We start from the raw sequence: 64133 nt of genomic DNA on the forward strand, positions 1-64133 counted from the left end.
TCAGCAATTCCAAAATGGTATACAGCTAATATAACACAGCTTTCAAAAAACAGGAAACATCAGAGCACCTGGGTGGCTCAGTCTGTTGAGCATCTGCCTTCAGCTCAGGTCATGATACCAGGGTCTGGGGGTTGAGCCCCACATTGGGTTCCTTGCTCATCCGGGAGTCTGCTTCTCCCTTGGCCCCTCCCCCTACTCATGCTTGCTCTCTCTCTCTCTCTCTCTCTCTCTCTGAAATAAATAAAACCTTTTAAAAAATGGATCAAATAAAAGCTACCACTAGAGTGGAACATTTTTTATACAACTCTATCTGGAACAGAATAGACAAATGTTCAATAACCACAAAGGCCTGAGCAAAACAATTAATCAGCTGGACCCAGAGACACAGAGCACTGCTGCTTGCAAACATTCTTTTCAAGCTTGCATGGAACCCTTCTGAAAACGGACCACATACAGGGCCAGAAAGAATATCTCAAACATCTCAAAAGATTAATATAATTCTGTAATGACAATGAAGCTTGGTTACAATCAATAACAAAAACATTGGGATGCCTGGGTGGCTCAGTGATTTAGCGCCTGCCTTCAGCCCAGGGCGTGGTCCTGGAGTCCTGGGATCAAGTCCTGCATCGGGTTCCTTGCATAGAGCCTGCTTCTCCCTCTGCCTGTGTCTCTGCCTCTCTCTCTCTCTCTGTCTCTCATGAATAAATAAATAAAATCTTAAAAAAATAACAAAAATATTAAAAATACAACATATGATGGAAATGTATTTTGAAACAATTGATGTCAAAGTACACACTGTAGTGCAAATTAAATATTTATAATTAAAAAGTAACATTTACTAATTATGCAAACTTTGTTAGAGATTCAGCTCTAGCAACAGAGATAGCCAAAGTTTCAAATGCTTATTTTATAGAAAAAAGGCTGAAAAATGGGCCATGTATTTGAATAAAAAACAGAGGGGGACCTGAAAGGCTCAGTTGGTTTAGCATCCAAGTTGATCTCAGTTCAGGTCTTGATGTCTGGGTTGGGAATTCAAGCCCCACGTTGGGTTCCGTGCTAGGTGTGGAGCCTATTTTAAAATAAATACATACATACAAAGAAAGTAGAATAGTTCAACTACAACACTGCTTATTAATAGGCCAAGACTGGCATAAAACAGATGGAAAAAGATATTCCATGCAAAAAGAAACCTGGGGTAGCATAATCAGACAAAATAGACTTTAATACAAAGACTGTAACAAGAAATAAAGGCCACTACAAAATGATCAAAGGTTCAATCAGCAAGAGGATAGGACATTTGTAAATATGTATTCACCCAACATAAAAGCACCTACATATAAAGCAAATATTAACAGGCCTAAATATATAGCAATACAATAATATTAGAGAACTTCAGCATCCTACTTTAATCAATAGGTATCTAGACACAAAATCAATAAGAACATACTGACCTTAATCGACATGTTAAACCAAATATACTTAAGATATATACAGAATATTCCATCCGAAAGCAACAAAACATATTCTTCAAACACACATGGAACATTCTCCAGGATAGATATGTCAGCCATAAAACAAGTCTTAGTGAATTTAAATAGATTAAAATCCTATCAGGCATCTTCTTTTCCAACTACAATGCTATGGAACTAGAAGTCAGTTACAAGAAAACTGGCTGGGGGGGTGGGGAGTGGAGATATAAAAATGTGCTTTTAGGGATCCCTGGGTGGCGCAGCGGTTTAGCGCCTGCCTTTGGCCCAGGGCGCGATCCTGGAGACCCGGGATCGAATCCCACATCGGGCTCCCGGTGCATGGAGCCTGCTTCTCCCTCTGCCTGTGTCTCTGCCTCTCTCTCTCTCTCTGTGTGTGTGTGTGTGTGACTATCATAAATAAATAAAAAATAAAAATAAATAAAAAAAAAAAGATTTGGGAAGCTTTCAAGCCATTATTTAAAAAAAAATGTGCTTTTACTTATTAATCAATGGGTCAAAGAAGAAATCAAGAGGAAAAAGAAATACCTTGAGATAAATAAAAACCGAAACTTATGGGATGCAGAAAAAAGAAGTTCTAGGAGGGAAGCAATAAATGTAACATCATGAAACAAAATCTCAAATCACCTCAAGAACCTACAAAAAACAAGTTAGTTAGATGTCAGTGAATTGGAAAAACAAGAAGTGGTGAAATTCCTGGAGACAACATTTTTTTTTGTAGTTTTTTTTTATTGGAGTTCAATTTGCCAACATATAGCATAACACTTAGTGCTCATCCCATCAAGTGTCCCCCTCAGTGCCTGTGACCCAGTCACCCTGTACCCCCGCCCACCGCCCTTTCCACTAACCCTTGTTCGTTTCCCAGAGTTAGGAGTCTCTCAGGTTTGTCACCCTCTCTGATATTTCCCAATCATTTTCTCTCCTTTCCCCTTTATTTCCTTTCACTATTTTTTTAGATTGCCCAAATGAATGAGACCATATAATGTTTGTTCCTCTCCAACTGACTTACTTCACTCAGCATAATACCCTCCAGTTCTATCCATGTTGAAGCAAATGGTGGGTATTTGTCGTTTCTAAAGACTGAGTAATATTCCATTGTATATACAAACCACATCTTCCTTACTGGAGACAACATTTAACCTACCAAGATTGATTCAGAAAATCTCAAAAGATTCATTATTAGACTAGTGAGGAGAATCAGGAATAAAATTTCTTTTTTTTTTAATTTTTATTTATAATAGTCACAGAGAGAGAGAGAGAGAGAGGCAGAGACACAGGCAGAGGGAGAAGCAGGCTCCATGCACCAGGAGCCCGATATGGGATTCGATCCCGGGTCTCCAGGATCGTGCCCTGGGCCAAAGGCAGGCGCCAAACCGCTGCGCCACCCAGGGATCCCAGGAATAAAATTTCTACAAAATCCACAAGATGGCTTCACTGTGAATTATACCAAACATTCAAATAAGAATGAATACCAATCTTTCTCAAACTGTCCTAAAAAATGAAAGAGGGAATATTTGCAAATTTGTTAGGAGGCCCGTATTATCCTGGTACCAAAACCAGATAAGGATGCCACAAGAAAGGAAAATCACAGGCCAATATCTATTCCTGGTGAAGAGATGTGCAAAAATCCTTAACAAAATATTAGCAAAGTCAACAATACACTGAAAGGATCATACATACATCAGAGTGCCTGGGTGGCACAGTCAGTTAAGTGTCTGACTTTTGGTTTAGGCTCAGGTCATGATCTCAGGGTCGTGAGATTAAGCCCTACTTCCAGGTCCAAGCTCAGCACAGAATCTGCTTAATACTTTCTCTCCCTCTCCCCCTACTCTCTCTCTAAAATAATAAATCTTTATTAAAAAAAAGGGATCCCTGGGTGGCGCAGCGGTTTAGTGCCTGCCTTTGGCCCAGGGCGCGATCCTGGAGACCCGGGATCGAATCCCACGTCGGGCTCCCGGTGCATGGAGCCTGCTTCTCCCTCTGCCTATGTCTCTGCCTCTCTCTCTCTCTCTCTCTGTGTGTGTGTGACTATCATAAATAAATAAAAATTAAAAAAAAGGATTATACATCATGATCAAGTGGGACTTACTCCAGGGAGGCATTATTTAACATCTAGAAATCAGTTATGGGTGATATACTACATTAATGAAGGAAAAAATATTTGACAAACTTCAACATTGATTTATAATAAAATTCTCAACAAAGTGTACAGATGAAACATACCTCAACATAATAAATGCCACATATGACAAACCTCACAACTAACACCATACTTAATGGTGAAAAGCCAAAAGCTTTTCCTCCAATATTTGGAGAAAGATGAGGATGTCCACTCTTGCCACTTTTATTCAACATAGTATTGGATGTTCTAGCTTGCAGGAAATAGAAAAGGCTTGTAAATTGGAAAGACTGTTGCTCTCTGCCATGATATTACATAGAGAAAACCCTAAAGATACCACCAAAAAACTGTTAGAATAAACAAACTCAGTAAAGCTGCAGGATATAGAATCAATATAAAAAAGTCTGTTCCAGGGTGCCTGGGTGGCTCAGGTGGTTACTGTCTTCGGCTCAGGTCATGATCCTGGGGTCCTGGGATTGAGCCCTGCATCAGGCTCCTTGCTCTGTGGGGAGTCTGCCTCTCCCTCTCCCTCTCCCTCCCTCTGCCCCTCCCCCTGCTCATGCTCTCTCTCTCTCAAATAAACAAAAAGAAATCTTAAGAAAAAAGTCTGTTTTATTTCTCTGCACTAATGACCTTTCAGAAAGAGAAATTAAGGGGTACCTGGGTGGCTCAGTGATTGAGTGCCTGCCTTTGGCTCAGGTCATGATCCTGGGGTCCTGGGATTGAGTCCCGTTATCGGGCTCTCTGCAGGGAACCTGTTTCTCCCTCTGCCTATGTCTCTGCCTCTCTTTCTGTGTCTCTCATGAATAAACAGAGAATCTTAAAAAAAATTAAAACAATTTACAATCATAAATCAAAACTGAGGTTATCATCTCATACCTGTTAGAATGGCTATTATTAAAAACATAAGAGGTATGTCTGGGTGGCTCAGCAGTTGAGTGTCTGCCTCTGGCTCAGGACATGATCCCGGAATCCTGGGATTGAGTCCCACATCAGGCTCCCTGCATGGAGCCAGCTTCTCCTCTGCCTGTGTCTCTGCCTCTCTTTCTGTGTGTCTTTTGTGAATAAATAAATGAAATCATAAATAAATAAATACAAACATAAGAAATAACAACTGTGGGTAAGACTGTGGAGAAAAGGGAATCCTTGCATACTGTTGGAGGGAATGTAAATTGGTGCAGCACTATGGAAAATACCATGGAAGTACCTCAAAACACACCTGAGCACATTGTAGACACTTAATAAATGCTCACAAATCAGTCGACTCTTGGATAGATGTTCACCCCCTCTAATAGTTTACAAGTTCGCTAAGAACTGCCCTGGATTTTATTTTTTCCCTAAACACTAATCAAACACTCAAGCATTAACTAAGTGAGGGTATATCCTTCAGTAAATGTGTAAGTGAAGAAATTATTTTACTTTTACCTTCTACAAGACTCTCAAATCATTTATTTTTCTTTTCTGTAATAATCATCCTCGGGATCCCTGGGTGGCGCAGCGGTTTAGCGCCTGCCTTTGGCCTAGGGCACGGTCCTGGAGACCCGGGATCGAATCCCACGTCGGGCTCCCGGTGCATGAAGCCTGCTTCTCCCTCTACCTGTGTCTCTGCCTCTCTCTCTCTCTCTCTCTCTCTCTGTGCGACTATCATAAAAAAAAATAATAATAATCATCCTCATCCAGGGGACCAAGGGGCCCATGTTTTAAAACGTATCCATTCTAAAAAACAAAAAAATCCAACTCATGCATCCTAAGATCCTTTTTTAAAAAAATATTTTATTTATTTATTCATGACAGACAGAAGAGAAAGGCAGAGGGAGAAGCAGGCTCCACGCAAAGAGCCCGATATGGGACTTGATCCCAGGACAATGGGATCACACCTGAGCCAAAGGCTGACGCTCAACCATTGAGCCACCCAGGTGGGCCGCATCCTAAGATTCTATCCTGACTCTGTGCCCTCATTTTCATTTTTCCTGAAGTTCATTCTCAAAGTGGAAGTTAGTGGATTCTATTTAAGTTGTAAATGGAATCAAATCATTCCTAGGCTTTGGCACTTCTGAAGTGTCCCTGACCTTAGAATATTGGCTAGACTGCCTCACTTGTTCCCCTAGTCCTGTCCTTGCTCTCCACTCTATCTCCCAACACTTGCTTTCTGCTCATCTTCTGCCAACACTCTTGCCTCAGTTCCAGAAATACACTAAGCTTCCAACTAGGTATATTTTGCTCATAAAGTTCCCTTCATCTGACATTTTTATCTGTTCTACAAATCCTCAGCCCTAATAAAAAACCTGCTTAGGTAAATCCCACTCACGTTTCCCTTCACGACGTAAATATCAGTCCTTCCCAATAGATATTACCACCTCATATTAACCCATTCTATGTTCCTGTCATAAATGTGCCAGTAATTCATCTGAAACCTGTATTCCCAGGTAGACTGTAAGCCCTGTGGTGGCAAGTACTACGTCTGTTTTGATGGCCATTGTTTCCCTGTCCCTGCCACACAACCTAGTTTTAACAGGAATTAATTCCTTTTAAAGGAATTCAATGACCCTTTGTGGAACATGCAACAATTGCAACTCACCACCAAAAGCATTATAGTATGGTACGTAAAAAGAAAAGGAAAACAAAAATAGAGTTACAACAGGAAAACCATTTAAGTCCCACACAATACAAGATAAAGCAAAATACTATACTGGTGCGAAGGCAGATAAAAATGGATAGGATATTCTTTTTTTTTTAAGATTTATTCATTCATTCATTCATTCATGAAAGACACAGAGAGAGGCAGAGACACAGACAGGCAGAAAGAGAAGCAGGCTCCATGCAGGGAGCCTGACTCAGGACTCGATCCCGGGACTCCAGGATCACTCCCTGGGCCAAAGGCAGGTGCCAAACCGCTGAGCCACCCAGGGATTCCCAGGATATTCTTTTTGAAGCAAGTATATAAGCAATAAAAATAAATTTATTCCTTATTTTTCTCCATAATTTTTAGAAGTTCTTAAATAGGTGATTCACAAACTGCTCTGTGTCACAAGAATTATCTAACAGAATTTACAGTATCCACCAAAAAGTATGTATACTTGTCCTGACTGAGAAAACCAAGCTGAAAAGCTTACCCTTACCTTGAAACACATCCCCACAAAAATTATATACAAAAGTTTATCATGCACATATTAACAGAAATGAAGCAATTGTTAGAAAGAGTCCTGTGACATAAGATATTCTGAGTCTCATCCCATATATAACTTTTCACATATCAAAATCACATCCCATATGTGACTTTTCTTATGCCAAAGGAAAAGTCTATCTTTAAAACAGAGTGCTCTGGTGATCACTAACAAGCAAGCAATCAAGCCTGGCATCCGAGGGATGGTATAAATTTAAGTGTTCCTGAAAGAATGCAACTTGATTGGGATGCCTGGGTGGCTCAGTGGTTGAGCATCTGCCTTTGGTTCAGGGCGTGAACCTGGAGTCCTGGGATCTAATCCCACATTGGGCTCCCTGCATGGAGCCTGCTTCTCCCTCTGCCTGTGTCTCTGCCTCTCTCTCTGTGTCTCTCATGAATAAATAAATAAAATCCTTTAAAAAAAAAAAGAATGCAACTTGATGCACAAAACAGTACCTATCGAGTATTTGGAAGTGATGTTTTGAAGCCTCTACAGCAGGAACTGGCACAATTTGGTCGGTCATAGGCCTGACTGGTAAACAGTTTTCTTGGAACACACCTACCTGTTTGTTGCCTCAGTTCTGTGACTGCTTGCACAGGACAAAGGAAAAGGTGAGTCATTCTGACATCTTATGGCCTGTAGAGAGAGCATCAAGTAATTACTTTCTGGACCTTTTCAGAGAAAACGTTTTGCCACCCTCTAGTCTGGACCCAATTACCAGTTGACAGAAAATACAAGAAATGGAAGAAACACCTAAATATACTGCGAAAATAAAGTCCAAAATTTCAAAATGTGTGACTTCCTAAAAGAATATAGATGACTCATAAAAAGTCACTATAATGTATAAACAACAGGGAATAGTATAGGTTAAAAAAGGCTAAAAGGCTGAAAAAAATCACCATATATAAACCATGACTGGGTTCTCGGTCCAAAAATCACCAAAAATATAAATTAGAACACTGTGGGGGAAGTTCAGCTTGTACACAGAGTAGTCGTAAAGATGGCATTATCGTCTTTAATTTTCCTGGGTCAAAGAAAGAACATGCTTTTAGTAGGATGTGTTTATTTTTACAAGATACATTACCAAGTATTTAAAGGTCAAGTATGATGTATGCATTTAATTTTTAACTTATGCTCTCAGTTCAACATAAAATGCACTCAGTTACCTACAGAGAGAGCAAACATGCAAAATGGTAAAAAGAAGTGAAACCACTATAACAGACATTCGCTGTACTGGATGTTCAATTTTTTTTTTTCAAAAAGATTTTTTTAATTCAAATTCAATTAGTCAACATATAGACATCATTAGTTTCCAATGTAGAGTTCAACAATTCATCAGTTGTATATAACACCCAGTGGTCATCACATCACATGCTCTCCTTACTACCCATCACCCAATTACTCCATCCCCCACCCACCTCCCCTCTGTCAACCCTGTTCCCTAGTTAAGAGTCTCTCATGGTTCTTCTCCCTCTCTGATGACTTCCCATTCATTTTTTCCTCCCTTCCCCTATGATCCTCTGCATTGTTTCTTATATTCCACATGAGTGAAACCATGTAATTGTATTTCTCTGATTTATTATGCGTGTTCAAATTTTGCTCAAAGTTTCAGGTTTTAGAGAAGGAAAATTAAGGGGAAAAACCACTTAGTCTAAACATCTCTTTAAGGGTAAACTCCATTATTCCAAAAGTAGCGTCATAAAGCCCCCATCTTTTTCTCCCGGAGGTCCTTTTTGTGTTGGTTTGTCGGGGATGCACCGGCCCAGGATGTTCCGAGTACCAAAAGCAGAGTATTCTTACTTTCATCTAGAAGAATGATTTATGGTTCACACATGTTTGTATTTATGTACAGAAAAATGCACACCCTTGAACCTAACAAGTCTCTTTTCTTTCTACCTGTAGGTAACTTCAAAAAAAAAAAAAGGCAAAGACAAGGTCAAATGCTTCCCAGAAACCTCTTGGTTAGGAGAGGAGGAAAGGCCCATTGAACCAACGCTCCCCCAGTGCTCACCGGAACAAGCCAGGAGCACCAGAGTCCTGAGAACCGCAGGGCCCGGCCGGGGCCACCTGCCTCGCTCAGCGGAAAGTCGCTTCCTCCTGGAAAAGAGTCAAAAAAGGTTACTTGAAGCGTCTGAACAAGGAGGCACCGTGGCTCCAAAACACTCCGCAGGCGCGCCCTCCGCCGCACCTCCGGGCCCTGCCCAATGGGGGCACGAACGGCCGCGAAAGGCGCGAGCTCAGGGAACGTGGCCCCCTACAAAGGCCCCTTGGAGACTGGGCGCACCTGTCCTTTAACGCCGTCCTTGGGCAGCCCCGGTGGCGCAGCGGTTTAGCGCCGCCTGAAGCCCGGGGTGTGATCCTGGAGTCCCGGGATCGAGTCCCACCTCGGGCTCCCCACAGTGATCCTGCTTCTCCCTCTGCTTGTGTCTCTGCCTCTCTCTCTCTCTGAATAAATAAATAAATAAATAAATAAATAAATAAATAAACAAACAAACAAATAAATAAATCTTAAAAAAAAAAATTAACGCCCTCCTTACATCCGGGCTTTCCTTGGATGTGGCCTCACCGACAGCTCAGCCGGACGACAGCCAACAAGTCTCCGTCGCAGGAGCTGCGCAGCCGTCCAGAGACCGCGGGGAGCCAGTGACGTCACTTCCGCTTCCTGCGTCTCGCGGTAGGCGCGGGGCTCCAGCTGGGACCGCAGGCCCCCTAAGACGCTTTCACGCTGGGAAATCGTAGTTTGGTCCTCTGTGTGTGCGGAGGGTCCAGGACGGGCGCAGAGGGCAGGGACAGATGCCAGGGGATAGGGTGGGGCTGGAGCCAGGCCTGTGCTGTGTTGGAGTCTGGAGGGCTAAGGTGGGGACAGAGGGCAGGGGCTTGCCTCAGAGGATGCTTTCTTAAGTAATTTGGGGTGGGGTGCCCGCTTTACCTTAAAAATTCTCCTCAAACCCTAGATTCTGTACAGATTTCCTAATTTTCTAAATGTATTTTTTGGTAAAGACTTTATTGATAAGAGACACAGAGAGAGGCAGAAGGAGAAGCAAGCTCCCTGTAGGAATCCTGATGCAGGACTCAATCCCAGGACCCTGGGATCACGACCTGAGCCAAAGGCAGGGCTCAACCACGGAGCCACCCAGGCCCCCTTAAATGTATTACTTTCAGTGACATTTTAAGGATGTATTTTAGTGGAATGGTGGTGTGAGATTAATTTTTCCTTTTACTTAATAAACAAACCCTACTGTAATATTACCTATGCATAAGCTATCCTTGCTTGACATATTCATTTGAAATTCCATTCTTGTTAATATAGTAAATTCTTTTATATACACTTGCATTTGTTTCTGTTTTTTATTTTTCAGATTTTTCCATACAATCCAGGGCTTCCCATACTAAGTTGTATGGAACAGCATCAATTCCAGGCATTTTCAGTTATTTAGCTATGGTTCTAAACTTTCTGCCAAGCTCAAAAAAGTTTCATGAGTGATGTGGATTTCAGTGGGTGGTAGTGGTGGAGTTAATAATAGTCTTTTTAGGGCAGCCCCGGTGGCGCAGCGATTTAGCGCCGCTTGCAGCCCAGGGCGTGATCCTGGAGTCCCGGGATCGAGTCCCACGTCGGGCTCTCTGCATGGAGCTTGCTTCTCCCTCTGCCTGTGTCTCTGCCTCTCTCTCTCTCTCTCTGCATCTCTATGAATAAATAAATAAAGTCTTAAAAATATATTTATAAAAAATAATAGTCTTTTTAGATCCTGGTTTGTTAGCACATTTACTGAGAATGGTTTATGTGTGTTATCAAGTATGTTTTACGCATCTCTTGAATTCATAACTGTTTTGCTGCATTCATGTTTCTTTCTGTATAACGTATTTAACGTATTTCATTTTCAGGTAGCTAAGGGAGTCTTTTGAAAAAAATCTTTTTTGCCTTGCCTTGAAACATTCTCTTCAAAATCTAGATTACATACAGATTTCCTATTTTCTTTCTTAATGTGTTAGTTTTAATGACATTTTAATATTTATTCCTCCAAGCTTGTATTTTAGTGTGTGGTGTGGGATAATGGGTCCATTTTTACTTTTTCTCCAGAAAAGGAAATAGTTTTATTGTTAAACTATCCTTGACATACTTATCTGAAATTCCACTTTTATTAAATAGTGGAATAGTCTATATACACTTGTGTTAGTTTCTAGATTTTTCTATGACAGCAATATATACTTAGGGTCATATCGCTTTTTTTACTATAATTTTATACTGAGTGGTAATTGAGCAGTAAAAATATAATGGCAGTTAACGGTTCTGCTCAAGGTTCTTCAGGGACATTAATTTTTTATGAATTATGTAGCTATTATGATTTTGTGTTTTGCAACAGCTATATTGAGATATAATTCGTGTATCAGTTTACTTTTTAAAAAAGATTTTTAAAAATTTGTTTATTCATGAGAGACCCAGAGAGAGAGGCAGAGACACAGGCAGAGGGAGAAGCAGGCCCCACAAAGGGAGCCCGATGTGGGACTCGATCCCAGGACCTCAGGATCACGCCCTGGGCTGAAGGAAGGCACCAAACTGCTGAGCCACCCAGGGATCCCCAAAATTTTACTCTTTTAAAAGTATACTGGTCCATGTTTTTTTTAGCATGTTCGAAGAGTGATGCAAGCATTGCATTTTAGAACCTTTACATCACTCTGCAAGCATCCTTGGCTGTCCAACCTTATTTTCCTCTTCCCTAACATCTAAACATCCACAAATCTTTTTTTCTCTATTGATTTGTATTGTATAGTCATTTCATGGAAATGAAATCATACAGTCTTTTGTCAATGATTTCTTTTCACTTAGTATGCCTTTCAAGGTTCATATGCTTTGTAGTATACAACGATTTTATTTATTTATTTGAGAGAGCATGTGCCTGTGCATGCTTGTGTAGGAGGAGAGGCAGAGGAAAAGGGAGAGAGAGAGAATCTCAGGCAGACTCCTCACTGAGCACAGAGGCTGACTCGGAGCTTAATCCCAGGACCCTGAGATCATGACCTGAGCCAAAATCAAGAGTTGGCAGTTTAACCAACTGAGCCACCCAGGCACCCCCATCATTTCTTTTTATTGGTGAATGATATTCCATTGTACGGGTATGTTACATTTTATTTATTCATCAGTTGATGAACACTTGGGTTGTTTCATTTTGTGGTTACTAGGAGTGTGTGTGTGTGTGTTTTTAAATGTATGCTCTATGCCCAAAGTGGGGCTTGAACTCCACCACCCTGAGACCAAGAGTTGCAGGTTCTATGGACTAAGCCAGCCAGGCGCCCCCTGTGGGTATTAGGAGGAATATTGCTATGAAAATTCATGTGTATCTTTTTGTGCTTAAGTCTTTTTAGTTCCCTTGGGTATTGTGTTAGTGCTTGCCAGAAAACAATTAACACACGCACATATACATACATTTACCCCCTAGACTCCAAGTTTCTGTCAGTCTGGGCCTCATAAAGTATTTTGAAGGGTGTGACAGGGTTGCAGCTGTGCCCATGGTGGGTATGGGAAGGGGGTCAACTCTTAGCCAAATAGAGCAGGAGGTGGCAGGTTTTTGAGGGGCTCTGTCCAGGGCTCATTTGAGATGTGGGTTGTGGTCAGGCTAGAGAATATGTTTTGTAGTTGGGATCTACTTTCTGAGAATTTAGGGCACTATGAGCTGGAAAAAAAAAAGTTAGGGCCAAGTGCAGATAACTGTCAGTTTTACCTGTAAGCTTGGTGGGGGGGTAGTGGGGAGTGGCTTTTGAGTAGATTCCTTTCAAAGAGTAATACACTGTACAAATTTAATCCAGTGATAAATACTCAGTTTGTGTATGTAATATTTAGTATTAGACAAAAACTGATGAGCGACAGATCTAATGTTAGACAGGTCTGAACTCCAAAGACCATTCTAATTCTACTATTAACATTAGTGTGATTGGCTAATGCATGCATTTATACATTTATTAACTGCTAGATTCTATGTACTGGTATGACATTTGAAACAAAATGAGGGCCAATGTTCATAGAATTTACGTTTTATTGGGAGAAAGAAAATATATATAAATAAAGAGTAATAATGGAGTTTCTGATAAGTGCTAATAGAAAAAGTAAAGAGTATATAGGAATCCTATTTTATTATATGGGGGGGGGATCAGTTGAGTGACAATCCAGGTGCGGCACAGCTATTCTCTGCAAAATTCAGACCTTACTCTACAAATTTTGTAGATCAATAGGATGCTTCCCCCACCCCTGGGGCAAGGGGGGGGAGGGGAACTGTAGTGAAATTAAAAGTTTCACATGCACCTAATTGACAGCTAAACTTTAATTAGATTTTATGGTGCCCCCTGTCTGTCACAAAGGGGAGAGACTATGGTATCTTTAACAAATTTACAGGGGACCAAAGCAAGCCTATCCCCATCCTGGCCTTGGCTGTATTAGTCTCCAAGGGCCCAGAACAGGTAGCCCTAAGAGATGTCATCACTGGAACATGAGCAAAAAGGAGAGTCAAAGCTGCACTTGGTATTGTCAGCACCGATCCTACAGTCCTTCAGTTCTCACTGTGGCTCCTACTTCCTAAGGACAGTCCTTCCCAACTGCTGACCTTCATGAATCACAAATACACTTTCATGGACACTGTACATAGTGTTGCTAATGGGGGGCAGCCCGGGTGGCTCAGTGGTTTAGCGCCGCCTTCAGCCCAGGGCGTGATCCTGGAGACCCTAGATTGAGTCCCACGTCAGGCTCCCTGCATGGAGCCTGTTTCTTCCTCTGCCTGTGTCTCTGCCTCTCTCTCTCTCTCTCTCTGAGTGAATAAATAAAATCTTTAAAAATGCTAATGAGGTGGATTATAGTAAACCCTGTGTTGAGTCACCCACTTTTCCCTTCAGAATTATGGCTTATTCTCCAGGTTCAGGGAGTACAGCCATCTAACAGCTCTCAGCCTTTAGCCTGCTGAGAACTGTCCTCAGCTAAACGAAGCTGACTCACTTACCCACTCAGGTCTTCTGCTGGGGGAGCATAACTGCCTGACAGCTATCTGTATTCACCACCATATTTCCTCTGAGGATACTCCTGGCTGCTCCAACCCACTGACTGATCACAGCTGGATACCAGTGCATGCCCACTGCCATGCTCACACAATGACACTGATGACCAGGGTCAGTTAACTCTGCCAAGAGGGTGTCTCCTCTTTCTGGCATAACAGACCTCAAGTGCCAGGCACCTGGATAACTTCAATAGGACCTTGGCCATGTATCTGGAAGTGCTACTCTTTTAGGTCTCAAGACTTCTAAACCTGCTGAGACCAGACTGGAGGAGACCTGAAGCAAATACTGCCAAATTGGCTCACTGGGCATGACATTACACAGGGCTGCTTCTACCAACAAGCCTTGATTTCTGGACCCACATATCCCATGTTTTTGAGTTAGAGTACATTGTGATTGTCACTGACTTAGAATGTACATGCATCCTATGAATTGTGTAGCCAGAATATCTACTGTATGCAAATGTCTATTCTAAATGTGATCATAGTCTTTGAAATTAAACTGTTGCATATTTTCCATTAAATAATTTTTTAAAACCATACTCCACAATTTTTTTTTCTGCATGGTTCTACCTCTGTCCTCATCTTCCCTGACAAACTTCGTAGGAGATTTATATTGGCACCTCTGTTTCCTCAATACTCACTCATCAACCCCCTCTATCTGGATTGTTTATTCACCTACCCTTCGGAGGTAAAAAATGGCGCCCTCCCTAATATCAACAAAGGCCTGCATGTCATCGGCAAATGTCAAGGGATATTTTCAGTCCTCATTTAGTTAGTCCTTTCAATAGAACCAAAACTATTAACCACTCTGCTTTTCATCAGAAAGGACTTCTTTGCCTCCATGACACTGTGGACTAGGTGATCTTTGAAATCTCCAAAGATTCTTCAAGGAATGAACATCCCATGAAGTTGATTTCCTGTTTTGGGTTCGTGCAGGTATTAAATGTTTCTTAGGGGATATTTTCTCATTTTAAGTCAAACTAAAGAAAGAAGAATTTCATTTTTGAGAATATCCCTTCACCTTTGCCCACTGTTGCCTACACAGATATGACCAAACACTTTCCATTCTTTCATCTTTGTATCCTAAGGGACCTGAATTGTTTGCAGTGAGGAAAGTCAGAAGAACAATTTATTCAATGAGGACCTTTGAGAATTCAGTCACTGAGATGATAACATGTCCTGTTGCCCCTTTCCTGTAATTCACTGATGGCAGCCTAGGGGAAAACCCAAATGGGCTCTCCTGGGACAGACTGCAGAGAAGAATAAGCTTCAGTGATAATCATCAGAGAGGGCAGGATCATTGCTTCCCAGTCAGAGTTGGAGGAGTATGGAGGAACAGGACGAGAAAGTGGGCACTGGGTTTACCTCTAGAGTAATGAGACTGGAACAGTCCCATATTTAGGAAGTCTCTGTAGTTTGAAGGTACTTTACTTGGTACTTAAATCAGTCTTTCCCAGATCTCATTCTGCTTCCTGCTCTTTCAGAATTGACACAGTTTCCAGTAAGAGTTATTTTCCAGTGAGTCTCTTCCTCTTTATTCTTTCCCATGAATTCTAGGCTCCTGTTCCATTATGTGTATTATGTGTGATGTGTTGTCCTCTTTGTTCCTCAAGTGTTTGGATTTTTCTGTTATATTCTCTAACTCTTTTTGCTGGCAGATTTGTCTTACTGATAGCACTTGGTAGTTCTGTATTGTTGTTTTTCTGTAGTGTCCACGATATTTCTACACATATTGTAATCATTTCTGACATTTGGTCTTCAAGTTAATATCCATTTCCCATCTTACTAATCTCTATACATATTCAAGAGAATATTGAGTGATTGAGTTGGAGTAGACTGTATTGGCTTGCTCACAAATTTAACAGAAATAATTTAATGTAGAATACTCTATTGGCTGATTTTTTCAAAGTAATCTCTATGCCAAGCACGGGGGCTCAAGCTCATGACCCAGAGATCAAGAGCTGCATGCTCTATTGACTGAGCCAGCCAGGCACCCCTTGGTTGGTTGCAGTTTTAAACAACTATTTTTTATTGGATTAAGAAATTGACCCAAGTGGTGTTTTTTTTTTTTTTTTTTTTTTTTAGCAAGAGGTTCTTCTTAGGCAGCTAATGACAGTACTGGCTCTTACATTTTCTGAAATAATTTTTCTATTGTGATTATGGGTATGATTGCTCTTCACGTCTCTATTTTTGTGATGCACACTTTTAGCAAACATCCCAGCATTAATGAGCTTTCCATCTCTAAAATAATTGTGTTACTTGTTTAACTTTTAATTGTGTTAACTTGTTTAATACTTTTACTATTCTTGAATAGATATGACAGCATTGTATTTAACTTTACTATTCTGTTTTTTTCCCTGTCTACATTTAGTTATATGATGATCTTGAAGATTCCTGTTTAGTGTTCTGGTATATAATGCTTTTGGTCTCAATCTTTATTATATGCCCAGTATTTCATGTGCTGAACACCTAGTATGTGTAGGTACCATGTAAATCTTTAGAAAGACAATGGAGAGCAAAACCAGTCACAGCCTCTGACCTACAAATAAAATCACCAAGTGAGAGAGGCACATTAAGGAATAGTACAGGATGCTCCACTTTTGCTCCCCACATACTCTGTCCCTCCTGAACTTCACTGTCTGCTCTCCATCTCACTGGCCTCTTAAACCCCTTCCATTACCAAGCTCACCCAACCCTAGGGAAAGGGCAAATTCTGTTCTCTGCACCTGAAATACCTGCTCTTTCCTTATTTTCCTTTATTAACAATTACTTGAGCATTCTGAATCCCCACAAAGAAGTTAATAGTAGTAACCACATATTTAGAATGAAATATAGTAAGAGCATAGTTCAGCTCTTCAAATTAAGGCTATTTAAGTTGCGAATCCACACTGAATAATTAGTATAGAGATATCTGAATAATGGAGATTAACAAAGAAAGACTTTTGATGTCTTCACTTATTTCGAATGGTCATACCATGAAGAAATTGGTTTATGTCCATGGCCTCAAATAGAATTAGATCAGTGAATAGGAGATAAAAGGAGATGTCTGCTAAATTTTTAAAAGGATACCTAAGTACATTTAGATTGAAAATGAGCTACCATTTGGCTAAGTGAATGACTCTTTGCCCTTGGAAGAATGAATGGAGGGTGACGGATATCACCTAAAGGTGGTATTGTAAGGTGATGACTGGCTGATGTGCCAGTTGGCTATTCACTGAAGATTGCTTTCAGTTCCTTCTTCAGCAGGCACATCAGCTACATGGAAGCAGGAAACCATACCAGAGTATCAGAATTTTTCCTTCAGGGCCTCTCAGATGATCCAGAACTGCAGCCCCTCCTCTTTGGCTTATTTCTCTTCATGTACCTGGTCACCATGCTGGGAAATCTGCTCATCATCCTGGCTATCCTCTCTGACTCCCATCTCCACATTCCCATGTACTTCTTCCTCTCCAATCTATCTTCTGTTGATATCTGTTTCATCTCTACCACTGTCCCAAAAATGCTGGTAAACATCCAGACACACAGCAAAGACATCTCCTACACTGGATGCCTCATTCAGGTGTATTTTTTTATGATTTTTGCTGGGATGGATGGCTTCCTCCTGACCGTGATGGCCTATGACCGGTTTGTGGCTATCTGCCACCCCCTGCGCTACACAATCATCATGAACCCATGGCTGTGTGGCTTGCTGGTTCTGATGTGTTGGTTTATCATTTTCTGGGTCTCCCTGATTAATGTCCTACTGGTGAGGCAGCTGACCTTCTGTCCAGGCACAGAAATTCCACATTTCTTCTGTGAAGTGGTTCAGATCCTCAAGGTGGCCTGCTCTGACACCCTCATCAATAACATCTTCTTGTATGTGTCCACTGTCATATTGGGTGTGTTTCCTCTCAGTGGGATCTTCTTTTCATACTCTCTGATAGTCTCCTCTTTAATGAAAATGTCCTCTGCAGCAGGAAAATATAAAGCATTTTCCACTTGTGGGTCTCACCTCTCTGTGGTCTCCTTGTACTATGGGACAAGCCTGGGGCTCTATTTCAGTCTTTCTGTAACTCATTCTTCCCAGAGCTCCATTGGCTCAGTGATGTACACTGTGGTCACCCCCATGCTGAATCCCTTCATCTACAGCCTGAGAAATAAGGATGTGAAGGGCGCCCTGGCAAGACTCCACAGTCGAGGAACCCTTTGTATGTGATGGGCCACTGGCTTCAGAACCAAGGGGACATTGTGTATTCAGAAGTCACTTTACTTGTTAAAAAGAATTTTGAAAGAAATGAGTTTGCAGTGAAGAGTAGATTAACAGAAGCTATCAGCATTTCTCCTCCATTCCCGGGGATCCCAGGGATTTCACTTTCTCCATTGCATACCAATCTGACTGCCGATGCTCAGCAACAGGTACATGGGGTAAGAAGTAACAGGGAATTATGATCCACCAAGGACTGCATTTGATGAAGAGGTGTGAAGTACACCATCTTCTTCACCAATTAGCTAGAATAATTCTCATATTTCCATTTTGTGCCACTTTCCAATATTTCCTCACAGGATGAAAACTGCTTAGTTTTTGTGGGAGCTGACTTAGGGCATACTTTATTGGATGTATTTCCTTCCCTGTATTACTTCTCTTCTCCCTAACCCATGCACTTGTTCCTTGCTTCTTCCAGTAATGTGCTTGCTAATGAATCACTGGCTCAGTGTCTTCTTCTGAGGAACCCAAAGAAAGTGAGGTAGTAAAGATTGTGATGGGTATTAAAACAACATCATGGATGGAACTAATGACTTTTGGGACAAAACCAAACTGAACAAAAACCAATAATTCAATACATACATAATTAGATCCTCAAATTATTGAAAAAAACACAATCTTTCAGCAATATTGGGGTAGCTTTGACTCACTTTCATTCCACTACATTTCAAGCAATGTTTAATTATTGACTGTGTGCAAACTGAGGAGGACACCAAAGAGGTAAATATGATTGCAGTACAAAATTGTGAGCATAATAATATTGGTGTGTAAAAGAACCTGTTGAAAAGAAAGGTAGGGCAGCCCAGGTGGCTCAGCGGTTTAGCATTGCCTTCAGCCCAGGGTGTGATCCTGAGGTCCCGGGATCGAGTCCCACATCGGGCTCCCTTTGTGAGGCCTGCTTCTCCCTCTGCCTGTGTCTCTGCCTCTCTCTCTCTCTCTTGCTATGTGTTTCTCATGAATAAATAAAATCTTAAAAAAAAAAAGAAAACAAAGGTAAAAGTTTTCAACTCAAGTAATTCCAGAGAATATATTTATTTAATGAAATTACTGAAGTAAAATTTGCATACCATGAATTTCACCCATTCAAAATGTAAATTCAGTAATTTCAGTAAACATAGTTATGCAACCATTACCACAATGCAGTTTTAGAACATTTCTATCACTCCAAAATTTCCCTTGGTCTCCAGTTGCAGTTAATGTCCACTCCCACCTCAGTCCTAGGCAATACCTTATCTGCTTCCTATCTCTAGAAATTGGCTTTTTCTAGATATGTTATGTAAAGGTAATCATACAATATATGGCCTTTTGATTCTGGCTTCTTTCACTTAGCATAATGGTTTTTGAGGGTTATCTATGTGGAAAACATACACCAGTATTTTGTTTCTTATAACTGCAGAGTAATACTCAAACATATAAATATACCTCTGTTTGTTTATTCATTTATCAGCAGGTAGACACTTGGATATTGCAGTTTGGGTTATTATGAATAAATCTGTTATGAACTTTTGCACGTATCTCTGTATTGACGTGTATTTTCATTCCTCTGGGGTAGATAACTCATGGTGTAATTACTGAGTTACATGGTAAATTGATGTTTCATTTTTAAGAATCTGCTAAACTTTTTTTCATAGTGGCTCCACTATTTTGCATTCCCATGACCAATGAACAATAGTTCCACATTTCCCACATCACCAACACTTGGGATTCAGCAAAAACTTCTAACAGGAGAATACACTTGAGGATTGAGTTAAACAATCAGTAGAAATTTAACTGAAGAATGGGTTTGGGTAGGAAGTAGAGAGGAGAGTTGGAACAAGAGGAGAAAGGAACCACATACACATAAACATGGAAAATTTGAGATTAAGGCATTTCAGGAGGAAATATGGAACTGATGACTGAGTTATTAGAAATAAGCCTAGATATGTGGATAGAGGACAGACTATTGAGAATCTAATTTGAGGGATGCCTAGGTGGTTCAGTTGGTTAAGCATCTGATCAACCTAAGATCAGATCTTAGATCTTAGTGTTGTGAGATCAAGCCCTGCATTGGCTCTGTGCTGGGCATGAAGCCTGCTTGAGATTTTCTCTCTTCCTCTGTCTTTTCCCTCTCCTCCCCATTCTGCTCTAGGAAAAAAAAAAAAGAGAGAGAATCTAATTTGACAAATTAAGGACTTTGAAAGCAATGGAGCACTACGGCCATGCTGTAATCACAGATATAGTATGATGACCTTAGGATTGCTCTTAATGGGAAAAATTAGTGGCAGAGGGAACAGTTTGGAGACTGCTGAAGTAGTCAAGGGGAGAGAAGATGGGGACCTGACCTGACCAGTGGCAATAAGATGGGCAGATTTTGGAAGAAAGGTGTACTAATTTCCTATTGATGCTGTAACACATTGCCATAAGTCTAGTGGCTTAAAACTATACAAATTTATTATTTTACATTTCTGGAAGTCAGAAGTCTAAAACGCATCAGCAGGATTGTTTTCTTTCTAGAGGTGCTGAGGAAGTCTCTTTCCTTGCCTTTTCCAAATTCTAGACCCCCTCCATTTGTGGGAGTTTTGGAATTCAGGTATAAGACTGCAAAGCCCCGTTATAGCCCAAGAACAAGGAGGAACATTTTGAGAAGGCAGACCTATGCCCAGATGTTCGGCTTATTGACCATGGACCCAGTCACATACCTGGAAATAGCCATATCCCCATGTGGACTTGACTATAGTCCCATTTGGCCTTGGCACCAGCACTATCCCTCAGACTCCAGAAGGAGACACATCCACCCATGCCTCTCAGATAATAGTCCTCTAAGATAAAGACCTTGAGCAGACAGCCTGTAATCCAGTTCCAGCCTCTCTCAGCTATGTCCATCTGTGACCCTGAAAGCAGGCCTGCTGACCTGGTCTGATTGCAGATCTTGAAGCAGCCCCGTGCCCAGCTCCAGACAGTCTGTGCCACGATGTAGAAGGAATCATGCTCACCCAAGGACCCAGGGGGAGACTCATCCATCAGTGCCCACTGAGGCAATCTACAGAACTTGGTCATGTGGACCCTAAGTCAGTTCTATGACATGGCTCCAGCCCCTCTCACCTGTGTTGGGCCATTCACGCATGCCTAGTGAGAGAGCCATACTTTTCCACACAACTTGGAAAATAGCCACTTGGATCCTGAAGAGAATGCTTGCCCCAGTGCCAGCCCTACTGACCAAGGCCCAGAAGGCAGTTCTGTCTACCCAGAAAAGGTCCATTTCCCTACTAATTGGATTTCCACAGATTATTATTATTATTTTTTTTAATTTTTATTTATTTATGATAGGCACACAGTGAGGGAGAGAGAGGCAGAGACACAGGCAGAGGGAGAAGCAGGCTCCATGCACCGGGAGCCCGACGTGGGATTTGATCCCGGCTCTCCAGGATCGCGCCCTGGGCCAAAGGCAGGCGCCAAACCGCTGCGCCACCCAGGGATCCCGATTTCCACAGATTATATTGCAGATCCAGAAGCAGCTATATTACATGGCTCCAACACAACTCAACTATGGTCCCAGAGGCAAAACCACCAGCCCTGAAACCCAGCAGGAGGTCTTTATGTAGTGAAAGCAGCCTCCAAAGACTGAAAGAAGTGTTTTCTCCTTCAAATGCATAGACCCTAATACCAATACCACCTGTCTGCATACTCTACCAGCTGACCTGTGAAGAATTCCAAGCTGAACATCTACTGCAGTTACATGCAACAAATATTACCTACCATGAAATATTAACACATATAAAGCTACCATTATCAAGAATGAGGTATATACATATATGAGTAGTACATAAGAGTTCTAGAAACTGATATTTATAAGAATTTTTTTATTTTTTACATATTTTTAAAAGATTTTATTTATTTATTTGTGAGAGAGAGAGAAAGAGAAAGAGAAACGCAGAGACAGGCAGAGGGAGAAGCAGGCTCCATGCAGGGAGCCCAAGGTGGGACTCAATCCCGGGTCTCCAGGATCATGCCCGGGGCCAAAGGCAGCGCTAAACCGCTGAGCCACCCGGGCTGCCCAAGAATTGTTTTTTAAATAAGGGTGGAATTCCAATTCAGTATGCCAATTAGTTTACCAGTAAGTGGTACTAAAACAATTAGCCATGTGTTCTAGAGAAAAATTGTCACTGGATCCACTACCACACACTACATGTCAAAAGATATTCCATGAAGATTAGAGATTTAAAGATCTTTAAATATATTTAAGAAAAAAATTATAAAATCTGAATAAGATATATAGTTTAAAAAGGGTTAAAATCAAGGCAGATAGTCTTTTAAAAACAGATTTTTTTGGGGGGTGCTCACATGGCTCAGTTGGTTAAGGGTCTAACTCTTGGTTTTGGCTCAGTTAAGGGTCCAACTCTTGGTGTCTTCTCGGTTGTGATATTGGGGTCGTGGAATCATGCTCCGCATTTGGCTCCTTGGTGAGCAGGAAGTCAGCTTGAGATTCTCTCCCCCTGCCCCTACCCATGCTCTTTCTCACTCTCATAAATAAATTAAAAAATTTAAAAAGCCAGACTTCTTCGCCTATATAACACTTAAATCTTTATATAGGAGGCCTGGAAGGCAGGGTCTGAGGCATGCAGGAGGGAGAGGGGCTAGGCTGGGGGAGTGTCCAGGAGCAAGAGGGCCAAAGTGCTGCAGCCTCAAGGTCCTGGCATATTTTATAGCATCTGTGCAGCTTCTCTGTAATTCATGTTTTCTCACTGTAGTATTAAGAATTATACCAAATTAAAAAAAAAAAGAATTATACCAAATTGAAAAGATATGAATACCCTAAAACAAGAAAAAATAAGACATAAGACATTAAACTCTTCTTGTTACTTAGATTCCTCTGGAATAAGCAGAATTGCAGATAGAGTCAATGGAATTTTTTTTCTGATTAGTTATAGTAGTTGTTCTATGAGACAACCAGACAAAATATTTTGGCAACAAAGATGATGACTCTGATACAGAGACATAAAATGATTTGTCAAAATTTACAGATGGAGGGATCCCTGGGTGGCGCAGTGGTTTGGCGCCTGCCTTTGGCCCGGGGCTCGATCCTGGAGACGCAGGATCGAATCCCACGTCGGGCTCCCGGTGCATGGAGCCTGCTTCTCCCTCTGCCTGTGTCTCTGCCTCTCTGTCTCTGTGACTATCATAAATAAATAAAAAAAAATTAAAAAAAAATTTACAGATGGAATCAAGGTCAGAAATAGAAATCATAACTATCTGGTTCCCAGTCCTGTACTGAGAATTCTATACCACACTGGATTTTGTACAAAAAATTGAAATTTGTGATCAAGAGTGTGACTCATTTGAATTGGTCAACCAAAAAAATCAAGAGGAGAGTCCTATAGAAGTTCACATTGCTGAAGATGTCCCAATTGTTGCAGAAGTGCATGCAATTTCTGAAGACTATGGTATGGAAACAATTCCTCTGAGAGTCTCCAAGACCAAACTGATGAGGAAGCCACCAGCTAAAGTTTGCAAAATTCTTGACATGAGCCAAGTTTGAATGTGACTTCCCAGCAGAAGTGACTTTTACTGAGAGCTAATAGGAGTATCCCCTATAAATGTGAACTTTGTGAATTCAACAGCAAATATTTTTCTGCTATAAAGCAGCATATGATGCTGAAGCCTAAGTGTACTGATTCAAACATGTGTCAAATATGCAAGGAAAGTTTCTCTACCAACATGCTTCTGATCGAACACACCAAACTGCATGAAGAGGATCCCTACATTTGTAAATACTGTAATTATAAAACAGTGATTTTTGAGAACCTCAGCTGGCACACTGTAGACACCCAATTTAGTGACCTTTATTGGTGTGAGCAATGCAACGTACAGTTATTCTCAAGCAGTGAATTCAACCTACATTTCCAAGAGTACAGCTGTGACGACAGTACTAGTGTTAGTTTTGTAAACATGAAACCAACAATCCAGAAGACTTGCAAAACCATGTGGTAAATGAACATGCACATAAATTAAGTAAGTGATAATAAGTATAACAATGGAGAACACGGACAGTACAGCCTCTGTTAAAAAAAAAGTGGTATATATAGTCAAAAAAAAAAGGTTTTATTCATTTAGAGAGAGCATATGCAGGGGGAGGGGCACCAGAAGAGGGAGGGAAAGAATCTAAAGCAGACTCCCCACTGAGTGCAAAGCCTGACATGGGCCTCAGGGCTTGATCTCATGACCCTGAAATCACAACCTGAGCCCCAAATCAATAGTTGGATGCTTAACTGACTGAGCCACCCAGGTGCTCGCAAAATTGCCTTTGACAAATGTTAAAACTTCTTTGTATGTCAAGTATGTGGTTTTCATAGTAGACTTCATACAAATGTTACCAGGTATGCTGCTATTGAACATACTAAATTTTTTCCTTATGTATGTGATGACTCTGTGAAAGGCTTTTCAAGTATGTTAGAATATTGCAAACTCTAAATTCACATTTATCTGAAGGGATTTATTTATGTCAGTACTGTTAACATTCAATAGGACAAACTGAAGATCTTAAAATGTATCTAGATTTCAAGCATTCAGTTGACTTACCTCATAAATACAGTGACTGCTTGATGAGGTTTGGAAATGAGAGGGAATTGCTAAGCCAATTCCAGTCCATGACACAATTATTTTCTTTAACTTTCATAATGTTAACAAATTTGATATTTTGGAGATGTTAAAAAAAAAACCCGCTAAATGTTTGTACAATGAAAGATGAAACATTAACATAGCAACAGACATGATCAATTCAATCGGTCCATAAAACACATTTGGTGATGCGCATGAACAAGACGTTTCTCTTTTTATTGAACAACTGACATACAATATTTGATTAGTTTCGGGAGTACACAGTGATTTACCATATATACAAAGCGTGAAATGGTCACTACAGTAAGTCTAGTTAACAGCTGTCGCCATACAAAGAGTGGGGAAATGTTACACTGACTATATTCCATATGTGGGGACTTTACATCCTCTGTCTTTCTTAATTTTTTTTTTTTTAAACTGGAAGACTGTGCGTCTTAATCCCCTTCACCTATTTTGTCCATTCCTCCCCCCACTCTCCTCCCCTAAGTCTTGAATAGATGGGAGACCCAATCTTGTTTAAAAAAAGATCTTTATTTACCGCACAAAGGCCACCCAATGAACACCACCGCCAACAAGATTAAGGGGAGACTTTATAACCTTGCGTGAAGAAGAGAACAGCGCCTGGGATCAGTGCTGTGTCACAAAAACAAAGACAGACATGCATACTTGACACAGAAAAAGGAAAGATTTACAGAAAATGTCATGACGATGAAACAAAGGCGTCAACGACGAGACTTTAGAAGGGTGTCCGACTCCAATGACAGAGGAAGTAAAGGCCTAAGACCGGGATGGACTGTTGGATTCTCGGGACCACGACCGTAAATGCTCGAGGAGGTGCGGGGGGGCAGGCAGGAAACCTTCCACTGCGCAGGCTACGGGGTGAGCACACGAGCGTCCTTGACCGGCCAAACCAGCGCTGGGCCTCGCCCTTCGTCACCCCGGCCCGTCCCCGCGCCCGGTCCCGCCCTCCGCCGGTACTTGCGTCCACATACCTGGTTCCAGCCCCTGGCGCGTCCTCCCGGCCGCATCCGGGGCTCAGCACAAGCGCCCAGCCCAGCCAGCCCCTCAGCCCGCGCGGGAGGCGACCGGGACTCGGCAGTCTGAGGTGGAAGCTCCGCCCCTCGAGTCCCGGCAGGAAGCGGAAGTGGCGTCACACGCGCGCCGGGGTCTCTTCCGCTGTCTCCTGTCTGCGGCGTTCAGCGCGTCGGGATGGTAGTGGTCGTCCGTGGGCCGGCAGTGGTGAGAGTGGCGTGAAGGTGAGGGAAGGAGGATGGAGCCCAGGGACGGGTTTAGGCAGGCTCCCCAGTCGCCGTGCCGTGCGCCGTGCCGTGCGGTTCGCGTGCGCCTAGCTCGCCCGAGACGCCGCCGGGGCCGGCGGTACCCCCCTCCGGGACCGCTGTGGACCCGCGGTGAGGGCGTCCGTGGGGTCTTTGTGTCCAGTGTGCAAGCAACGTTTGTGACTTTTCTCCTGAAGGGAACGCAGTTCTGCTGTTGGGAGTGACCCAGACTCCGCCCCGCGTCCTCGCTTCCTCGGGGACTTGACCGGTGGGAAAGTTGGTTCACAAGGGCCTGTGCTTCCCTTTCGCGTGGAAGAGAATGTTTCATCCGAGAATGTGTTTTTTCCACGCTCGTTTTTTTCTTTTGGGCACACAGTCTTAGTCGGAAGGTAATATGCTTTCTCGGATGTGTGTAGTGTGCCTATTTCAGTAGCGAGGTATACGTACGTACACCCCAAGTCTTTGTACTAAAGAGAAACAGGTTTTCATCTACCTTTACATCCCTCCCTCCTAAGCCCGTCCATCCCTACCAAGCCTCAAACCAGGGGACTCCCGGAGAAAAGAATGGAGGCATTATTAACCCCACTTTTAGAGTAATTGAATTTCACATTAACAGGACGTTTGGATTAAGTGTGTATTTTCCCAGCTTTTTTGTTTCGTAAAATCTTAAACCTAAAGGAAATGTTATGAATATGTGTTGAAGTGGATTCACCCACTTTCTCATTTTGTCTGGTTGCTGTCTCTGGACAAAGAAATGTGCTTTTTAGTGGACTGTTAAAAAGGAAATAAATTGCAGGCGTGATATCTGACCTTTAAATATTTGGTGATGTATCTCCTAAAGATAAGGATATTTTGCTGGTAAAAAGATAATACGTTGATTTCACCCAAGAAAATTAAAAATGTTCTATAAAACTAAAAGGTTACACATCGTTTCAAAATATTTTTGAATGTTTTTGGATCTACGCTGTGATTAAGGTTTATATAGGACATTTTTTTTTAATGTCTCTTAGTCTCTTTTAAGCTAGAGCAGAGCTATTGTTTCTTCATAACACTGACTTGGAAGAGTCATGTTCTTTGAGAAACTTATACTTTCTGATATTTGTGATTTTATTTCCATGATGTGCTTATATGTCTTCTGTATTTCATGATTTTGTAATATGGTAATTGGGTCTGGTACAGAGATTAGTAGACTGTCAGAAAAGGCCAAGGGAATAATGTAGGGGGGTGGCCCAGAGGTGCAAGAGCACCTGTCTCTGGAGTTCTTTTTTTTTTTTTTTTAAGATTTTATTTATTTATTCATGAGAGACGCAGGGAGAGAGAGAAGCAGAGACACAGGCAGAGGGAGAAGCAGGCTCCATGCAAGGAGCCGGACGTGGGACTCCATCCCAGATCTCTGGGATCAGGCCCTAGGCTAAAGGTGGCGCTAAACTGCTGAGCCACCCGGGCTGCCCTGTCTCTGGAGTTCTAAAACAGGTCTGGCCATTGGCCACTGGCAAGTCAAAGACAGAAACAAGTGGTGGTGAAACAAGATAGAAATATATGTTACTGAGGCAATACCAGGAAGAGAGGGGAATAGCATCTCAAAGATGGTCTCCAAAGTTATGAAAATACTTCTAGTTTTTTTTTTTAATTTTATTTATTTATTCATGATAGTCACAGAGAGAGAGAGGCAGAGACACAGGCAGAGGGAGAAGCAGGCTCCATGCAGGGAGCCGGACGCGGGATTCGATCCCGGGTCTCCAGGATCGTGCCCCGGGCCAAAGGCAGGCACTAAACCGCTGCACCACCCAGGGATCCCTAGCTTTTTTTTTTTTTTAATAAGGAACATGTGAGACAAATGTCAGTGTGTACCTGCAGGTGAGCAAAGATCGGGCCAGTCACTGCCTTGAAGTCAATCACATAGGGTCTTGCTGGCTTAGGACAGTCCTTATAGCTTGAGCGGGAGGATTCAGTTTATGCTGAATCAGGGATGCTTTGGACTTTTGAGTTAGATGAGCTGGAAAGAAGACCTTAATCAATTGGAAAATTTGAGGTCAAAATGGGGGGTAGTTGCAGTCCTCTTTAAGTGCGTTATGATTTGTTGGCCATAAGGCCTGGAATTACTCGGCTCTGCCTTTGTAGCACACAAGCAACCATAGACCTTATTAAATAAATGAATATGGCTTTGTTCCAGTAAAACTTGATTTACAAAAACAGGCCCGTGATGTATAGTTTGCCAGCTTCAAATCCAGAGGCTTCAAAAGGTTTTTCACAAACTCTTTTGAGGGTGACGTATACTTCAGCTTATGTTGCATAAAGGAATTATAAGTATACATCAAGAGTCTTTTTCTCTCCCTCCCAGTCCATAGTAACTATTCTTCAAATTTAGTTACAATCTTATGAAAATCAGTTACCTAAAGACTAAATTGCAATTTTATGTTGTAGTAACTTGTATATTAATGAAAATGAAATGAATGAAATGAAAACTAGAGAATGAATGGCTAGGTCATATAAATGCATTCATATAAATAAATACAACAAGCATAGAGAAAACATACCAGCCTAGTACAGTTTATGTTTAGTTTAGGTTTCTGGAATTTGTTTTGAGGTGATTGTTGATGTCCTCATAGTTTTTTCTTTAAGGCCAATCACCTGTTTCCCAGTCCTCAGGCAAGTTTAATGGTGGCATTAGCCCTTGCATTTCCCCCTGCAGTTTTGGCATTGTTTCTGGATTATTATGTCCAATGGTGGGGGATTCCGGGATCTTCTTTTTAGCTTTTACTACCATAATGCTCCTTACCCTGTGGGCCAGAGATAAGGGAATTCTATTAGTTGCCAAAAATTCCAATTATATGTACAGGTTTAGGGGAAAGAAAGAAAGAAACCCAAATGGGTGGGTGCTTGCTGCACCTGGGTCCAGTCTGAGTTCATTGAAGTTAAGACTTTAAAAAAACCACCTGACTACCATAAGCCTCCACTTTGGTGGTGTGCCATAATGGTATTTTTGGATCCTTAGGAATTAGTGTCCTCTTGGAGACTGAATACTTCCTTTTCCCCCGTGCATGGTCACCTGTAAATGACTGTACATCCCTTTATGAAGAGTGTGTAGGAAGGTTTATAGTATGAATAGTGGTGGTGGTGCAAAATCTTTTGCTGAGGAGTTCTAAGCTTGTGATATAGCCTGTGTCTGGAAGTTGGATAAGGGACTGTGATTTTTCCACTGTGGTAAGTCAAATCAGAGTTTTGGTTATTGGACTTGAGACCACTTACATCTGTAGTCTCTGTAACTGATGTTAAAATTCTAGTACACAGGCTGGCAAACTGTGGACCCCAGGGCCAAATCTGGTCCTCCACCTGTTTTTGTGAATATACCTTTAGACAATTTTTTTTAATTCTATTTTTTTTTTTTAAATTTATGTATGATAGTCACAGAGAGAGAAAGAGGCAGAGACACAGGCAGAGGGAGAAGCAGGCTCCATGCCCCGGGAGCCCGATGTGGGATTCGATCCCGGATCTCCAGGATCACTCCCTGGGCCAAAGGCAGGCACTAAACTGTTGGGCCACCCAGGGATCCCCCTTTAGACAAATTTAACTGTATTCATTGGTTTACATATTGTTTATGGCTTCTTTGAAACCACAGTGACAGACTTGAATATAGCACAGAGGCTCTTTGACCCACTATGGCTAAAATGTACTGTATAGACTGTTAGGGCAGGTCTGTCAGCCCAGATCTCTGTTGTAATAGGCTGCCTATCTGTTTCATTTCAGGGGATCAGTTAGGCTGGGGTCAGTTAGCCACCACTAACAATCTCTGCAGGCTAAAGCATTCTTTTTTCTTTTTTTAAGATTTTATTTATTTATTCATGAGAGACACACACACACAGAGGCAGAGACACAGGCAGAGGGAGAAGCAGGCTCCATACAAGGAGCCCGATGTGGGACTCGATCCCAGAACTCCAGGATCACACCCTGAGCTGAAGGCAGATGCTCAACTGCTGAGCCACCCAGGTGTCCCAGGCTAAAGCATTCTGATTCCTGTTTCATTCCCAGTGCTCTTGATGCATGTGCCCATCATGTCTTTGTCTTTGGCAATGAAGCGCCACCTACTTGATTTCTGCTACGTTGGGTTCTCATCTTCCCCACTGAAATCAAGGAGTTCATCTTAGCAATGTTATAGCCTCTCCAGTCATAACTCATCTATCATGGAGACTAATCACAGAGGCTTCTAGGATGGAGGCTCTCAAGTTACCTGTTTCTCAGTACCTTTGTGGAGAGTCTATTCCCTCAACATACAATGGGGAATGGGGACTGTGTATCATACAGGATAAATCCAATGCAACATTCCTATCTCCCTAAGATTTGCTCTTTCACATTCTATTTTGGAAGTTAAGGCATGTGAACTCATTTCTGTAGGTCACCATTAAGTCTGTGGTACCTTCCAAGCAAGTAAGCTGTTAGAACTTTCCCTGGGTCCATGAGCTAGTACACATTAAACCCAGGCTGTCTGATAAGTACCCCATGTCAATCAATTTGGCCCAGTTTATTGTTACATTCCGCCCTTCTTCTGGGTCTGGCAGGCTTATAGTTTATTCCCCCACAGGGTACCCTATTTTTTTCTACATATTATTGGAGTTGGAACTATTTCATTGTGCAGGCTTTTTTATCTTACACTGTATTGTATCCCTGTTACCTTGGACTGTGAATTCGTTATGTCACTAGGGGCAGTAGCAGGTGGTTTGGGTGGATCTTGAAGAGAAGGAGCATTTCCTTTTTTTTTTTTTTTTTTTGTAAATTTATTTTTTATTGGTGTTCAATTTGCCAACATATAGAATAATACCCAGTGCTCATCCCATCAAGTGCCCCCCTCAGTGCCCGTCACCCAGTCACCCCCCCCCGCCCACCTCCCCTTCCCCCACCCCTAGTTCGTTTCCCAGAGTTAGGAGTCTCTCCTGTTCTGTCTCCCTTTCTGATATTTCCCACTCATTTTTTCTCCTTTTTTTTAATAAGCATTTTTTTTAAAAATTTATTCAGAGAGAGAGAGAGAGAGAGAGAGAGAGAGAGAGAGACTGAGAGGCAGAGACACAGGCAGAGGGAGAAGCAGGCTCCATGCAGGGAGCCTGACACGGGATTGGATCCTGGGTCTCCAGGATCAGACCCCGGGCTGCAGGTGGCGCTAAACCGCTGCGCCACCGGGGGTGCCCTCATTTTTTTTCTCCTTTCCCCTTTATTTCCTTTCACTATTTTTTATATTCCCCAAATGAATGAGACCATATAATGTTTGTCTTTCTGATTGACTTATTTCACTCAGCATAATACCCTCCAGTTCCATCCACATCGAAGCAAGTGGTGGTTATTTGTCGTTTCTAATGGCTGAGTAATATTCCATTGTATACATAAACCACATCTTCTTTATCCATTCATCTTTCGATGGACACCGAGGCTCCTTCCACAGTTTAGCTATCGTGGACATTACTGCTATAAACATTGGGGTGCAGGTGTCCCAGTGTTTCATTGCATCTGTATCTTTGGGGTAAATCCTCAGCATGCAATTGCTGGGTTGTAGGGCAGATCTATTTTTAACTCTTTGAGGAACCTCCACACAGTTTTCCAGAGTGGCGGAGCATTTCCTTCTAAGACTCCTGTCTCAAATGAGATTTCCTCAGTATTTTTAAACAGAGGAAGGCTCATTTCAGAAACCAAAGGACAGGAGACTTCCTGATGAGGGAGAGTCCGTGTCTTGTGGATTCAAGATTGTGAGTTTTGGCTTGATCCAACTGGATGTCCTCATTCCAGTTTTCAAGTTCTCATTCTTCCCTCATCAGTGCTCTAATTTTCACTTGAACAACTAGTTGAGATAGACATTCTAATTTTGGTTGTAATTTTGTGTAATTAAATTTCATGTTTGATTTTCAACAGTGTCAGTCTTGTGTCCACAAGAAATGTCCTTTTCCAAGAGCTTTCTTGAGGTTTGATTCGAGCATGTTTTAGTAAATCCGAGCTTGTCATTTTCTCTGCAAATCCGGTCATAAGAACCTATCCCTCACCACAGTTTTTGTAGTCATCATTACTGAGGTAGCAGCTAAGCATGGTATTCACTTGGACTCTCACACAAGTGCTTCTGTTTGGACATCTTCACAATGAGCCATAGGTAATAGCTTGATTTTCATAATGCAGCTGAGTGTCTTTGAAGGAGCTCAGCTACTGGCTCCAGACCAAAGACTTGATGAAATCAACCCCCAGATCTCATCTTTTATAGGTGTATCTCCTGCAATCACTGTCTGTCTCATTTCTGTATCATTCTGGGACTAATCAAGAGACAAAAATCGCTCCTTGATTTTTTTTTTTTTATATACATGGGAAGAGTAACATAAAGATGTAAAGAGCACTCTGTTAGATCCTGGAGTTGAACAGAGTAAAAAAGGATGGTCAGATTTGTAGGGATATCTTCTCCCCAAGACTGGGTCACATCTTATTTGCAAGGTATCATTGCAGTCCCTTGATTGTAAAGTTGACTGGGTTTCCTGAGGCAGAGGTAGTCAGCAGGCATTGGACAAACATTTGAAAATCTCTGGAGAAAAAAAAAAAAAGAAAGAAAATCTTTGGGATATAGCCAAGCCATGTCTGATGGGCAGACATATCAGGTATCCTTGGGAAGTAAGTGTTCAATTTGCAGACGCTCCTGGCTGCAATGGGTGAATGCTCTGAAGACAGAGATCCCCACACATTTATATTTCTACAGTACTTAACTACATATCCTAATACCTGGGATATACTTTGTTAGGGACTTACTTAAAAGTAGTCTAGATAGATATATTTTGAGTGTTAAGAATCCTGGTCTTGGTCAGTGATCACTGGGTCATAATGTCCTTCAGGCAGATGTAATGCTACCCTTAATATGCAAAGAGCTCTCCAAAAGAAAATGGGTCCTCATATCAGACAACACTGTCCTAAAGCATTATTAGAGAGAGTTGTTTATAATAGAAAATTCAGTATCTCCAAAATGATACAATTTCAAAATTTTCATCTATCCCATAATATTGTTGAACAAACTATAAACCAATGCTTGACAGAAATATAAGAAGAAATGGACACATCCACACGTCCAGTGGTAGTTTAAAGAATGTTTCTCCCTTACTGTTTCTCTAAACGAGAAAATTGTCAGAATAATAAATTTGTGATTGATGTGCACACTGCTTAATGTATCTAGTAATTAACAAATGAGATAATGATCCTCTGGAATGGAGGTGAGGGAATGAACTAGAAGGGTGAAGACTTTTGGGGAAATGAATATATACTATATCTTCTTGTACTGCTCATTAAATAAGTAAACATAAGTGTTGAAGCTCATCAGAATACTTAAGATCTGTGTATTTCATTGTATAGCACTTATATCTCAAAAAAAAAAAAAAAACAACAAAAGGTAAAAAGTGCAGGTGCCACCAAAATAAACACATTTCTGGGCCTGTTCACCCCAAACGATGTCAGTTTGAGACCCCTGGGAGTACCTGCAATGTATACTAAGCATTTGAGATGCAATGTTTGTGGAAGCATCTTATTTCAGAGTTCTGGTCTTTTCATTGGTTGAATGAGGTATCTTGGGTTATGAGAGTTGATTTGATTTATGGTAATAAAACTGTCGAACTTCCAGTATTTGTCATAATATGAATCCCATTCTGTAGATCAGGGTTTGGGCTGCTGTTCTCTGTTTAGTTATTAAAGAGTCAATAATTTTCAACATAGGAATTATCTTTTAACTGTATCAGGTTAAAAGATAATAAAATAAGGAAGCCTCATTAAGAAAGAAATAAAAATAAAAACTTGGAAGTGATAATACGAAAAAGAGGTTCTGTGGAAAGACTCATAAAATAGATCAATATGGGGATGCCTGGGTGGCTTAACAGTTAAGCATCTGCCTTCAGCTCAGGTCGTGATCCCGGGGACCTGGGATCGAGTCCCACATTGGGCTACCCACAAGGAGCCTGCTTCTCAACTCTGCCTGTGTCTCTGTTTCTCTTTCTCTCACGTATAAATAAATAAAATCTTTTAAAAAATTAAAAACTAGATGAATATGAAGCACAGCCTAATTTGGCATTGCTCCTTTGCCAGGGCAAAGGGCAGTGGACAAACCTTGATTGCTTTGAGCCTCAAACAAGACTCTGCTGAGGTTGTTGAATACTTGGAAGAATCTTCTGAGTTTTGTAAAATCCTTCCAGCGTTATTTTTCTTAACATTTTGGGTCCTATTTAGAACAGCCAGTAGTTATTTTCCTTTTCTGTCATTATGTTGTCCAAGAAGCAATCCAAAATATTTGTGTATAAACTTGTGTTTGTATATAGGACACTCTTTATTTTCTCCATAAGCACCGGTAAATGGCTGTCATTGATAAATGAATATTTTGTCTCTTAGGAATGTTGGGATAGGGCAGCCCCATAGTGCAGCGGTTTAGCGCCGCCTGCAGCCTGGGGTGTGGTCCTGGAAACCCGGGATCCAGTCCCACATCGGGCTCCCTGCATGGGGCCTGCTTCTTCCTCTGCCTCTGTCTCTGCCTCTCTGTCTCTGTGTCTCTCATGAATAAATAAATAAAATCTTAAAAAAAATGTTTTTTTAAAAAAAGGAATGTTGGGATATTAAGCCCTGGGACATTTTCTGTATATTTCACTGTTTTCTGCATAGCGCCTAGCACCACGGTTTCATAAATATTTGTGAAAATAATGAAGGAATTATGATAAATAAAAAGGAGGTGCAGGGCTCCCAAGTCCTTAAGTTCCATTAAGCGAAGCTTGACAGCATTAACCAAATAAAACACTTCATTTTTTTCCTCTTCATAACATCCAGCAGTATTATAGGCCAATGTAGGCCATGTATATGATTAGTTTTTCTATAGCTGTAATAAAAAAGAAGGAAGTCATGTATATAATAATATACTTTACCCATCTATTCAAAATATTTCATCATGTAACCCTTAGAAAAACTGAGGTATTTTAAATTCTTGTCATACTAAGTATTCAGAATTCATTGGACACAAAATTTTCATCAGATATATTTGATATGTGTTTGAATCATGTAATAAGTACATTTGAGAAAGTAGATGTAAGTATTTAAGTTTACCCAAACATAGATAAGTTTTCTAATCGGCAAATCTGCATATGGGTTTTAAACTTAAATTTTAATCAAAAGTAAATAAAATTTAAAATCCTGTTTTACTGACTGCATGTCAAGTACTCAATAGCATATGTGGCTGCTGGCTAACAAAATGTACAGCGCAGGTCTAGGCTGACGGCTGATCATACTTGGGAGTCAACCTCAGGATATCATCCATTTGAGAGAAGTCTAATTGCATTTAGTTGTGGATATCTTTTTCTTAATTGGATGGCATTAGACTAATGATTAGTGTTCTGTGAATCTAGCTTTACAGTTATTAAGTAGGGCTAATGAAACCCATTTTATTTTATTTATTTTGTTAAAGATTTTATTTAATCATTAGAGACACAGAGAGAGAGAGATGCAGAGACCTAGGCAGAGGGAGAAGCAGTCTGCATGCAGGAAGCCGGATGCAGGACTCAGTCCTAGGACCCTGGGATCACACCCTGAGTCAAAGGCAGAGGCTCAACTGCTGAGCCACCCAGCCGTCCCAGTGATACCTATTTTAAAGGGGGAGGTTATAACAAACAGGTGAGCTGATGTATGTACAGCTCCTAGTGAGACATCTGTCATGTATGTATCATCAGGAAATGGTAATAGATATTATTGATTTTCATGCCATAGGTTATAACACTTTTTTTAAAATAATTTTTATTGGTGTTCAATTTACCAACATACAGAATAACACCCAATGCTTATCCCGTAAAGTGTCCCCCTCAGTGCCCGTCACCCATTCACCCCCACCCCCCGCCCTCCTCCCCCTCCACCACCCCTAGTTCATTTCCCAGAGTTAGAAGTCTTTATGTTCTGTCTCCCTTTCTGATATTTCCCACACATTTCTTCTCCCTTCCCTTATATTCCCTTTCACTATTATTCATATTCCCCAAATGAATGAGAACATACACTGTCTTTCTCTGATTGACTTACTTCACTCAGCATAATACCCTCCAGTTCCATCCACGTTGAAGCAAATGGTGGGTATTTGTCGTTTCTAATGGCTGAGGAATATTCCATTGTATACATAAACCACATATTCTTTATCCATTCATCTTTCGATGGGCACCGAGGCTCCTTCCACAGTTTGGCTATTGTGAACATGGCTGCTAGAAACATCGGGGTGCAGGTGTCCCGGCGTTTCATTGCATCTGAATCTTTGGGGTAAATCCCTAGCAGTGCAATTGCTGGGTCGTAGGGCAGGTCTATTTTTAATTCTTTGAGGAACCTCCACACAGTTTTCCAGAGTGGCTGCACCAGTTCACATTCCCACCAACAGTGTAAGAGGGTTCCCTTTTCTCCGCATCCTCTCCAACATTTGTTGTTTCCTGCCTTGTTAATTTTCCCCATTCTCACTGGTGTGAGGTGGTATCTCATTGTGGTTTTGATTTGTATTTCCCTGATGGCAAGTGATGCAGAGCATTTTCTCATGTGCATGTTGGCCATGTCTATGTCTTCCTCTGTGAGATTTCTCTTCATGTCTTTTGCCCATTTCATGATTGGATTGTTTGTTTCTTTGCTGTTGAGTTTAATAAGTTCTTTATAGATTTTGGAAACTAGCCCTTTATCTGATATGTTATTTGCAAATATCTTCTCCCATTCTGTAGGTTGTCTTTGAGTTTTGTTGACTGTATCCTTTGCTGTGCAAAAGCTTCTTATCTTGATGAAGTCCCAATAATTCATTTTTGCTTTTGTTTCTCTTTCCTTCATGGATGTATCTTGCAAGAAGTTGCTGTGGCCAAGTTCAAAAAGGGTGTTGCCTGTGTTCTCCTCTAGGATTTTGATGGAATCTTGTCTCACATTTAGATCTTTCATCCATTTTGAGTTTATCTTTGTGTATGGTGCAAGAGAGTGGTCTAGTTTCATTCTTCTGCATGTGGATGTCCAATTTTCCCAGCACCATTTATTGAAGAGACTGTCTTCCAGTGGATCGTCTTTCCTCCTTTATCGAATATTAGTTGACCATAAAGTTCAGGGTCCACTTCTGGGTTCTCTGTTCTGTTCCATTGATCTATGTGTCTGTTTTTGTGCCAGTACCACACTGTCTTGATGAACACAGCTTTGTAGTACAACCTGAAATCTGGCATTGTGATGCCCCCAGCTATGGTTTTCTTTTTTAAAATTCCCCTGGCTATTCGGGGTCTTTTCTGATTCCACACAAATCTTAAAATAATTTGTTCTAAGTCTCTGAAGAAAGTCCATGGTATTTTGATAGGGATTGCATTTAACGTGTAAATTGCCCTGGGTAACATTGACATTTTCACAATATTAATTCTGCCAGTCCATGAGCATGGAATATTTTTCCATCTCTTTGTGTCTTCCTCAATTTCTTTCAGAAGTGTTCTATAGTTTTTAGGGTATAGATCCTTTACCTCTTTGGTTAGGTTTATTCCTAGGTATCTTATGCTTTTGGGTGCAATTGTAAATGGGATTGACTCCTTAATTTCTCTTTCTTCAGTCTCATTGTTAGTGTATAGGAATGCCATTGATTTCTGGGCATTGATTTTGTATCCTGCCACGCTACCAAATTGCTGTATGAGTTCTAGCAATCTTGGGGTGGAGGCTTTTGGGTTTTCTATGTAGAGTATCATGTCATCGGCGAAGAGGGAGAGTTTGACTTCTTTGCCAATTTGAATGCCTTTAATGTCTTTTTGTTGTCTGATTGCTGAGGCTAGGACTTCCAATACTATGTTGAATAGCAGTGGTGAGAGTGGACATCCCTGTCTTGTTCCTGATCTTAGGGGAAAGGCTCCCAGTGCTTCCCCATTGAGAATGATATTTGCTGTGGGCTTTTCGTAGATGGCTTTTAAGATGTCGAGGAAAGTTCCCTCTATCCCTACACTCTGAAGAGTTTTGATCAGGAATGGATGCTGTATTTTGTCAAATGCTTTCTCTGCATCTAATGAGAGGATCATATGGTTCTTGTTTTTCTCTTGCTGATATGATGAATCACATTGATTGTTTTATGAGTGTTGAACCAGCCTTGTGTCCCGGGGATAAATCCTACTTGGACATGGTGAATAATTTTCTTAATGTGTTGTTGGATCCTATTGGCTAGTATCTTGTTGAGAATTTTTGCATCCATGTTCATCAGGGATATTGGTCTGTAATTCTCCTTTTTGGTGGGGTCTTTGTCTGGTTTTGGAATTAAGGTGATGCTGGCCTCATAGAATGAATTTGGAAGTACTCCATCTCTTTCTATCTTTCCAAACAGCTTTAGTAGAATAGGTATGATTTCTTCTTTAAACGTTTGATAGAATTCCCCTGGGAAGCCATCTGGCCCTGGACTCTTGTGTCTTGGGAGGTTTTTGATGACTGCTTCAATTTCCTCCCTGGTTATTGGCCTGTTCAGGTTTTCTATTTCTTCCTGCTCCAGTTTTGGTAGTTTGTGGCTTTCCAGGAATGCGTCCATTTCTTCTAGATTGCCTAATTTATTGGCGTAGAGCTGTTCATAATATGTTTTTAAAATCGTTTGTATTTCCTTGGTGTTGGTAGTGATCTCTCCTTTCTCATTCATGATTTTATTAATTTGAGTCTTCTCTCTCTTCTTTTTAATAAGGTTGGCTAATGGTTTATCTATCTTATTAATTCTTTCAAAGAACCAACTCCTGGTTCTATTGATCTGTTCCACAGTTCTTCTGGTCTCAATTTCGTTGAGTTCTGCTCGAATTTTAATTAACTCTCTTCTTCTGCTGGGCGTCGGGTCGATTTGCTGCTTCTTCTCTAGCTCCTTTATGTGTAAGGTTAGCTTTTGTATTTGAGTTCTTTCCAGTTTTTGAATGGATGCTTGTATTGCGATGTATTTCCCCCTCAGGACTGCTTTTGCTGCATCCCAAAGATTTTGAACAGTTGTATCTTCATTCTCATTAGTTTCCATGAATCTTTTTAATTCTTCCTTAATTTCCTGGTTGACCCTTTTATCTTTTAGCAGGATGGTCCTTAAGCTCCACGTGTTTGAGGTCCTTCCAAACTTCTTCTTGTGATTGAGTTCTAATTTCAAGGCGTTATGGTCTGAGAATATGCAGGGGACGATCCCAATCTTTTGGTATCGGTTCAGACCCGATTTGTGACCCAGTATGTGGTCTATTCTGGAGAAAGTTCCATGTGCACTTGAGAAGAATGTGTATTCAGTTGAGTTTGGATGTAAAGTTCTGTAGATATCTGTGAAATCTATCTGGTCCAGTGTATCATATAAAGCTCTCGTTTCTTTGGAGATGTTGTGCTTAGAAGACCTATCGAGGGTAGAAAGAGCTAGATTGAAGTCACCAAGTATAAGTGTATTATTATCTAAGTATTTCTTCACTTTGGTTAATAATTCATTTAAGTATTTGGCAGCTCCCACATTCGGGGCATATATATTGAGGATTGTTAAGTCCTCTTGCTGGATAGATTCTTTAAGTATGATATAGTGTCCCTCTTCGTCTCTCACTACTGTCTTCAGGGTAAATTTTAGTTTATCTGATATAAGGATGGCTACCCCTGCTTTCTTTTGAGAACCATTTGAATGGTAAATGGTTCTCCAACCTTTTATTTTCAGGTTGTAGGTGTCCTTCTGTCTAAAATGAGTCTCTTGTAGACAGCAAATAGATGGGTCCTGCTTTTTTATCCAGTCTGAAACCCTGCGCCTTTTGATGGGGTCATTAAGCCCGTTCACGTTCAGAGTTACTATTGACAGATATGAGTTTAGTGTCATCATGATATCTATCTAGTCCTTGTTTTTGTGGATTGTTCCACTGAACTTCTTCTTAAAGGGGAATTTTAAGAGTCCCCCTTAAAATTTCTTGCAGAGCTGGTTTGGAGGTCACATATTCTTTCAGTTCCTACCTGTCTTGGAAGCTCTTTATCTCTCCTTCCATTTTGAATGAGAGCCTTGCTGGATAAAGTATTCTTGGTTGCATGTTCTTCTCATTTAGGACCCTGAATATATCCTGCCAGCCCTTTCTGGCCTGCCAGGTCTCTGTGGAGAGGTCTTTTGTTATCCTAATATTCCTCCCCATGAAAGTCAGGGACTTCTTGTCTCTTGCTGCTTTAAGGATCTTCTCTTTATCTTTGGAATTTGCAAGCTTCACTATTAGATGTCGAGGTGTTGAACGGTTTTTATTGATTTTGGGGGGGGGGGGGAATCTCTCTATTTCCTGGATCTGAATGCCTGTTTCCCTTCCCAGATTGGGAAAGTTTTCAGCCAGGATTTGTTCAAATACATATTCTGGCCCTCTGGCCCTTTCGGCGCCCTCGGGAACCCCATTTAAACGTAGGTTTTTCTTCCTTAGGCTGTCATTTATTTCCCTTAATCTGTCTTCATGGTCTTTTAATTGTCTGTCTCTTTTTTCCTCAGTTTCCCTCTTTGCCATTAACTTGTCTTCTGTGTCACTCACTCGTTCTTCCACCTCGTTAACCCTCGTCGTTAGGACTTCTAGTTTGGATTGCATCTCATTCAATTGATTTTTAATTTCTGCCTGATTGGATCTAAATTCTGCAGTCATGAAGTCTCGTGAGTCCTTAATGCTTTTTTCTAGAGCCACCAGTAGCTGTATAATAGTGCTTCTGAATTGGTTTTCTGACATTGAATTGTAATCCAGATTTTGTAACTCTGTGGGAGAGAGGGCTGTTTCTGATTCTTTCTTTTGAGGTGAGGTTTTCCTTCTAGTCATTTTGCTCAGTGCAGAGTGGCCAAAAACAAGTTGTATTGGGAAAAGGAAAGAAAGAGAGAGAAGGAAAGAAAAGAGAAAGAGAAAAAAGAAAAAGAAAAAAAAAGGAAAAAAAGAGAAAGAAAAAGAAAGAAAGGTGAAAAAAAGGGGTGGGGTGGGGGCAGCAATCAGAAATCAAAAAGAAAAGAAAAAAGAAAAAAAACAACACAGGGGAGTATCTTCTGATTCTGTAGACTTTAAGTCCCTTGACTTTCCTTGGAACTGGTCCGTCTAGCTGGTCTTCTGGGGGAGGGGCCTGCTGTCCTGATTTTCAGGTGTTAGCACTTGGGGGAGCTGCTCTGCCCCTGCCTGCTGCAGGGCTCAGCGGGGGTTGTTTACCCCGTGAGGCCCCAGGAGGAACAGCTGCAGTTGCTATGGCAACTCTGGAAGCCTGGATTCAGCCTCCGCAGGAACTACGGGGCTCTCCGTCTGCAGGGCCTGGAGGCTCCGGGGCGGGGGCCGCTGATCTGCTCAGCTCGGGGTAGGAGTGTCCTGGCTGTCCTGGGCCCTTCCGGCCTCTGCCTGTCCCGGGGGAGGCCGGATCCTGGGCTGTGTCCCGGCGCCCTGTGCTCCGGGGCCTGCGCTGTTGGATTCGCGCTCCCGCCCCGCAGCTCCCTCCGTGGAGCCGCTCCCGAGTCCCTCCGAGCTGCTCTGGCCCCACCGTGCGCGCTGCAGCCCTTAGGGAGCTCGGCGCACTCTCCTGTGCGCGCAGGTGTCTGTTAGTGTCCCCGGGAGCCCGAGGGCATCCTCGCCCTCCTGGGTCCTGTTCCAACTCCCTGCGAGCTCCTTTCCGCCGGGGAAGGTTGGTGCAGCTCCTGCTTCTCCAGGATGGGGCTCTCCTGTCCTGGGAACACTCGCCCAGGCCTTAGCCCGGCTCCTCGCGGGGCCCCTCCCCCTTGGAGGCCTTTTGTTTCTTTCTTTTTCCCCGTCTTCCTACCTTGATAGAAGCGCGAACTCTTCTCACTGTAGCATTCCAGCTGTTCTCTCTTTAAATCTCAGGCTGAATTCGTAGATTTTCAGGATGATTTGAAGGTTATCTAGGTAATTTGTTGGGGACAGGTGATTTGGGGACCCTACTCTTCCACCATCTTCGGTTATAACACTTTTAGTGAATTTCCCATATGTCATCTGCAGAGAACATGCATTAATGTTTTCTATTTGGTGATGGATTAGTAATGCTTGTGCTGATTAATGATTGATATGAAAAGTATTTCAGGTTAACACTGTGTCAAGAGTAACGAAGACTGCCATGTTTACTTAGATTCTTAAATTGCACTGAAGTGACCGTGGCATTAAATTTCGCATCAGACATCGCTCTCCCAGGATGGCAGCCATTGATTTGACTCATGGTAAGTCATCCTTGATTCTCGTTTTCAGAGGATTCTTAAAGGTCACCTTACAGAATATAGGCCCCAGGTATCTGGGCCTAAGTAGTCAGGCTGCTGGTTCACTTAGAAAGAGCTGAATTATGCCAGAGAATGCTGTTATCTAAGTTAGCTTCCTAGTGTATGTACTTTGGGACTTGGTGCTGCATAATCCCATTGATGAGTTTTATTATCTTGGGCAAATAAAGAATCAGATTTCCCAGGGATTAGGTTTCCATACCTGTAAAATAAGACTGTGAACCCTTTCCTTGTGGGCGGTATGTCTTGCATGTCCCTTTTATGGCTCCAAGTAAGGCAAGGGCTACTCTGGTATTTTATGGCAGTAGTGTGTATTTATGTAAAATTTCTTGAGTGTGCGGCAGTATATGGGAATCTCAAACTAGGATGGAATGACTTTCCGGTGGGTGATTCTGACAAATACAGTCCTGCTGTATTCTAAGTGATTTTTTTTTTTCCTTCCAAGATCTTTCTAGAGATCCTTTTTTTCTTCCTGAGGTAAACACAGAGACAGAAAAGATGGTAGCTGTCTGGCTGAAAAATTATCATCAGGTAATTTTAAAGAAGCATATCAGTCAACAGAATGAATGCCATACTTATATCCACCAGTTGGATACATTCCTTCTAGGCACATCTGTATCCTGAGCTTCCTAAAACAAATAAACCCCATTCAAGGACTGAATCCTCAGTTGAATTTTTCCTGGAAGTGGAAACTCTCATACTGAAGAGGGATTACCCTGAAAATAGTTTCAGTATTTTGCTAATCAATTGAACCTCATGGATACCAGGTGCAAGTTTCCATCTTGCCGTGTGCTGTGACTTGGTAAGGAAGGTGTAAGTGTCCTTTTCTCAAAGAATTCAGTCATCTACTGCAATAGAGGGAAGAGCGCCTACCCTGGTTTTGCTCAGATAAACTCAAAAACTGAAAAGGTGCCATTAAAGCCATATGAGCGGAGATGAGCAGTGAGTGAGTCTAGATGGAGAGAAGAGTACCTAGGACCATAGAACCTTGAGTCTTCCCTCATTCCCCCATGAATATTGTGGAGATGTTTCTTGTCTTAAGCCAACCCAGGTGTGATGGTTTAGATTGCAGTGACCTTTGAGGATGTGGCAGTGGACTTCACCCAGGAGGAGTGGATATTACTGGACCTTAATCAGAGAAACCTATACAGAAGTGTGATGCTGGAGAACTACCAGAACCTGGTCTCAGTAGGTAAGGCTGCCAACATTTCAGATATATATCATATACTTAATGTGTTTCCAGCTTTGGTGATGCCCTCTGGACATAACATTAATGTGTAATAATCTGCAATGGGTGTTCTGTAAATGTGGTCCTAGGGCCAACAGCAACACCATCACTCTGTTTGGAATTTACATTCTTATTAGACTCCACTTTTGACCTTCTGAATTATAAATCTGGGGTTGTTGCCCCATCTTCTGTGTTTCAGTGAGCCATCCTGATGATGGTGATGCACTCCAGTGTTTGAGGACCATTGCTCTAGTGGTTTCCCCATCAGAAGAAAGATCTTCTTTCTTCATCCCCTTTATTTCCTATTTGAATAAATATGTTTATGTTCTGTAAATATATATGTACATTCAAATTTGGCTTTTAGGGATTAGAGTTAACTAATCTTTTGTCACAAGAGATAAATATGTGCCTCTTTTGGTCCTTTTGGTCTAATTTCATTGCTTTCATTAGAAATACAGTTTTGGATTCATTGGAAGCTTTGTCATCTCTTTATATGAGCTTCTTCTAATGTACCTTTGGGGGGCCCCTGGGTGGCTCAGTCAGTTGAGCATTTGGCTTTAGCGAAGGTCATGATCCTGGGGTTTTAGGATTGAGCCCTGCGTCGGGCTCCCTGCTCAGTGGGGAGCCTGCTTCTCCCTCTCCTCTCCACTTATGTTCTCTGTTGCTATCTCTGTGTCTGTCTCTCAAATAAATAACATCTTTTTTTTTAAAAAAAATGTACATTTTCCTCTGGTAGAATATCAACTGTCAAAACCTAAGCTGGTTGCTTGGTTGGAACAACAGGAGCTGAGGACAGTGGAAACAGGAGTTTTCCAAGGTGAGTATTGTTACAAACTTCACTGGTTGGTCTGAAGTATGGCATCTTTGCAACTGTAATGTGTACAATTTTTAAGATACCTTTTGTCTCAGAGGGCTGAAGCCATTTATCTCTGATGTTTTTGGATATCTTCACTTTCCTTTACTCTTTTACTTAAAATTTCTGTGATCTCACAAATGATCTCTTCTAGTTCTTAAGTTCATCATTTTGGTGTATCTTGTCCACATATTTTTCACATGTCTACTTGATAATGTTATCTTGATAATATTTTATCGTTTGACATATTTGATTTTTCGAAAATTATTTTTTAGTAAGCCATGGAAATCTGTCCCTACACATTTATTGTCATATTTTTCCCATAAACAAACTGATGAAATCTTTTTTCTTTATTGCCATTTCACCATTTTTCTTTTTTTATAAATTTTATTTTTTTTATTTATTTATGATAGTCACAGAGAGAGAGAGAGAGAGAGAGAGAGAGAGAGAGAGGCAGAGACACAGGCAGAGGGAGAAGCAGGCTCCATGCACCAGAAGCCCGACGTGGGATTCGATCCCAGGTCTCCAGGATCGAGCCCTGGGCCAAAGGCAGGCGCCAAACCACTGCGCCACCCAGGGATCCCGCCATTTCACCATTTTTCAATGTGAAAATAAAAGAAAGCTAAGTCTTGGTTTAAAATTAAGCCTGTGATTTCTTTCTGCAGATGTTGAATTTGTGTTTTTGTTTTATTTCAGAATGGGAAATGCGACCTCAAACTAAAGAATCAGCATCTCGCCAGGATTTTTTTGGAGGAAAAACAGCCATTGAAATACAAAAAGTAAGATTGATTAGTGATATTTTTTATATTCCACATTCAATAAAGATTGGTGGTCCTGTTATAAAATTCAGTGCAAGTGTGAGACATTTGAGACAAGTGGCATTCACCATAGACAAAGTAATTCAGAGATACTCTGCATATGATGATTTGGGATTTATAATCCAAATCTATCGTGAAAATTGTTGCTTCCTAGATACTACAAGTATATATTCCCAGATATATAACTCATTATTGAGTCTTTAAATTTTTTATTTTATTTTATTTTTATTTATTTATGATAAGCACACAGTGAGAGAGAGAGAGAGGCAGAGACACAGACAGAGGGAGAAGCAGGCTCCATGCACCGGGAGCCCGACGTGGGATTCGATCCCGGGTCTCCAGGATCGCGCCCTGGGCCAAAGGCAGGCGCCAAACCACTGCGCCACCCAGGGATCCCCATTATTGAGTCTTTAAACATTATCATGAAATTTCAATGGAATGATCATAAGAGTAGCATAGATGGCATCAGTTTTTAGCAGAAGAGTTCCCTGATTCAATTTGAAAGAAATCAACAGGAACTGTATTTATGTAGTAAAACTGGTAAGAGTCATCATCATCCTATTTCTTGCATTATAAGGTTGAATTTTATAATCAGTCTGAAAATCCTCAACTTTCATCCTTTTATTAACAGGATAAGACCCACCGTGGAGCAGAACTCTCTGACTGTGAACAAGGTAGAAAAGTCTTGAGTAAACATTTAAACCTTAAGACACATGTGAGAACTCAAAATAGAGGGAACACTTTTGAGCATAATCAGTACCGCAATGGCTTACTTAACCTACAAAAGAAAAACTCTACTAGAGAGAAGCCTTCTGAGTTTAATCAGTGTGATAAAGTTTTCGGCCTGACTCCACATACAGCGTATGAGAGAACTAGTATGGCAAAGAAGACTTTTGAATGCAGTGACTGTAGGAAAACGTTCATTAGTCATTCACGCTTTCAGGCACATGTGAGAACTCACAATGGAAGAGACTTCAATGAATGGAGGCAGTTTCTAAAAGCTTCAGTTTTCCCTGCAGGCCGTACTGAGCATGTGCAGACACATACTGCTCAAGAACTCCATGAATGTAAACAATGTGGGAAGTCTTATGCAGATTCCAAGTGCCTCAATAATCATATCATTCGACTTCACGCTGGAAGAAAACCTTTTGAATGTAGTGAATGTGGGAAAGCCTTCATTACATCCTCACGCCTTTATGTGCATTTGAGAATTCACACTGGAGAGAAACCCTATCGATGTAAAGAATGTGGGAAACACTTCCAGTGGCCCTCACTGCTTCGTAAACATGTTCGAATTCACAGTGGCGAGAAGCCCTATAAATGTCAGGAATGTGGGAAAGCCGTCAGTCGTTCCTCAGTTCTTAATGAACATTTGAGAATTCATACTGGAGAGAAGCCCTATAAATGTAAGGAGTGTGGGAAACACTTCGCTTGGCTGTCAGTCCTCCGTAAACATGTTCAAACTCACAGTGGTGAGAAGCCCTATAAATGTCAGGAATGTGGGAAAGCCCTCAGTAGTTCCTCAATTCTTAATGAACACTTAAGAATTCACACTGGAGAGAAGCCCTATAAATGTAAGGAGTGTGGGAAAGCCTTCACTAATTCTTCACGACTTAGTGTACATTTGAGAATTCACACAGGAGAGAAACCCTATCAATGTAAAGAATGTGGCAAAGCTTTTGTTTGGCCCTCAGTCCTTAAAAAACATCTCCGAACACACAGTGGAGAGAAGCCCTATGAATGTGGTGACTGTGAGAAAACCTTCAGTAATTCCTCATATCTTAATGAACATCTGAGACCCCATACTGCAGAGAAACCCTTTCGATGTGGTGAATGTGGGGAGGCCTTTAGGACTTTCTTATATTTTAATAGCCATTTGAGAAATCACTCTAGAGAGTAACCCTGAAAGTAAGTACTGTGACAAAGCTTTCACTAGTGCTCTCATCCTGATGCGACATCTAAGAATTTATACTGGAGAGAAACCATATTAATGTAAGGAATGTGAGAAAGGCTTCACTTGGTTTTCCAACCTTCAAAAACATACAAATTCAAAGTAAAGAGAAACCCTGTGTACAGAATGTGGGAAAACCTTCAGTATTTCCACATTTGAAGTCACACTGGAGATAAAGCCTATGAATGTAAACACTGGGGGAAAGCCTTCACTATCTAATCAAGCCAAACTCAACATGTAAAAATTGATACTAGAGAGTAACCATTTGAATTGTAAGGAATGTGAGGAAAACCAGTCATGGTCACGACTAAACACCTAAACACTAAGCACAATAAATTGAGGATTTATGTACATAATAAGCATGACAAAGTGTTATTCTAGTGTATTTCAAAAACATAAAAAGCTACATTGCAGGGAAAACTTGAATATGAGGACTATGGAAAGGTCTACAGGTGTCCCATTGAATACATGAAAGAGCTCCTTAATTAGATGTCTATGAAGTTAAGTGATGTGGGAAAGCAATCAGTCTCCTACAAACCATGCTGGAGGAGCACAGTTGAAGATGTATGGAACTCAACTTACAGGGTAGCTTCATAGATGTTTTTTGAACATGTGCCACTCTGCCCAGAGCATTTTTGGGAATGGTCTGGCTCTCTGCCCCTCATAGCAATGCTAGTCCAGTCTAGTTTCTATACCTGGTTTGCAGCCTTGCCCCATGTGGGACTACCACCGTTAGACTTAATGTTATACAAGCCACTGGGATCCTCTAGTGTATACTGACCTTGTCTAATATTGTGAAGATGGTGAGCAGTTGAATTTAGTTCACTGTTCACAGAGTCCATCTACAGTGCCTCATGCTGGCAAAGGTGGAGGATATATGTCTAGATTTCCTGAAATGTTTCACACATGATCTTTCTGGGTCAGGAAAGACTTTAGAAACAGTGAGGTTATATACCCGGATCTCATAACTCTGGCAAGAGCAACATACTCATTACTAGGTTAGAAAATATTTTTAACCTCAGGCAGTGTGTGGAGAGATTGGGAACAGAGAATATTCTCTTGTTCTTAAATCACCATATCCTGGGAAAGCAATTCTATTCTTTGCCTGTGTTCAGAAACAGCTGCACCTAGCATGTGACATGGTAGTTAGTTTCACATCCCTTCACATGCTATGAGATAGGAAACCTTGTGGCTAGGACAGATCCTGATATTCTGATATACTTGATGCCACCACTGATAGAGACACAGAATCCATCAGAACCTTGTTTCAGTTTTGAGTTAACACATTCATGTACTTGTAACACTTGAGCAGCCTTTAGTTAGTCCTGGGTGGCCTTGTAGGCTGCAGCAGTTTAATGTCACCTCCCTTCTGGCTTAAATCAATGGAGTACACTTCAAATCAAATTTAATGATAAATCCTGATCAGATGTCACCTGGATATGGGGTACCTGGGTGTCTCAGTCAAATGTCCAGCTGTTGACTTCAGCTCAGTTCTTGATCTTAGGGTCTTGAGTTCAAGCCCTGGATTGGGCTCTGGGTGTGGAGCCTACTTAAAAAGAAGTGACCCAGGTACATTCTTGTATTTGGAGATTGGGATATGGAAGTGATTCTTTTGAATATGGCTGTAGTCTTAACTGCTTGGTGTGTGTTGCAATGTATAATACACTGACTGGCCTTAAGTATTGATATCTCAAAACCCATAAGTTGTAATTCCAGCAATTGTATACCCTCATCATTGTTATTGTGCTGATAATGTTAGCTGATCTCACTGAGATCCTCTTTTCATAACTTGGATTGTCTCCTCCTAAATAAGAATGTCTTCTTCATGGGAAAATATAAACCATTTTCCACCTGTAGGTCTTACTGCTCTGTGATCTTTTCCTATGGGAGAAGCCTGGCAGTCCAGCTCAGTTTTCCTGGTACATTCTAACCAGAGAAGCTTGATTACCTCAGGGATGTGCACTGTGATCACACCCATGCTGAACTCCATCTACAGCCTGAGCAACAAGGATGTAATGAGCCTCCTGGAAAGGCTTTTTCACCTAGGAGAGGGGCTGTGATGGGCCACTGGCCTTAGAACCAAGAGGACATTGTGGGTCCCAAATGCAAACGTTGTGAATTTAAGTTTATGGTTACTCTCCTCTTGTAATAGATATACTTCTTTTCCTTTATTTCCAAAGCACCTGTGACTTGCTTATATTTGTCTTTGTGTTCGTTTCTCAACAGCCTCTTCAGTAACTCCTTGGTTGCCTTTCTTCCCTAATTATAGCACCAAATTTCTGCCTTTGGTTGCACTTCCTATAGGCATTCCTGAGATGACCAACATTAGATGGGAAGCACTCAAATCAGATGCTGGCATGGATTTCTCAAAAATCATCCTTTCAAATGTCAATATTCACATTCATTTACTTGGTTATTTTTCACATAAAGAAGTGGGATGAAAAGGATACTACAGTTGTAATCGAAGTGCTTGCCATATCAAAATTGTGCTGTTTTACATGTATAATTTTATGGAATTAGGACATTTCATAGAGATTTTTCTTATTTACCTCATTTTCCACAAAAAGTTTGTGTTTGCAGTGGATTCTACCCTGGAAACAGTGATGTGATTTTGAACTTCCAGTGTAGGACTCTAGATTTGAGTGGTGCTGTGCTTAGGTGTTTTTATGTGGTATATTGCATAGGATAAGTCTGACATATTGCCTCCTCCTTTGCTTTCTGTCCTCTTTCATTCTTCCTTTTCCCTTAGCTTTTAAAAAATACTTTATTAATTCCATGAGAGACAGAGAGAGAGGCAAAGACATAGTCAGAGGGAGAAGTAGGCTGCCCGCAGGGAGCCCAAAATGGGACTTGATCCCCAGACCCTGGAATCACACCCTGAGCCAAAGGCTTATGTTCCAACTGCTGAGCTACCCAGGTGTCCCTCCTTATTATCTTTGTTTCATTGCATCTTTATTTTCCATTATTGCTAACAAGACCCAGGTGGAAACTACTTTTCTCAGTGCATGATTGGCAGCTGGTGGAGGGAAAGATGAATGATAAATGGATGTTGAATGGATAGAGTATCCATTTGGGAATGTGAAAGCATTTGGAAATGGATAGTGGTTAACGGTTGCACAAAAACCAGTGTACTTGGTGTCAACCGAATAGAATTGTTCACTTGTTTAAAATGGTGATTCCTTTTAATGCATTTAAACAATAAAAAGTGACAAAATGGAAAGAAATTTCTTCCTGATATCTTTAATTCCATAATGTAATGGACAATTGAAATTTTTCAGGAAAAAAAATTTAAGACTTTACTTATTAGAGCAAGAAAACACAAGCAGGGGGAGCAGCAGAGGGAGAAGCAGGGTTCCTGCTGAGAAGGGAGCCCAATGTAGGGCTGGATCCCAGCACACCAGCACCATGACCTGAGCCAAATGTAGACGCTTAACCAGCTGAGCAACCCAGGTGCCCCTAGAGAAATATTTTAATATTAGCCCTTGACAGTGTAGACCAGGATCTCAAAATGTTAATATTGATGTTTTGATGTTTAATGATTTGTTGTAAGGGCTGTCCCATGTATTGTAGGTTTTTATCTTTTTTTTTTTTTTTTTTTTTTATGATAGTCATACAGAGAGAGAGAGAGAGGCAGAGACACAGGCAGAGGGAGAAGCAGGCTCCATGCACCGGGAGCCCGACGTGGGACTCGATCCCGGGTCTCCAGGATCGTGCCCTGGGCCAAAGGCAGGCGGCAAACCACTGCGCCACCCAGGGATCCCTAAATTAACGTATTGTAGGTTTTTAAAAGATTCCTCATGTCAACCCACTAGGTGCTAGCACATAGTTGTGATAACTAGAAATGATTTTAGACATTGCCTATTATGGTGTAGGAGGCCAAACCAGTCTGACTGGCAGCCACCGGATAACAATTCCATAGGTGCTAGAGTTGATGGTGGTAGCTTTTACCCTGATGGTAGTAAGAGGAAAAAGAAAATTGGGGGGAGGATAAAACATTAGTTTAATCTTGAAAATGGTGAGTTGAGGAACCTACAGAACACCTCACTGGTAATAGTATTTCATATCAGTTGTACTGGTGTGTTAATTGGTCTGCTCTGGTGCCAGTATAAATCAAATACACACTTCTCTAGTTTGCTTCTCTCCCCTTCCCCAACATATATGCCACCATATGCAGCAAAGAATGAAAAGTGATCAAATACATTTTGGATGCTACTGGCCTAGCCGTCTTTTGCTTTGATCTAGTGACATGATAAATTAGGACTTCCTTAAGATGAATACACTGAAATTCCTGCAATAGCAAGACAGGAGAAGATGAGGTTGGATACCTCCACAGCAACAATAATTAGGCAGCCTTCCATGAACAAAAGTGCCTTTGCAGCAGTTTTGAAATCCAGGTCGGAAACTCAAAACCTCAGTAGAGCCCACAAACGAGGTTGATTTTGAGAAGGAAGACCTATACCCAGATGGCCAGCTTGCTGACTGTGGTCCCAGCTATACACCTGGAAACAGCCATTTACCCATCTAGACTTGGCTACAGCCCCATTTGGCCTTGGCACCAGCACCAACCCAGGCCCCAGAAAGACCCATCCACTCATGCCTCTCAGATAATAGGCCTCTGAGATGCAGACTAGGAGCAACCATCCTGTGACCCAGCTCCAGCCTCTCAGCTGTGGTCATCCCCACAAAGGAAGTCAGAAGGTGTGTCCATCTGTGTCCCTGGAGGCAGGCTGGCTTGCTTTGGTCTCCCTGCTGATCTTGAAGCAGCCCACAACCCAGCTTCAGACATATCCACAAAATAGGAGGAATCCTTTTCACCTAGGAACTCAGGGGGAGACTTGTCCATTGGTGCCCTCTGAGACACACCTGCAGAATTTGGGTCGTGAATGTAATAAGCCCTAAGTTAGCTTTATGATGGCTCCAGTCCCTCTCAGTTGTGATCTGGGGCCATTTATGCCTGCCAAGTGACATGTTAGGAGCCCTACCTATCCACACAATCAGAAATATTACTGCTGTCTTTGGACGTTTAACTGATCCCGTTTCCTAGTGTCAGCTCTACTGACCAAGGTCCAGACAAGGTCAGTTGCCCTGATAACAAGATTGTGTACCATGGACTCCAGAGCCGACCCAGCAGCAGCCATGTGACCTGGCCTCAACCCCCCCTGACTATGGTTCCAGAGGCAAAACCTATCAGTCCATGAACCCAACATGAGACCATGTTTATCCATGAAAACAGTCTATACAGTCTGAAAGAGATGTTTGTTCCTTCAATTACAGAGACACAAGTGACAAGCCCAATTGCCTGCAGACACAGCCAGCATACCATTAAGCAGCCTAAACTAAGCTGCCAGATACAGGACTTACTGTACTGATGTGACACTGTAAAGACTGGAAGAGTAATTACTCAGATATGCAGATATAAAGCAAAGAGGCAATAATCACAAAATTAGATAAACATGATAATTACCAATGGAAGTACCCCTAAGCTGAGCACCTAGAGTGGTAAACACAGAAAACATTACCAAACTTTATATATTCACCACTAAATACTGATTTTTGACACTAAAAACTGTGATATGAACATACGCAAATGCAACACTAGTGCAGAAGCGTCTAGAGACTGATACAAGGATTTATTGTTTAATAAAGGTGGAATTTCGGGGATCCCTGGGTGGCACAGCGGTTTGGCGCCTGCCTTTGGCCCAGGGCGCGATCCTGGAGACCCGGGATCGAGTCCCACGTCGGGCTCCCGGTGCATGGAGCCTGCTTCTCCCTCTGCCTCTGTCTCTCTCTCTCTCTGTGACTATCATAAATAAATTAAAACAAAAAATTAAAAAAAAAATAAAGGTGGAATTTCGAATCTGTAGGTCAAGAGTAATTTGTAATTGGTACTGAATCAATTGGCCATCTTTTCTGGGGAAAAGAAGTGATTGGATCCACCACCTCACCCCACATGTTAAAATATATCCTATGAGGATTAATGATTTCAGTGTTTTTAAATGGATTATATTTAAAAAATAAACTATAAAATTTGTATATAATTGAGAGTTTGAAGGGATTTTTTAAAGCATATTGGGAAATCCAGATACAGTTTTTATTTTTTTAAATTTATTTGAGGGATCCCTGGGTGGCGCAGCAGTTTAGCGCCTGCCTTTGGCCCAGGGCGCGATCCTGGAGACCCGGGATCGAGTCCCACGTCGGGCTCCTGGTGCATGGAGCCTGCTTCTCCCTCTGCCTGTGTCTCTGCCTCTCTCTGTGTGTGACTATCATCATAAATAAATAAAAATTTAAAAAAATAAAATTTATTTGAGAGAGAGCATACAGGGTGGAGGAGGTAGAGAGTCCCAAGCAGACTGTGTTGAGTGCTGAGCCCTACGTGGGGCTTGATCTCATGATCCTGAGATCAGGACTTGAGCTGAAACCAAGAGTTGGGCAGACAACTGACTTCACCACCCAGGCACCCCTTCCGATATAATTTTGAAAACACTTTTTTGCCTACATAAAGATTTGTGCAATAAAACATGAAACACTAATGTAGCAAAAAAGATATCAATAGATGCATACCAAACATTTAATGATGATCATGAATAGTCTTGATGATATATGTTTTAAAAGATCTTTAACTGTACAAAGAAAAGCCACTCAAAATCACAGCAAACATGATTAACAAAGTAACTTGAGAACCATTTCTGAATAAGTGAAGAATGCCCAGCGTCAGTGCTCACAAAACAAGAATAAAAATATGAAAAATATACAAAATATCATTACACTGAAAGCAAGGAATCAGTGATTAGAGTTTACCATTGTGTCCAACATAAAAAAGGAAATAAAGCCTAGATATGAGGTTGATGGAATAGAGGCAATCAATATACTAGTTTATGAATTAGGAAGAGATAAACACTGAAAAAAATAAGATGTTAGCCATAAATCCCCATTTATTAGTAGTTACATTTTATTAAGGACTAATGTTCCAAATGAAAGAAAAGGATTTTAAAATGTGGTTTCAAATAGATAAGCTCCACATACAGTATGTAAAAAAGGAGACTATCACAAAACGTACAGGAAGATGAACAAATTAAGGAAAAACAAGCTGATGTAACTACTCTATAGTATTTGACCAACTTCAGGATGCCTGGATGGCTCCGCAGTTGAGGGTCTTCCTTTGGCTCAGGTCCTGATTCCGGGGTGGAGGATCGAGTCCTGCATCAGACTCCTTGCGGGAAGCCTGCTTCTCCCTCTGCCTGTGTCTCTGCCTCTCATGAGTAAATAAATAAAATCTTAAAAAAAACAAAACAAAACAAAACCAACTTCATGAATAAGGAGAGTAGGGGCCCTATTCCCTTCTTGCTTTTATCACAAGGAAACCTCTTGGGCAAGAAATTGCATTACTGTATTGCAGATACTCATGTCTTCAAACACAGCCTGGCCACCATTGTTCTCCCTCTCCCAGAAATCCATGACTATTAACATGTCATTCCCATTGCCAGAATTCTTGAATGTGTGATTTGATATTCCCTTTCAAGGTCTTAAGTTAGCTTGTCACTATCTCATGGATGTTGGCAGACGAGCTGAGAATGGACATCAGAGACAAAAGCCGTAACTGACTTGTGGTATAACCAGCAGCATGAGCCTCAGCATGTGTGAATTGGTTCCCTTTGTCTCCATGTCTCTCAGGAGTTCCAAAGGGTCCACATGGGTGTCCCCATACACCCTGGGTACTGAAGATGAGGAATGCTGAGCTTGTAGAACCTACTTTATTTAAAGTAGTAAGCAAAACTCTGTTTTCTCAATGAGAGAGATCTCATCTTTTCAAGGTTCCTCACTGCAAAGGTATATCTAACAAATGGCCCACAGAAAGAGTGATCAGGGACTTGCATTCTTCCCAGGTAAAAAAGGGAATGAGAGCAAGAGAGAAAGGTGCACAGGTGATTCTTCTCCTATTCAGGATTGATTGTGAACCTTGATTTGGATTTTTTTTTATACAACCCACACAATTTATTAACCAAATTGAGGCTGATGGAGTGACCACTCTCAAATTTTCATTCATTCCTACCTGCAACACCTACCTTCATCCCATTCTATTAAAAAAAAAAAATGAATTTGTGTCACTGAGGCTGTTTTCACAGCACATGGATGGAATGACAAGCACAAAGCCAGACCTCATCACCGTGACACTTATTGCTTGAGCTACAGATGATAGGGTCATTTTGCCAGGCTGTGGTGCTAGATATAGGGGCAGAAGAGCCTATTATTCTCACTTTCTTGCTGCACAGCTTGAGTAGAAGGGCCTCCCCAGTTGGTAGGGTGGTGTTCACGGGCGTCTCATATTACTAGGTGTAATTTCACCTTTTCTCCATTCATCATCCCATGCTTCATCCTGAGATTTCATGGGCTAGGATCAGGTGAGAGAGGGACACAAGATCCTCTCTCCACAACTGAAAGACTTATTTTACATCCCCTACCCTGGCCAGTGTGATTCAGTGTAGATGGTCTCAATGAGCATTTTTTAGGAATAAATATTTTTGTTTATTATTTATATATGTGTGTCTGAACTATGCCCAACATGGGGCTCGAATGCACAACCCCAAGCCCAAGCACTGTACTTCTAAAAGTATATTTGAGTATTCTCACTCATGAAGAAGGTGGGGTGGATATTTTGAAAACAAGTGCCTTGCAGTTAATATTGAAATTTGTTCCTTATGCTTCCACAGAATATATTTTTTTAAAGTAAACCATATGTCTAACAGGGGGCTTCAACTCACAACCCTTACATTTCTGTGATACTGTGAAACCTCCTTTTATATATTTAATTTTATCTTTTTTGTGTGTGAGCGTAGCTGAAGGTCTATTTTGTTTATCATTTCAAAAATTCAGCTCTTAGTTTTATTGATCATTTTTATTACCTTTTTTGCCTCTGAAATATTTCCTTTCTAATCACTGTTGCTTTCTTCCTTCTACTACTTTTGGGTTTCATTTGTTCAAGTTTCTTGAGGTGTAAAGTTAGGTTATTTATTTGTGTTTTGGTGTTTATGACTTTTCTTCCTGGCTTAAATGTTTACTCCATTTGTTATCTCCTGACAGTTGGTAATGGGTCCAGAATAGTGGTTGGTGAACTCTGTCTGAAAAGGACCAAATAGGAAGTATGTTTTGCTTTGCTGGACAAAAAGTCTCGAATTAGTTCTACCTTAGTAGTGGAGAAGTAGCCATAGATCTTAGTAAATAGGGACACCTAGGTGGCTCAGTGGTTGAGCATCTGCTTTTGGCTCAGATTGTGATCCCAGGGTCCTGGGATTGAGTCCCACATTGGGCTTCCTGCGGGAAGCCTGCTTCTCCCTTCTGCCTGTGTTTCTGCCTCTGTCTCTCATGAATAAATAAATACATTTTTTTTAAAAAAAGATCTTAGTAAATAAATGGGTATAGCTGTTTCCCCATAAAACTATATTTACAAAAACGATAAACAAAATAAACCTTCAGCTAGGCTCACACACAAAAAAAGATAAGATTAAATAAAAAAGAGAAGGTGTCACAATATCATAGAAACGTAAAGGATCCTAAGGGACTACTAAGGAAACAGCTGTACATAAAGATCAAAAACAAAAACAGAAACAGGGCAACCTGTAAAAAAAAAAATGGATAAATTCCTAAAAACACAACCTACTAAGACTTCATCATGAAGACACAGAAAATTTGAGCAGAGCGATTAAAGAGAATCAAGAATCAAAAACCTCTCAGTAAAAAAAGTCCAGGACCAGAAGTCTTCACTGGTGAATTCTATCAAACATTTAAAGATGAGCACCAATCCTTCTCAAACTCTTCCAAAAAAATAGGGGAGAACACTTGCACACTTATTTTATGACGCCAGCATTATTACCCCGATTCCAAAACCAAATATACCACCAAAAAAAGGGGCCACTATCCACAATAAACAGATACAAGGATCCTCGAGGAAATATTAGCAAACCAAATTTAGAAACATTATCAAAGGGGTCTAATACTATGGATCAAGTGGGATTTATCCAGGGAGGCAAGGGTGGTTCTGATGGAGGAGGAGAAGGCAAGCTGAGGACAAAGCAGAAGCTGACACGCCGCAAGCTCCTTCTGGTCCCCCCCACTCCCGGGTGGGATATGTGTGATATTCCTCCAGGAACACTTCCAACTACCTTAATGTCAATGCCTTGCTAGAGGGGAAAATGTTACTCTGACAACAGCAAAGCCTCCAGTGTCTTGTGGGTCCACTTTAGCCTATGAAAGTCCTTCTGGACGCCTCCCTTTCCTTCCCTCCCCAGCTCCCAGGTATTTCATCAGCTACCCCTCACAGCACCGCTGCAGCACCTCTTTCCGTCCACAGCCCAGTTCATGTGCTTTAATAAAACCACCATTTTGCACCAAACGCTTCTCAAGAAATCTTTCTTGGCCATGGCAGACTTCACCCCACCCCTACATTCAAAAACTACATCAATACAAGCCCCCCAAAGCGCCCATTACATTTCCCCATCCACGTCCAGCCCACGAGGGCAGTGCAGGCCAGGGATTTCTTTCTTTCTTTCCTTTTCTTAAAGATTTTACTTATTCATGAGACAGAGAGAGGCAGAGACACAGGCAGAGGGAGAAGCAGGCTCCATGCAGGGAGCCCGATGCGGGACTCGATCTCGGGTCTCCAGGATCACGACCTGAGCCGAAGGCAGGTGCTTAACTGCTGACCCACCCGGGCGTCCCTCTTTTTCTAAAGTTGTTTTTTGTTTTGAGTCATCCCCACACCCAAGGTGGGGTTGGAACTTACCACCCGAGATCCAGAGCGGCACGCGCCACCTACCGAGCCCGCAGGCTCCCCACGCGCTAGGTCTCCCAGCACGGCTCCGGGAGGCCTGGAACAAACTCTTGCAACTTCTTCCCTTTCCCTCCCCTCGGCTTCCCAGAGCTGGCCTGCGCAGAGCCAAAGCCAAAGCGAAACCCCGCCAGGGGCGGAAAAGACGTTGACGCGTGCGTGACGCCACTTCCGCTTCCTGCCTGGGGCCGGAAGGGGCGGGGCCCCGCTTTCCGGGGGCGTCCCTACGTCCTACCACCTCAGGCGGGAAAGTTCTGGTTTCCTTCGGTGTGGATGTGGGTGGGCTGGTCTGGGACTGGCGCGGGTGGGGCTTGGAATGGAGCGGGGTGGGGAGCGGGCCGCCTGGGTGGCTCCGCGGTTGAGCGTCTGTCTGCTTTCGGCCCAGGGCGTGACCGTGGAGGCCCGGGATCGAGTCCCGCGTGGGGCTCCCTGCGGGGAGCCTGCTTCTCCCTGTGCCTGTGTCTGTGCCATTGTCTTTGTCTCTCATGAATAAATAAAATCCTTCAAAAAAAGTAAAAGGAATGGAGAGGGCCGGAGAGGTAGGTGGCTGGAACGGGGAACACACCCAGTGCCCGTTAGGAATGCGGAGTATTTAAGCTGGAAGGGCGAGCGCGCAGGTGGGCGAGCACCCCGCAGCGGGCAGGGAAGGCCGCGGCCCCTCCTCCCCTCGTTCCTGGAGCCCGTGGACGAGTCTCCCGTACTTGACATTCTCGCCAGTCCTGAAAGTGGTCTAGCTTCTCCAGTCAGTCCCTTCTCTAGGCCTTTATTTGGGCGCCATGCTAAACTCCAGTGACTCCTTTGGATGTTCAGTTAATGGTTTTCTGCACATATCCTCCCCACCCCTTCTAGTGTGTGATTGTCTTTGTAGACCAGCAATTCTTCACTTCTCAGGAATACATCTCAAGTGTCTCCAGTAATCATGTTTGCTGCGATTTTCAGTGGATGGTTTTTTTTGTTGTTGTTTTTTAATTTTTATTTATTTATGATAGTCACAGAGAGAGAGAGAGAGAGGCAGAGACACAGGCAGAGGGAGAAGCAGGCTCCATGCACCAGGAGCCCGACGTGGGATTCGATCCCGGGTCTCCAGGATCGCGCCCTGGGCCAAAGGCAGGCGCCAAACCGCTGCGCCACCCAGGGATCCCCCAGTGGATGGTTTTTGTGGAATTAATAAGGGTGTTTAAATCCTGATTTGATATTATTTTTAAAAAATATTTTATGTGACAGAGTCAGAGGGCACAAGCGGAGGGAATAGCAGAGGGAGGGAGAGGGAGAAGCAGGCTCCCTACAGAGCAGAGAGCCAGATGTGGGGCTTGATCCCAGGACCCTAGGATCATGACCTGAGACAAAGGTAGATGCTCAACTGACTGAGCCACCAGGTGCCCCTAAACCCGGATTTTAAGACATTTTATTAAGATAAAATGTTCATGTGCATTATCAAATATATCTTATGGGATCTATTAAATTGATAACTATTTTGCTACATTAATATTTCATCTGTTGCTGTACAAAATACTAAATTTATGTAGCCAAAAATTGTTTTTTAAAAATTTTTCTTGCCTTGCCTTTAAATGTCTTCAAACTGTGTACACCGAATTTGCTTCTTACATTAAAGACATTTTTTTAAAAAGTTAAAAACATAAAGACACTTAAATCTTTACTCCTCATAGAGTTTATTTCATGTGCTGTGAGTAGTGGATCAATTATTTTATTTTATTATTTTATTTTATTTTAATTTTTTAAAATTATTTTATTTCCTCCAGAAAAGATGGGCCAGTTGTACCACTTACCAGTGAACTTTTGACCTGGTCATGTGAAATTACATCTATATTAAATAAATTCCTATATGTGCCGGTATAAATTTCTAGACTTTTATGTGTCAGTAATACTAATGCCATATCATAACTTTTAAAAAATTATAATAGCTTAATATTAAGCTCTAGTATGTAGTGTTAAAAAAATATAATGGCGGCTAACATATATTGGACCTTACTGCTCTAGGTGCTTCAGAGACACATTTTTTTATGCTTCTAATAATGATGCAGCTATACCATGGGGGGTTTTTGTGTTATTTTGGAACAGCTTTATTGAGCTATAGTTCACAAAACCTACAATTTGTGCATTTGAAACTTTAATATTCAATGTGTGTGTGTATGCTTTTTTAAATTTCAGAGTTGGGCAACTAGCACAATTTTAGAACCATTTTTGTCCCTCCAGAAGAACTCTTTGGCTGTCATAATCCCATTTCCCTCCTCTCTTAATGTGTAACCATGAATGTATTTTCTGATTCTATGGATTTGCCTTGTCTGAACATTTCATGTAAATGAAATCATAAAATCCTCTGCCAATAACTTTTCACTTAGCATGTTTTCTTTTTTTAAGGATTTTATTTATTTATTCATGAGACACACACACACAGAGGCAGAGACACAGGCAGAGGGAGAAGCAGGCTCCATGCAGGGAGCCCGACGTGGGACTCAATCCCGGAACTCCAGGATCACGTCCTGAGCCGAAGGCAGACGCTCAACCCCTGAGCCACCCAAGGATCCCACTTAGCATGTTTTCAAGGTTCATATGTGCTGTAGTGCATATCATTCTTTTTTATTGCTGAATGATATTCCATTGTATGGATATACTACATGTTATTTACATATTTATCAGTTGATGCACATTTGGGTTGTTAACACTTTGTGGGTATTATGAATAATGCTGCTCTGAACATTCATTTATTTTTGTGTGTGTGCATATTTTAATCTATCCTGGGTATTGTATTAGCCAGAGTTCTCCAAAGAAATAGAACATATAACCCTGAACTTTATGGAAAACCCAGAAACATCTATTATACACACACACATATAATGGACATAACATACATTATTTGTATTTATACACACACGACTTTTATATAAGGAACCACTTATGTGGCCATGGAGGCTGAGATGTCTCACAATCTACCATCCCCAGTTGAGAGACCTATGAAAGCAGGTGGTGCCATTCAAACACCTGAGAGCCAGGCTGCCAAAGGTGTAGATTTCCGTCTCAGAGCTCGAGAACCAGGAGTACCAAGAGCAGGAGATCACTATTCAATTCAACAATCAGACAATAAAATAACTCAATCTTCTTCTGCTTTTTTATTCCATTCACACTCTAAATCCAATTGGATGTTGTCCGCCCATGCTGGGGAGGGTGATATGCTATGCTCAGTCTATTGATTCAAATGCTAATCTCCTGAAACATGCTCACAGACACCCAAATGTTACATTTAACCAGATATCTAGGTATTCCATGACAGTCTAGTTGACACATAAAATTAATTACCACAGGTATCTACCTAGGAGTGGAACTGCTGGACCATATAGTAATTATGTATTTGACACTTTGAAGGACTACCAGACTTTTCCAAAGTGGCTGCACCATTTTACATTCTACCCATCAATGTAAGAGTTATTTTCCAATATCACTTGTTAATTTTTGTTTTTATATATTAGCTATCCTAAGTGGTGAGAAGGGGTATCTCCTTGTGATTTGGGTTTGCAATTTTCTACTGACCACTGATGTTGAGGGCAAGTTTCTTTTCTTATATTTGTTGCTATTGTTTGTCCATGGAGAAATGTATATTCAAATCTCTTGTCCATTTAAGAATTGCATTATTTCTCTTTTTAGTATTGAGTAGCAAGAATTCTTTGTATATTCTGTATTGAAGTTCCTTTTTGCATTATGAACTGCAAATATTTTCTCCCATTCCATGAGTTGTCTTTCACTTTCTTGATGTGTCCTTTGTTTTGTTTGTTTAAACAATTTTTTAATTTTTATTTATTTATGATAGACATACAGAGAGAGAGAGACAGGCAGAGACACAGGCAGAGGGAGAAGCAGGCTCCATGCACCGGGAGCCCGATGTGGGATTCGATCCCGGGTCTCCAGGATCGCGCCCTGGGCCAAAGGCAGGCACCAAACCGCTGCGCCACCCAGGGATCCCTTGATGTGTCCTTTGGAGTACAAAAGCATTTTAATGTTGATAACTGATCTCTGAAGATACAAAAGATCTTAATTTTGATAAGGTACAATCTGTTTTTTCTTTGATTGCAAGGTGCTTTCGGTATCACGTCTAAGAAACCATTGCCAAGTTCAATGTCATGAAGCATTCCTCTTATGCTTTCTTCTAGGAATTTTGCAATTTTGTTTCCATGGTTCATCTTTGTTCCATTAGTTTTTGTATACAGTATAAAGAGAGGGAAAGCATTAACATTCCAGTGCTTCATCACATATGGTTAGCAGTGCTGTTTGCACAGTCCAGGAACTCTTAACTGCTCTTTACTCAGTTAATACCAAAAGATAGATATAGTTATTTATTTGTTCTCAATTTGTGAAATAGGCAAAATTGAATTATGAAGAGAAGCAGTAGAAATAAGCACCTTTTTTATTAGTTATGTTTATATAAGTTTTAAACCATGAAGGCCAGTTTTAACACATACTGAGCCATATTAATTATTCTAAGTGTTCACAGAATCACATTTTATCAAGGAATAAAGGCAAAGACCTTTAAATTTATTTTTCATCGTTATCAGGGCATTTGTGCTTAAGATGGGATATTTTAGGGTAATGGGTACAATAGCTATGGGAAATTTAGACATGACTACAATTGCAGGGAAATACACCTGTTTTCCTCTATTTTAATTATTTTTTATTGATTATAGGAGAAGTAATGTTTAAATTTAGTGGGGTTCTTAGATATAGCCATAATTTGAACCCTGGTATTGATTACAATTTTGAAGCCTTGTCAATTAGTATAGTTTAGCAAAGTTAAGTTTAATTTAGAACTTACATTGTGGAGGCACAAAAGCACTGGTGCCACTCTTATCTTTTTGATAAGTACATATTTTGATATATAAATTGTTACATTTTTATATATATGATAATTATATGTAAAAATTTTTATGTAAGTTTTAAACTTGAATACATAAACTAGGTTTTCAAGTGGCCCAAATTATGGATCTTTTTAAAATATAGTTTTGTGTGTATATTTATAATTTACATATATACATTATGTTAAATATTACATATGTATATAACTTACTTTACCTTTTATTTTCTTCACTATATATATATGGGTTTATTTTTCATTATTGTCTTTTTTTGAGATTTTATTTATTTGTTCATGAGAGACACAGAGAGAGAGGCAGAGACACAGAGGGAGAAGCAGGCTCCTTGCAGGGAACCTGATGTGGGACTCAATCCCGGGACTGGGATCACGCCCTGAGCCAAAGGTAGATGCTCAAGTTCTGAGCCACCCAGGCACCCCTCATTATTGTTTTTAAATCAGTAAGCAACTGAAGACTAACGTATTTCTTAGACCGAACGAATACTTGATACATAAAATTTAAAGTTCTTGTTCTTTGGGAAGGGAGGGATTACTTGGTAATCCTGCTGCTATACTTTTTTCTTTTGGTCTCTTATCTTTCCCCATTTTTTTTCTTTACATATTTACCTATAAGTTCCTGATGATCCTGAGTGGCCCTTTGCTATGACCTCTATTTCTAGACTGTCCCTTTCAACCACAGAGGGACTACAGTCTCTCTTCAAGAGAGCAATATGGGGGAATCCCAATTTTATAACATTTGGTTTTCAAGAAGATGCTCTTAGAAGTTGATAGGTAGTGGCACTCAAGAGAGCCCATGCTCATTGACCAGGAGACAAACTTTATTGAGTTGAGAAACCTCCTGAGCTTTCTTAGGGGGAGCAGGGAAAAAAATGTTCTTACTCTTTTCCCTCTTTCATTAAACATTTATCTCATTCATGGGTGAGATCCCTCATATCCCACCAGGTTGGCAGAGGAACAAATCATGACAGAAATGAAGCAAGGAACAACAGAGACATATGTGACAGCTGCTGTTGTCTTTGGCAGGGAAGGGTGCTGAGGACCTCCTGATCTCTTCGTCCCCCACAGGAGATGTACTGGCTGAGGAGATCCCCCTTTGGTGTTTCAGGGACCACCACCACATAGTGCTGAGGAAAGGTAAGTTGTTTCTGGTTGTCCTTACATACTGGTAAGGAGAAAATGTTATCGGCTAGGTCAATAATTCACATTAATACCAAGTGAATTATAACATTAATAGGAAGAAAAATGGGCACTATTTAAGAATGAAAGGACAGGGGCACCGGGGTGGCTCAGTCAGTTAAGCATCTGCCTTGGGCTTAGGGTCCTGGGATCAAGCCCTTTAACAGGTTCCCAGCTCAGTGGGGGGTCTGCTTCTCCCTCTCCCCCTGCTTGTGCACTCTCTGTCTCTCAAATAAATAAATATTTTTTTTTAATTTTTATTTTTTATTTTTTTATAAATA

The 64133-nt window shown here is 41.3% G+C and overlaps 2 protein-coding genes, 2 long non-coding RNA genes and 1 pseudogene across 9 annotated transcripts; 3 read left to right on the forward strand and 2 right to left on the reverse strand.

The window, feature by feature from the left end:
- Positions 1-3516: 3516 nt before the first annotated feature.
- On the reverse strand, positions 3517-9366 carry LOC129522339 (uncharacterized). The gene is made up of 4 exons (XR_008666897.1): positions 9308-9366; positions 9055-9215; positions 8782-8867; positions 3517-7406 (listed from the first exon to the last, which is right to left on the reverse strand). It is a non-coding gene; the product is annotated as an uncharacterized LOC129522339 (long non-coding RNA).
- A 7700-nt stretch (positions 9367-17066) lies between these two features.
- LOC129522209 (olfactory receptor 7D4-like) lies at positions 17067-18002 on the forward strand. The gene has a single exon (XM_055344343.1). It carries the CDS (start codon positions 17067-17069, stop codon positions 18000-18002), a length of 936 nt encoding a protein of 311 aa, XP_055200318.1.
- A 4830-nt stretch (positions 18003-22832) lies between these two features.
- On the forward strand, positions 22833-24774 carry LOC129522336 (zinc finger protein 639-like; annotated as a pseudogene).
- Positions 24775-25821: 1047 nt separating this feature from the next.
- LOC129522334 (zinc finger protein 501-like) lies at positions 25822-50406 on the forward strand. Of its 6 annotated transcripts, none has more exons than XM_055344516.1 (7): positions 25822-25900; positions 41984-42071; positions 42571-42656; positions 43191-43317; positions 44090-44170; positions 44903-44985; positions 45656-50406. In XM_055344516.1, exons 2-7 carry the CDS (start codon positions 42047-42049, stop codon positions 46922-46924), a joined length of 1671 nt encoding a protein of 556 aa, XP_055200491.1. In that variant the 5' UTR covers positions 25822-25900; positions 41984-42046; the 3' UTR covers positions 46925-50406. The 6 variants fall into 6 exon arrangements, with proteins under 6 accessions (XP_055200491.1, XP_055200490.1, XP_055200492.1 ...); XM_055344515.1 differs by having other exon boundaries at positions 25832-25900; positions 41931-42071; XM_055344517.1 differs by lacking the exons at positions 25822-25900; positions 42571-42656 and having other exon boundaries at positions 40215-42071.
- A 3119-nt stretch (positions 50407-53525) lies between these two features.
- Positions 53526-57935, reverse strand: LOC129522338 (uncharacterized). The gene is made up of 2 exons (XR_008666896.1): positions 57753-57935; positions 53526-54249 (listed from the first exon to the last, which is right to left on the reverse strand). It is a non-coding gene; the product is annotated as an uncharacterized LOC129522338 (long non-coding RNA).
- Positions 57936-64133: the final 6198 nt, after the last annotated feature.

Source organism: Nyctereutes procyonoides, unplaced genomic scaffold, assembly GCF_905146905.1.
Source record: "Nyctereutes procyonoides isolate TBG_1078 unplaced genomic scaffold, NYPRO_anot_genome, whole genome shotgun sequence".
NCBI lineage: Eukaryota > Metazoa > Chordata > Mammalia > Carnivora > Canidae > Nyctereutes > Nyctereutes procyonoides.

Excerpts from the sequence above, each read along its gene's own strand:
- LOC129522209 (XM_055344343.1), top strand. The coding sequence starts at position 17,067 with ATGGAAGCAGGAAACCATACCAGAGTATCAGAATTTTTCCTTCAGGGC.
- LOC129522334 (XM_055344516.1), top strand. The coding sequence starts at position 42,047 with ATGGCAGCCATTGATTTGACTCATG. Across the intron at positions 42,072-42,570 it reads AGCCATTGATTTGACTCATG|ATCTTTCTAGAGATCCTTTT; the intron begins GTAAGTCATCCT and ends TTTCCTTCCAAG. Across the intron at positions 44,986-45,655 it reads CAGCCATTGAAATACAAAAA|GATAAGACCCACCGTGGAGC; the intron begins GTAAGATTGATT and ends TTTTATTAACAG.